Source organism: Dipteris shenzhenensis, chromosome 30, assembly GCF_047967505.1.
Source record: "Dipteris shenzhenensis isolate YYH24624 ecotype China chromosome 30, Dip_SZ_1.0, whole genome shotgun sequence".
In the NCBI taxonomy this organism is placed as follows: Eukaryota; Viridiplantae; Streptophyta; class Polypodiopsida; order Gleicheniales; family Dipteridaceae; genus Dipteris; species Dipteris shenzhenensis.
In genome coordinates this window covers 26,183,697-26,255,785 of record NC_141625.1, presented here as the reverse complement: position 1 = coordinate 26,255,785, position 72,089 = coordinate 26,183,697, and the positions used below count along the sequence as shown (strand labels likewise).

The 72,089-nt window shown below is 40.8% G+C and overlaps 1 protein-coding gene across 1 annotated transcript; it reads left to right on the top strand.

Moving 5' to 3' along the window:
* Positions 1-33,699: 33,699 nt before the first annotated feature.
* Positions 33,700-35,268, top strand: LOC147881896 (indole-3-pyruvate monooxygenase YUCCA6-like). Its single transcript, XM_087401473.1, has 4 exons — positions 33,700-34,359; positions 34,450-34,698; positions 34,810-34,932; positions 35,065-35,268. The coding sequence occupies exons 1-4, from the start codon at positions 33,700-33,702 to the stop codon at positions 35,266-35,268; spliced, it is 1,236 nt and encodes a 411-aa protein (XP_087257599.1).
* Positions 35,269-72,089: the final 36,821 nt, after the last annotated feature.

Here is a 72,089-nt window from a genome sequence, read left to right as displayed (position 1 = left end):
GCCGAACGCGATGGAGACAATAAATGAGCACGAGTGAGAGTTATCATCTGGATGTATGATGCATGTAAGTTTCTTACCTCTTGACGTAATTAAGTAATTATTTGTAGTAATATACGCTATAAAATAGATGCATCTTCATTGTTTTAATGATGCTCTTTTACAGTACAAAAAGTACAGTGCATTATGGTCATATGGATGATATGTTCATGTGAAACGCATCGATTCAAAGAGAGTCACGTATGATTGTGGAGTCATGGCTAACTTCACACAAGATAGCCGAGCAAGTGCTTCGGATATAAATCTTCTCTCCTCACAGTTGGATTATTGTGGAACCATACGTGAAAGCTATGAAGTTGATTTAGTATTTTCATTCTTGATGTAAAATGGTTTAGAACTATTTACAACGGTCCCCATGCAACAGTGAGAAAAGACAGTAGCGGTTTCTTTGCAATAGACTCCACCAAACATTGGATTGATGAAAGTGATACTTTTGTTCTTCTCGAGCACTGTGAGCAGGTGCATACTAATGATTTAATTAATTGAAGCTTTTGTTTTTAAAGATCCATTGATACATGTACTTAAGTATAATTTCATATATATAATTGACGACATTTGACACCCTTCTTCAATATAGGTGGTTTTTCATCTGGATCATTCTGATCCAAGATGGTGGTACATGATCCAAGTTGCACCATGAAGTAAGCAAAATATTGAAGATAGAGATGTGGATATGGAGATGCCACTACCAATGCCGGATCCAATTGATCCCGATGAATCTAGCGAAGAAGATGAAGATCACAATATGAGCCAAGAGGAAGATGCGCTTAATGAGATCGCACGGGAGAAAGATGGAGATCACGATATTGAGGAAGAAGACAACGATCATCAAGAATCACCACACTTTATTGAAGAAGATGATCAAGTACTTTTAGGTGAACGTACGATGCTAGAGTACGATGATGATATAGGAGATCAACTCGGTATAGAGTTAGAGATAGACTTGTTTGGCGTGTTAGACTTGGCTCAAGATGAAACAGTTGATGTAAATGCTCTTCATTGAATTTTTTTCATCTCAAACTTAGACATGAATATATGAGCTTTAAAGGCTTGATGTACATGCTCTCATACTTTTATTCTCTCAAAAGATCAAAATGTATGAAAATTTTAAAAAATTTATCATTGGAAAAAACTAACTTTTAAGGCATATATGAGTAAAAAACCTCTTTGGAAAACATCGCTATAAAATAGTATCTCAGTGTTGCTATATAGCGACACTTACATTTTTGATAAATGCGCTATCTCTACTACACAGGATCCTATTGCAACGTTTACATACCGATGTTTAGCACCTGCTTAGTGTTAATCGTCGGTATGAAAAGTGGGTTCCGTAAAGCGTCGCTATATAGAGACCTTTATAAAGTCACTATATAGCGACTTTTAAGTGTCGCCATATAGCAACACTGCTATACTATTTTATAGCGACGTTTTCCAAAGAGGTTTTTTTTTCCATATAGGCCTTAAAAGTTAGTTTTTTCCAATAACAAATTTTTTAAAATTTTCATACATGTTTGATCTCATAGAGAATTAAAAAATGAGAGCATGTACATCAAGCCTTTGAAGCTCATATATTCATGTCCAAGTTTGAGATGAGAAAAATCAATTAAGAGCATTTACATCAACTGTTTCATCTTGAGCCAAGTCTAAGGTGCCAAACAAGTCTATCTCCAACTCTATACCAAGTTGATCTCCTATATCATCATCGTACTCTAGCATCGTATGTTCACCTAAAAGTATTTGATCATCTTCTTTAATAAAGTGTGGTGATTCTTGATGATCGTTGTCTTCTTCCTCAATATCATGATCTCCATCTTTCTCCCGTGCGATGTCATTATGCGCATCTTTCTCTTGGCTCATATGGTGATCTACATCTTCTTCGCTAGATTCATCAATTGGATCCGGCATTGGTAGTGGCATCTCCATATCCACATCTCTATCTTCAAAAATTTTCTTACTTCATGGTGCAACTTGGATCATGTACCACCATCTTGGATCAAAACAATCCGGATGAAAAACCACCTATATTGAAGATGGGTGCCAAATGTCATCAATTATATATATGAAATTATGCTCAAGTACATGTATCAATGGATCTTAAAAAAAAAAAGCTTTGATTAATTAAATCATTAGTATGCACCTGCTCACAGTGCTTGGGAAGAACAAAAGTATCCCTTTCATCGGTCCAATGTTTGGTGGAGTCTATTGCAAAGAAACCGCTACTATCTTTTCTCAGTGTCGCATGGGGACCGTTGTAAATAGTTCTAAACCATTTTACATCAAGAATGAAAATACTAAATCGTCTGAAATCAACTTCATAGATGTCACGTATGGTTCCACAATAATCCAACTATGAGGAGAGAAGATTGGTATCCGAAGCACTTGCTCAGCTATCTTGTGTGAAGTTAGCCATGACTCCACAATCATACGTGACTCTCTTTGAATCGATGCCTTCCACGTGAAAATGTCGTCCATATGACCATAATGCACTGTACTTTTTGTACTGTAAAAGAGCATCATTAAAACAATGTAGATGCATCTATTTTATAGCATATATTGCCACAAATAATTACTTAATTACGTTAAGAGGTAAGAAACTTACATGCACCATACATTCAGATGATAACTCTTGCTCGCACTCATTTATTGTCTCTCCATCACGTTCGGCTTTACGTAGAGCCAGTTGTATCCAATCAAGTGACATGTGAGTAGGGAGAAGAGCCAGATCTCGTGGATATGGTTGTGATCACCTGTACATTACTCTGAATCTCGTCCTTGCATTTATTCTTTCTACTTTGGCCACTTCATATCTCTCAATCCACTTCTGCATCTCAGGGCTATTGAGGATACAAAGCTTATTGAATTTCTCCATTTGCTCTTTGCTCATCTTTCTTTCAGTCCCTTTTCCTTGGGGAACCTCGCCAACGATGCGATCATCATCCTTGTTATGCCAAGCTTGTGGCATATCGGGATCCGTGGATGCAAGAAACTCTGTGATATATACTAATGACTCTTGCACAAGCCATCCCTCTACCATGCTTGCTTCTGGTCTTGCTCTTTGTCTTACAAATCCCTTTAAAGTTTTCATAAACCGCTCGAGAAAAAACATCCATCGACTATGAACAGTACCTGCTATAGCCACCTCATCAACTATGTGCGCAAGCAAGTGGACTTGAGTTGTCATAATGCTTGAGGGAAAGTGCTTCTCAAGAAAGCATACGGCTTCGATGGATTCCACCCTAGCCTTATCGATGCTCGATATGGAGATCTCTTTTTGAGATATCCACCTGTTTCACATGTCCATGTAAGATATTTTCATAATCAGTCTACAGATTAATCAGCTTAAATTGAAGAAAATACATTCAATGCGATTTGATAGTAAGCATACCTCACAATACCATAGATCTTGAATATAGCATTTCTAACATCTTCTTGTAAGCACCCTTTTATTGTAATTGGGAGGATGAACTATCAAAGCAACAATGAAGTCATCTCAACAATATAACATAATAATAATTACGCTAATGCATCACGATTATCGGTACACTAATTCTACTTAGAATACCTGTAAGACCTTGTGCCAATCATGGGACTTGAGCTCACTAAGCTTATTGTCCTTTGAAAATGCTCCTTTCAAGCAACGCATGTACCCTGTCGGTGTTTGAAAAAAGGCAATGTCTGCCTTGACTGCTGCCTCCTCCCTCATAGAGAGGATCCACGTTGCTTTTGGGAGGACAACTTTTCCCAAAGCATGCACTTGGGGCCACAAACGAGACATCCTATTCATAGCACACAAGTCTTATCACACTCCTCTCGAGTCTTTGGAACCAACCAAGTGTGCCCAAATAGTAGCCCCCACATTCTTGAAGATACGCATGGGATCCAAGAGATGATTGATTTGTAACTGACCCCAATAAGGAAGCTCGTGAAAGATCGATAGCCTCTTCATACCAGGAAGAGGTTCCTCTCCATTCGCCCTCCAAGCTTGAATCCAGTCACTTGCCTTCAAATATGATGGTGGTGGATCAATCTGACCTCCACGTGCAAGATGGTCGAGCAGAAGGTATCGAGCATGACCTTCATAAACATTTTTCCTCATATGTTTGGAGTAGCATGCAAGCAATTTTAGAGCCGGTCCACAAATAGGACAAGCATGGTACCCACTTGTAACAAGTCTTGCATGCATGCATGAATGTGTTAGTACAAGACATGCATGCAAAAGAGAGTCATAAAGGCATAATCCCTCATTGTACATGTAAAGACACAACCACGTACCTACGCACTCTCCATATCCTAGGTAGTCATGCATGGTCCACATCAAGATACCCCTGACCAAGATATCATTGGTATGTCTAGGAGCTCTAGAAATATCAAAGACGTTCACTCCTCTCCATAATATCTGTAACTCCTCTATCAAAGGTGCCATGTACACGTCCATATTTTTTGCCTTGTACTTTCCTGGCACAAGTAGTGCAAGCATGAGGTGTCCCTTTTTTATTGTTAGCCATGGTGGGATATTGTAATTCACCACAACTATGGGCCATGTCGACCAAGATGTCGAGCGTAACCCGAAAGGATTCACGGCATCCATGGCTAGTCCAAGATGTAAGTTGCGTGGCTCCCTCACAAAGTCCGGCCACTGATTATCTATGTGCTTCCAAGCTACACAATCTGTGGGAATCCTCAATGTGTCATCAGTGGACCGATGAGATGCATGCCATGTCATCAACTCCGCTATGGATTTGCATCGGAACATGTGTTGTATTCTTGCAATGATGGGAAAGTGTCTCAAGACCTTTACCGGTATCCGCTTACCCCTGCAAGTCATCTCTATATCGTTGTTCCCCACACTTTGGACAACTAGCCAAATCTCCATGCTCACGATGAAAGAGAATACAATCATTACGGCAAGCATGGATGGTATCATAATCCATACCCACCATTGTTAGCATCTTTTTCGCTTCATCTCTTGATGCAGGCATGGTATTTGGTGCGGGCAACATCTTTTGGAGCAACCTATGACAATTCAAAACATACATAGACTTTGAACAATGATGATTCGGTATACACTATCCAAATGATGATTCTCAAAACAAACTATATCCAAATAATGAGTCAAATTAATGCAAGAGCTAACCTCATTAAGGCCGAGATACTTGTATTCGACCACCCATATTTTACTTGTAGATTCAAGATTGAGAGACAAGCACATAGTTTAGACATCCTAGCACCCTCATACAATTGTGTTGATTGCAACTCTTGCATTTTGACCTCAGACTCTGACATCACATGTGCATGGGATGTAGTGCCCCTAAAAATGGAATCCATCATGTCGACCATACCCTCGTCATCATCCGGGAGACTATAGTCTTGCTAAAAGTGAGAAGGTATATGCGTACCCTCGTCACCCTCCTCATCTTGTTTTAAGATTTCATGTAAATATAAGATCTTGTATTTCCTGGTATACAATAAGACTACGAACTTAAATAGCTTTGACTTACCGATGGTCCATCAACACATGCAACACCAATGGTGGGTACTGGTTCGGGCTCCTTCCCATACATCCGCAAGTGGCGCATGATAATACGATGTTGATGTCATACTTCTCGCTTGCAATGAGTGCAATGATAGTATAACCTCTCTATAAGCGACTTCGTGCTCCCGGGCATTGGGGCATCATTGGACGAGCTTCCACTCTCGTCCCCTCCATCTACACTTATAAAATCACAACATAAGCATGAAGAAGAGATATTAACAGTTATAAAATAGCATCAATGAGCTTCCCTTCATATGCTACAACAAAAAGTGATTCAAAGCGTCACTATATAGCGACTTTTTCCTATGTTTCATCGCTATATAGCGATGTTTTAAATTAAAAACGTTGCTATATAGCGACGAAAAAGCGTTGCTATATAGCGACGTTGTGGGTTAAAACCCGAGACTCCCATCGTGTGGCACTTTCTTTATCCCCTTCTCTAATCTCTCAAGTAAGCAAGGCAATCTCTCCTCCCACCTATTTCGATGACCTCCCACCTATTTCCGACAACCTCCCACTCTATTCTCCACTCCTCACCCTTCTTCTAGCTCTTGTACTCCCTCTCTACCCTTTTCCCTCTTTGGTTTCTTGAAAGGAAGTTCTTCAAGAGGTGAGTTTGTTTCAACAATGTAGGTTATTTGTTTGTTAGCTTTAAATTTGTGAGTGCTTCTCTTTGTATTGCTAAACCTGTAAACTAGTTTTCATGCTTGTTTTCAAAGGATTGAAAAAAAAACGAGATTTCAAGAAAGAAAGAAGACTCACCTCTTTTCTGTATTTCTCTTCCTTCTCTTTCTCCTTGTCTCCTCAATGTCCTCCTTTCCTTGTCTCCTCAATCTCCTCCCTTCAAGAAGTTACTTTTGTAATCTCCTCCTTCCTCTAACATCTTTTTTGAAAAATGGTATGTTTTCTCTCTTTTGTAGGGCCAGTCCACAACACTGAGCGAGACATACTATTTCAGGTAAGTGCTTCCTCTTTTTTCCATTTATTATTTTTGTTATTTGCATTGGCTTGCAGCTACTACCTTAAGTGCTAGCTGCAGTGATGGGCGTAGAAACCCTCTCTTCCCCTCAATCTCTTTCCTTCTTCCCTCCTTCAATCTATTTCCTCCTCTTTTTCCCTCTTTCCTTTTCCTCCTCTTCTCTCTTTCTTTCCCTCTTTTTTCCTCTTTCCTTTCACTCTTCTTCTCTCTTTCCCCCTTCTCTTAAGCATAAACATAAGCATGAGTATAAGAATGCTTATGCTTATGCATGAGCATAAGAGAAGTGGACATATGCTCATGCATAAGCATGAGCATATGTCTCTTTTTTCCTCTTTTCTCTTTCCCTCTTCTTCTCTCTTTCCTTTCCCTCTTTCCTTTCCCTCTTATTCTCTCTTTCCCCCTTCTCTTATGCTTATGCTTAAGCATAAGCATGAGCATAAGAAAAGGAGACATATGCTCATGCTTATGCTTATGCATGAGCATAAGAGAAGTAGACATATGCTCATGCATTCGCATGAGCATATGTGTCTTTTTTCCCCCTTCTCTTATTCTCTCTTTCCCCCTTCTCTCTTTCTCTCCCTCTTTCCTCTTTTCCAATCTCTCCTTCCTTTCCCTCTTCTTCTCTCTTTCTTTCCCTCTTTTTCCCTCTTTCCTTTCCCTCTTCTTCTCTCTTTCCCCCTTCTCTTATGCTCATGCATAAATATAAGCATGAGCATAAGAATGCTTCTGCTTATGCATGAGCATAAGAGTAGTAGACATATGCTCATGCATAAGCATGAGAATATGTCTCTTTTTTCCTCTTTTCTCTTTCCCTCTGCTTCTCTCTTTCCTTTCCCTCTTTCCTTTCCCTCTTATTCTCTCTTTCCCCCTTCTCTTATGCTCATGCATAAGCATAAGCATGAGCATAAGAAAAGGAGACATATGCTCATGCTTATGCTTATGCATGAGCATAAGAGAAGTAGACATATGCTCATGCATTCGCATGAGCATATATCTCTTTTTTCCCCCTTCTCTTATTCTCTCTTTCCCCCTTCTCTCTTTCTCTCCCTCTTTCCTCTTTTCCAATATCTCCTTCCTTTCCCTCTTCTTCTCTCTTTCTTTCCCTCTTTTTCCCTCTTTCCTTTCCCTATTTTTCTCTCTTTCCCCCTTCTCTTATGCTCATGCATAAACATAAGCATGAGCATAAGAATGCTTATGTTTATGCATGAGCATAAGAATGCTTATGCTTATGCATGAGCATAAGAGAAGGTCATATGCTCATGCATAAGCATGAGCATATGTCTCTTTTTTTTCTTTTCTCTTTCCCTCTTCTCTCTTTCCTTTCCCTCTTATTCTCTCTTTCCCCCTTCTCTTATGCTCATGCATAAGCATAAGCATGAGCTTATGCTTATGCTTATGCTTAAGCATAAGCATGAGCATAAGAAAAGGAGACATATGCTCATGCTTATGCTTATGCATGAGCATAAGAGAAGTAGACATATGCTCATGCATAAGCATGAGCATATGTCTCTTTTTTCCTCTTTTCTCTTTCCCTCTTCTTCTCTCTTTCTCTCCCTCTTTCCTCTTTCCTCTTCTTCTCTCTTTCCCCCTTCTCTCTTTCTCTCTTTCCCCCTTCTCTCTTTCTCTCCCTCTTTTCTCTTTTCCTCTTCTTCTCTCTTTCCCCCTTCTCTTATGCTCATGCATAAACTTAAGTATGAGCATAAGAATGCTTATGCTTATGCATGAGCATAAGAGAAGTAGACATATGCTCATGCATAAGCATGAGCATATGTCTCTTTTTTCCTCTTTTCTCTTTCCCTCTTCTTCTCTCTTTCTCTCCCTCTTTTCTCTTTTCCAATCTCTCCTTCCTTTCCCTCTTCTTCTCTCTTTCTTTCCCTCTTTTTCCCTCTTTCCTTTCCCTCTTCTTCTCTCTTTCCCACTTCTCTTATGCTCATGTATAAACATAAGCATGAGCATAAGAATGCTTATGCTTATGCATGAGCATAAGAGATTCCTCTTCTCTTATGCTCTTCTCTCATTTCCCTCTTCTCTTCCTCTTCTTCAGATTCCTCTTCCTCTTCTTCCTCCTCTTTCCCCCTTCTCTTATTCTCTCTTTCCCCCTTCTCTTATTCTCTCTTCTTTCTCTCTTCTTCCTCTTCTCTCCCTCTTCTTCCTCTTCTTCTCTCTTCTCCTCTTTTCCCCTCTCCTTTCCCTCTTCTTTCTCTCTTCTTTCTCTCTTCTTCCTCTTCTCTCCCTCTTCTTCCTCTTTCCTTTCCCTCTTTCCTTTCCCTCTTCTTCCTCTTCTCGTCCACTTCCTCTTTTCCCTCTTCTTCCTCTTCTTTCCCTCTTTCCTTTCCCTTCTCTTTCCCCCTTCTCTTATTCTCTCTTCTTTCTCTCTTCTTCCTCTTCTTCTCTCTTCTCCTCTCTTCCCCTCTCCTTTCCCTCTTCTTTCTCTCTTCTTCCTCTTCTTCCTCTTCTTCCTCTTCCTTTCCCTCTTCTCTCCTCTTCTTTTCTTCTTTCCTTTCCCTCTTCTTCCTCTTCTCCTCCCTCTTCTCTTTTCCCTCTTCTCTCCCTCTTCTTCAGATTCGTCTTCCTCTTCTTCATCTTCCTCTTCCTCTTCTTCCTCTTCTCTTCCTCTTTGCCTATGCCTATGCCTATGCCTATGCTTATGTTTGTTTTTTGGTTTTTTGTTTTTGTGTTTGTGTCTATGTTAGACATGGGATCACGTCGCTCATCCGATGAGTACGGACAGCCTCACAGGAGGAGAGCTCACGATCTATATGCTCCAGAGGACTTTGATTCCTCTCAGGTGACTCCTTTCGGACCTAGCACTATGACTACCCCTGGTCCGACTCCTCTTCCACGTAGCACTACAACTACCCCTCGGGGAACTCCTTTGCTAACCGCGCATCATGGCTTTGTCGGGAGTCTCGACAAGTTTGTAGCACAGATGAGTGATGAGGAGGTAGCGAGATTCTTCTCTCTGCTATATCTCAAAGGACCTCAGTAATTCCCTCCCCTACACCGACGGCTGGACGTACTGCCCAGCCATCCCCTCATGCCCCTTCGACCGAGGGGTCATCACCTACGCATGCCTCTTGTAAGGGAAGGAAGAGTAGGAAGGGCAGCTTATGTTGTGCTGACTCGAGAGATGTAGACGAGTCAGCACACTCACGTTCCTACAGGTCTCCACTTGGTCCGGAGACATAGTATCAGTCAGGTCCCTTTCCCTCTCCTACTCCAGAAGCGCTCGCACAGCTTCCACTCCTTTTGACTCTGCTACCATCAGTCCTCCTTACTCATTAGAGGATCTCTCCTATCAAATCACAGCTATTGGAGAGATAATAGAAGATAGAAAGGGCAAAGCAGTGATGGCCACCATGAGGCAATTGATGAGCCATCACTTTAAGAGCGGCATTGCTATCGATTGGCGGTATCAAGATGGCCAAAAGAAGCAGGTGGTCATCGATGAATTAAAACAAAAATACCCTAACCCGCCAAATTGGGAGTTGAATGAGGATTATATGTGAGAGCACATGGGTTTGGTCTTGAAGCATCGTAGATCAACCTTGCATACTTCCATCACAAAGGGGTTGACTAAACCCAGTTGGGCAGACAAAGCTGATTGGAAGTTCTTCAAGAAGCAGAATAGGGACCATCCCGAATTGTTCGAGGGTCAGAGGAGGGCTACGAAGAGACGGCTGGACGTTGTAGGTACTTCGCACTTTGGTGTAGGCAGACGGTTGGCATTCGAGGTGATCGTGGTAAGTCTACTTCTTCTCATTTAATGTATAGTTCTATTTGTTTTACTACATATTACATGCACTTTAGCTAACTCTAACTCTCGTAAATTGGATCCACAGCAAGATGCAATGGGTCATCTTCCTACAGATGCAGAGACGCGACGTGCATTTCGGATAGGAATAAAGCCATGGTTTATTGAGCAAGAGGCAATGGGAGCGACGGTCGATTGGGCTGAGGTGGCTGCTCACACGGTATAAGTTTACTCCTACTTGTAATCTCACTTTTTAAATTGTTTTATTCTTTAAGTTCCAATCTAATTTTTGATTTATATGATTCACTCTTAGGGTCAAAGCTCAAGCGTCCCATCATCGGAGGGGAGCGATCACTAGGGCTAGGGATCAGACGCACGTGACGAGGATTAGGGAGAAGGCATAGCTCACGAGGACCAAGGAACAGGCCAACAAGACGAGGACGATTCAGATTCGGATGAGTAGTAGTAGTAGTAGTGGTAGTAGCATTTTCTTTGCCTTGTATGTCATTTTGTATATCCGCTCGTTTGAGTAATTTTGTATCGCCCTTTCGAAAGGGTAATTTTGTAACAAACAATGTTGTATATGTTCGACATGTATATGCTTTTGTTGCTCGATCATTTCATTTGAGCGATTTTGTATCACCCTTTTCGCAAGGGAAATTTTATTGTTAAAAAACTATATTTTGTAATTACAAAAAAAAAAAAGGATTAGTGGGGCTAAATAGGGCCATAGCAAGCCCTGTTTAGCCCCACTAATCCTTTTTTTTAAGTTCTGTTAATCGTCGCTATATAGCGACGTTTACCAGTCGCTATATAGCGACGATTAACAGTGTCGCAATATAGTGATGTTTATCATCGTCGCTATATAGCGATGGTTCTTTTCCGATGCTTTTAGCGACTTTTATAGCGACGTTTGTGCCAGTATTTTTGTCAGAAAATGGCCTATGCCTTGTAGTGTATATAGCCACTTTTGTAATCATTGCTATATAGCGACATTTGCCTAAAGTCGCTATATAGCGATGCTTTATGGGGCACACTTTCCATACCGATGATTAGCGCCTCGCGAGCGCTAAACGTCGATACTTGAATGTCGCAATAGAATCCGTGTGTAGTAGTGTGTGACTCTCTTTTCTCTCCTCTTTTCCTCTATTTTTCTCTTTTTTCTCCTTTCTTTCCTGAATCTCTTTTTTTCTCTCTTTTATCCCCACTTTTTCTCTTTTCACTTTCTCTCTTTTTCTCTCTTCTCTCTTTTCTCCTTTTTCTCCTCTCTTTTCCTCTCTTTTCTCCTCTCTTTCCTCCTCTGTTTTCTCCCACGTGAAGCTTCAATAGCCTACTATTGAGCAAACAGATACAAACTTTTGTCACTCTAATTCAAAGAATGCAAGTGTCTGTAAATGTTTGCTCAATGTCAGGTTGTAGAATTTTAAGCTTGCTCAATGTCTTACAGGTATTATAAGCTGTAGGATTACTGTACCGAATCATCATTATTTGAAGCCTATGTATGTTTGAATTATGATAGGTTGCTTCAAAAGATGTTGCTTGCACCAAATACCATGCCCGCATTCAGAGATGAAGCGAAGCAGATGCTAACAACGGTGGGTATGGATTATGATACCACCCATGCTTGCCGTAATGACTATATTCTCTTTCGTCAACATGGTCCATAGTCTTGGTGAATTACAATATCCCACCATGGCTAACAATAAAGAAGGGACACCTCATGCTTGCACTACTTATGCCAGGGAAGTACAAGGCAAAAAATACGAACGTCTACATGGCACCTTTGATAGAGGAGTTACAGATCTTATGGAGAGGACTGCGGGTCTTTGATATTTCCAAAGCTCCTAGACATACCAATGATATTTTGGTTAGGGGTATCTTCATGTGGACCATGCATGATTAACTAGGATATGGAGAGTGCGCAGGTATGTGGTTGTGTCTTTACATGTATAATATAGGATTATGCTTTTATGACTCTCTTTCGCACGCATGTCTTATACTAACACATTCATGCACGTGTGTAGGACTTGTTACAAGTGGGTACCATGCTTGTCCTATTTGTGGATCGGGTTTGAAATCGCTTGCATGATACTCCAAACATATGAGGAAAAATGTTTATTAAGGTCATGCTCGATACCTTCTGCTAGACTATCTCACACGTGAAGGTCAGCATGATCCACCACCACCATATTTGAAGGTGTGACTAGATTCAGGCTTGGAGGGTGAATGGACAGGAACCTCCTCGTGTTATGAAGAGGCTATCGATCTTTCACGAGCTTCCTTATTGGGGTTAGTTACAAATCAATCATCTCTTGGATCCCATGCATATCTTCAAGAATGTGGGAGCTACTATTTGGGCACACTTGGTTGGTTCTAAAGACTCAAGAGGAGTGTGAGAAGACTTGCATGCTATGAATAGGATGTCTCATTTGTGGCCCCAAGTGCATGCTTCAAGAAAAGTTATCCTCCCGAAAGCAACATGGATCCTCTGTACGAGAGAGGAGGCAACAGTCAAGGCATACATTGCCTCTTTTCAAACACCTGCAGGGTACATGCGTTGCTTGAAAGGAGCATTTTCAAAGGACAATAAGGTTAGTGGGTTGAAGTCCCATGACTGGCACAAGGTCTTATAGGTATTCTAAGCTGTAGGATTAGTGTACCGATAATCGTGATGCATTAGTGTAATTATGATTATGTCATATTGTTGACATGAATTCTTTGTTGCTTTGATAGTTCATCCTCCCAATTACAATAAAAGGGTGCTTACAAGAGGATGTTAGAAATGCTATATTCAAGATTAGTGGTATTGTGAGGTATGCTTACTATCAAATCGCATTGATTGCATTTTCTTCAATTTAAGCTGAATAATCTATAGACTGATTATGAATATATCTTACATGGGCATGTGAAATAGGTGGATATCTAAAAAAGAGATCTCCATATCGAGCGTCGAGAAGGCTAGGGTGGAATTTATCGAAGCTATAAGGCTTGCTTGAGAAGCACTTTCCCTCGAGCATTATGACAACTCAAGTGCACTTGCTTGTGCAGATAGTTGATGAGGTGGCCATTGCAGGTACCGTTCTTAGTCGGTGGATGTTTTTTCTTGAGCAGTTTATGAAAACTTTGAAGGGATTTGTAAGACAAAGTGCAAGACCAGAAGCAAGCATGGTAGAGGGATGGCTTGTGCAAGAGTCATTAGTATATATCACGGAGTTTCTTACATCCACAATCCCGATATGCCACAAGCTTAGCATAACAAGGATGATGATCGCATCGTTGGCGTGGTTTCCCAAGGAAAAGGGATTAAAAGAAAGATGAGTGAAGAGCAAATGGAGAAATTGAATAAGTTTTGTATCCTCAATAGCTAGGAGATGCAGAAGTGGATTGAGAGATATGAAGCGGCCAAAGCAGAAAGAATAAATGCAAAGATGAGATTCATAGTAATGTATAGGCAATTGCAACCATATCCATGGAATCTCGCCCTTCTCCCCACTCACATGTCACTTGATTGGCTATAAGTGGCTCTATGTAAAGCCGAATGTGATGGAGAGACAATAAATGAGCGCGAGTGAGAGTTATCATCTGGATGTATGATGCATGTAAGTTTCTTACCTCTTGACATAATTAAGTAATTATTTATGATAATATACACTATAAAATAGATGCATCTTCATTGTTTTAATGATGCTCTTTTATAGTACAAAAAGTACAGTGCATTATGGTCATATGGATGACATTTCACATGGAACACATCGATTCAAAGAGAGTCACGTATGATTGTGGAGTCATGACTAACTTCACACAAGATAGCCGAGCAAGTGCTTTGGATACCAATCTTCTCTCCTCACAGTTGGATTATTGTGGAACCATACGTGAAATCTATGAAGTTGATTTCAGACGATTCAGTATTTTCATTCTTGATGTAAAATGGTTTAGAACTATTTACAACAGTCCCCATGCGACAGTGAGAAAAGACAGTAGTGGTTTCTTTGCAATAGACTCCACCAAACATTGGACCGATGAAAGTGATACTTTTGTTCTTTCCGAGCACTGTGAGCAGGTGCATACTAATGATTTAATTAATCGAAGCTTTCGTTTTTAAAGATCCATTGATACATGTACTTAAGCATAATTTCATATATATAATTGATGACATTTGGCACCCTTCTTCAATATATGTGGTTTTTCATCCGGATCGTTCTGATCCAAGATGGTGGTACGTGATCCAAGTTACACCATGAAGTAAGAAAGATAGAGATGTGGATATGGAGATGCCACTACCAATGCCAGATCCAATTCATCCAGAAGGATCTAGTGAAGAAGATGAAGCTCACAATATGAGCCAAGAGGAAGATGCACATAATGACATCGTATGGGAGGAAGATGGAGATCACGATATTGAGGAAGAAGATGACGATCATCAAGAATCACCACACTTTATTAAAGAAGATAATCAAGTACTCTTAGGTGAATGTATGATGCTAGAGTACGATGATGATGATATAGGAGATCAACTCGGTATAGAGTTAGAGATAGACTTGTTTGGTGTGTTAGACTTGGCTCAGGATGAAGCCGTTGATGTAAATGCTCTTCATTGATTTTTTTCATCTCAAACTTGGACATGAGTATATGAGCTTCAAAGGCTTGATGTACATGCTCTTGTACTTTCATTCTCTCAAAGGATCAAACATGTATGAAAATGAAAAAAAATTCGTCATTGGGAAAAACTATCTTTTAAGGTTGGTGTGGGAAAAAAACTCTTTGTAAAACGTGGCTATAGAAAACTATCTCAGTGTCACTATATAATGACCATTACCAATCTCATAAGGGTCGCTATATAGCAACTTTAGGCAAGCATTGCTATGTAGTGATGCTTGCCTAAAGTCGCTATATAGCGACCCTTAATGAAGCCCGCTTCCAATACCGATGATTAGCACCCCACACACACTAAACATCGGTACTTAAGCATCGCAATAGGGTCCGTGTGTAGTAATGATGTGCGATTAGATGGTTGCCATGGGAGAATTTCTCAGTCATCAAAAAATGCTAATCTGGGTAGCCTATGAGCTAGATGGCTCCTCATGCAAAGTCATTGTTATTACAGTCAACTGAAGAAAGGAAAGTTCAAAATAGGACATCAGAGTAGCATTGAGTCGCGCTATAATAACAACAATAGTTCTGATCCTAAACTATTGTTATTACAACATGATACACTGACTGAATGCTAATCTAAGCTTGTGAACTAAATGGTCCCCCATGCAAAGTCATTGCTATTACAGTCTGATTCTGGCTCAATGCTAAACTGAGCCTGTGAATTAGATGGTCCCTCATGCACAATCATTGTTATTACAATATGATTTCGACTGAATGCTAATCTGAACCTATGAATTAGTCAATCCCTCATGAATGTTTATTTTCACTGAAACAAGCTCAGTGGCTGTTTGGGATTAGTATATTGTTTGGGACTTATTGATTGGGATTTTATAAAACAAAAGTGGTGGTTGTTTGGGATTTACTAAAGGTTATATTTTGTGGGGGTTCAGTTAATCCTAAACCAACAAAAATGCATTTTGTTTGCTAGTGCCTACCTGCTCTAGCCAGTGCCTACCTCCTCTAGCCTTAACTATCATACAACTAACCTGTCATATTCATCAATGTAATGTGTGGGGAATCTATCGGTACATGGGTCTTCAAAGATGGCAAAGATCTCACAAGACGGCTTGATTTGATAGATTAGAATATTGAACAATTACATCTTGGATAGCAAGAGAGCAAACTAGTTAAAAAACCCGATAGGTCTTAAGTGAAGGAACAACAGACGAATAGAGACGGAAAGCCACAGAGGCAATGACATCTTTCCTGTTGCTTGTCCTGAGCTTGATGAAGCCATTTCGCAAGGGGTCCCTCGACAACCCACGATTGTCGTAGATGAGATCGATTGCTTGGAGGAGGAACATAGATTTACCAAGAGTGCCATTCACAAGATGGTCATATTGCATGAGGAACTATGGGAAGGCCTTCAATACTATAAGAACCCACAATTTGCAAAGTATGTTGCTGAAGGCTCCCACTATGTGAAGTGTTGAGCCTACGTCTTGGAATCCTTGTGTAAATATGAAGTCCTTCAAAGATCTCGGACTTAATCTCTTGGAATCTTGGATATATATTACCTGGGACTTTTTTAGGGACTGACCACCCCTCTAATACAATCGGCTTTTCAATAGAACTTGAGCTAAGTAGTTAATTGTCTTCTTTCAAAAAAAAAAAAGTAAATTGTCTTTGTATTTATCCATACTTAGATATGATGGTGGTCTCTTTTCAAAATGTAGAAGAGTAAAACTTGGTTGTATACTACCGGGGTATATAACTTTAGGGACTGACTATACATTTGACTTTTGTATATAACTTTAGTTTTAAAGCAATAATTCACCATTTATCTGTCCTTGGATATTATTGCTTCACTTAGCTAGACCTTATAATTTGAAAATGTTGCATTTAGTTGGATCTGAAGGTTCTATTTTCTTATGACTACTTCACTCATGATGTGCGATTAGATGGTAATTCTAACTGTGTAATATGTTCTTATAGTTTATCTCAACTTAATGCTAGTTCTCATTCTAAACTACAGCCTGATAAACTGACTGAATGCTAACTTAAGCTTGTGAAATAGATGCAAAGTCATTATTATTACAGTCTGATTCTAGCTCATGCTAATCTGAGCCTATGAATTAGATGGTCCCTCATGCACAATCATTGTTATTATAGTTCGATTCCGACTGTGAATGCTAATCTAGACCTATGAATTAGATGGTCCCTCATGCACAGTCATTGTCACTAAAATAAGCTCAGTGGTTATTTGGGGTTAGTATACTGCTTGAGATTTACATTTTTCCTTGTTTGGTATTTATAGATTGGGATTTACTAAAACAAGCATGGTGGTTGTTTGGGATTTACTAAAGGTTATATTTTGTAGGGGTTGCATGTAATCCTAAACCAACACAAATGCATTTCATTGCTAGTGCCTACCTCCTCTAGCCTTAACTGGTGTTTGAGCTGACCCAATCACGATTGCATGATGTTCCAACCACTGAGTTGGTTTAGGACAATCACATTAAAGCTAGCTTGGCTCTGATGTTTGAGCTAAACTAGCCACACAGTTGCATGATATTCCAACCATCGAGCTAGTTTAGGACAATCACATAACTGGTGTTTGAGCTAACCCAACCACGATTGCATGAGGTTCCAACCACCGAGCTGGTTTAGGACAATCACATTAAGTCCAAGCTAGCCTGGTTCTGGTGCTTGACTTGAACCAGCCACATGGTTGCATGATATTCCAACCACCGTGCTAATTTAGGGCAATCACATTAAGTTTAGGCTGGCGCCTATTAAACTATCCCAAAGCTCAATTACAAACAACCATCGGGCTGGTTTAGGCAACCACGGACCTATGTTGTATCAAGAAATGAAACAAGTAAACTATCCCAAAGCTCAATCACAATCATCCATTGGGATGGTTTAGGTAACCACTTACTTGCATTGTATCAAGCATGTGTATGATGTGCTCGTCAAACATCTTGTATGATCCCATCTACTTTCTATGGATGTCCTTGTTATTTGGAGAAACTCTCGAGAGATGCACGAAGAGTGGAAGTAATGCCTAATCATCTCGATTCAAGTAGTCTATGGGCTTCAACAAAATGCAACCAAAGGAGAGACAGACTAAGTGCAGAAGTCATTGCAATAGTGGAGACGTTTTGGCATGAAAATATAAGATGTTGGTAAGGTTATCACTCTATGAACTTTAGAGTGCAGGCTAAAGCTTATGAAGAATCGAGAATGGTATTTACTTGAATGTCCTGATGTTGCTTCCTTGAATGCTACCACCAATCATGACATCACAACTCGCTTCCTTCACTTTGATGGCAATGATCGAATGTGTGCACTTGCAACAAGGAGTCTTATGTTCCTTGTGCCCTGAAGAAGCTTTTCAGCTTTTCTCTCTCATAACCTCTATTTGCTTCTCTTGTAAGCCATGGCAAGCTACATGTTGCCATGGTAATGATCAATGAAAGATGACAATGCCAAACCAAAACAGAGAGAAGCTAGCTGGTGAGGCAAGCAAAGAATAGAAGACAACTTACCCGAAAGAAGACAATGGCAAATCAAAGTCTGCGCAAGGTCACATCGAGGTACCTGTGGGTTGTAAGGCATTTGCAAGGCGGGGGCAGGTTGCAGGTACTCAATATTCCAAGATTTGATGGGCAATAGGTGTGAAAATTCAAAATTCATGGGAGTAGGGAAATTTCAACCACCGGTTTTTTCCCCTACGGCGATACACATCAGCAGAATTGGATATCCCAAACAAGTGCAACGTGGCCTAAAATGCTTAAAAACACAAATAGACCAAATGTTACACCATAGGGTTTGGTGCTGTGTATTATTAAATGCAATGAACTTTGGCATGATTATGAGCCATATAGAAAGCAAGTGCATGGAAAAGAAACAATGCGAAATTGTAAATAGTGTTGGATTTATTGAAATATCTTTTCACATGCACAAATTGCACTTTTCCAACTCCTTTCATTTTAGGGTGAATATAGATACCAATACTGACAACTATCAATGTTTTAAGACCACCATGCATGAGTCCCAATAGTTTGGATTCCAAATTTTCAATCCATTTTAGTTTTCAATAAATAAAAAAAGAGTTATGGAGTGTGCCCTCAAATGGGTATGAATCACTTTAGCACAACATTGAAGGCCCATTAACCCATGCATAATGATCTCATGTAGGGGTGTCCTTGGGTTGAAGAGAAGCTCATGTAGTGTACTTTAGGATGATTACTTGGTTGCATGTATGTATAGAACATAATTTTAATAACATATCCATCCTTTTAGCAACAATTCCACAACCAAGGATCCAACTAAAACCTATGAAGCACTGCAACACACGTGTGCACACAAGGAATGATCTTCATAAAAAATGCTCCAACAACCATGACCTTATCACAATCTAGGGGACTGGATCAAGAATAGTAAGGGGGTCCATGTTAACAACATTAGTTGGCAATGTCATTTGGTGCATAGTGGCAAGTTCGTAGAGCTAGAATTGTGCCTTGGAGCCAAGTAGGACCAAGTTGATTGTAAGGGTGAGGAAAGAGAGTGGTATGTATAAAAGGTCAAATGGTTGAATTTGATATTCACTTATTGGTTGTGCACATTGGAAGACAAGCTCTCCTTCTCCTTTTTGGAGTTGTCTCTGGTTCCCTCATAGTGCCTTTTATGAATGCCATGTTCTCTTCTCCTCTTCCCTTGTTCTCCTCCTCCTCTCCCCTCTTCATTTCCCTCTCCCCTCCCTCTTCTTCTCCTTATGGATTCATGATTGCAACAAGTCAGGAGGTGCTAAAGTGACACTAGTGGATGGAATTTGCATGCATTTCCCTTAACCCAGAGTAGCTTGGAGGGGTACTCCATCGATGCTCCTACAAGATCCAAAGACACGTGAGTCACCACCAAACTACACATTTGGCTTTTGCAACACAGTGCATTAGAGGGCTGTGCATCATGTATTTGCATGTCTCTCAATGTAAACAACATTGTTAACAGAAAGTCTTTCATTGTTTGGTCTTTTGAACTCAAAAGTCCAAGATCTTTGACATTTTTTTCAACATCGAGACCAAATAGGACTCTGAGTGCCTCGTCCTCTTATAGTCTAAAGGTTTTTTTAGATGGTGGTAGGTAAGTGGACCTTGACCTTAGAGCCTAGACTACCTGACGAATTCAACACTTATTTGCTTAGTTTTTGTAACCCTACCAGGGTTTCATTGTAATAATGCATTTGAAATTATACTTAATTTGAGTTTTTCAAGTATTTATTCCTCATATCTAAATTATTTCTAGTTAATGTTGTTAAGCTATTCTATGACTGAATCAAATGTATGGTTCATTTATTGATGGGATTATTAAATATTAACCCACACATTGATCTCCCAACTAGCGGGCTAGTTCCATACAATCAGTTTTTAGTTTAGTAATGCCTACTCTTTCCTTTGATTCTAATTATTAGTACATTGCCTAGATGCTATCCTTACCAGCAGGTCACCACCATTAGAGGATCAATTCTTAGTTGTCAATGATATAGGAAAGTTGGGAATAGAGCTTGAATGATGGGCTTGGATGTAGATGAGACCATTGATGTAAATATTACTTATTGATTAATTTATCATGGAGAGGATTTTATATCCAATGCCTTTTCACTCATATGACACCGATCAACCCCGATGAGGAGTGGGTAGATCAACCGGTGGCTGCCAATTGACCTGCAAAGTCCCCACACATCATAAAATCGGCTTTAGAATGTTTCACTAAAAACCCAGGTTTAGTGACAGGTCAACACAAGAATTGTGATTTTAAGTGAAGAAAAGGAGTACGTAACCAAGGCGTTGAACAAATGGAAATTCCTATTGATTGGGTGACTGAAACCTCTCCTTATTTTTAATGCTTAAAGTCACAAAAGCCTAGAACTTCTATCTCGGGAGGTTTTTTGAAATTTTCCAAAAACTATATGAACATGTGCGTAGCCCTTTCCACTCTTGATGTATGATATATCTATTCCCCCGTTGATACGATACCTTGCACGTACCCGCACTGTAATCTTCCTCACAGAGTGCATCTAGCTCGAGCATTTAATTTGTGATGGCCCCTGTTATCCACAGGCTTCTCCTGCGTCCTTACTACCAATGCTGCTCGGTCGCTAAAGTGAGACTTTCATCCTCTTCCCCGGCTTATCTACAGCTTCTTCTTGAGACTAGATACAGGAGGCAGACATTTAGTCGGACGCTGCCCATTTACGGAATGCCCTGATCGTTGAAGCCTGTTACTACCCTTCAATGCGCACGTTACCGAAATGTGGTACCTTATTCCGCCTTAATGTCCTGTATCGAACTTCAGACTTCAAGCCTTACATAAGGACGAAAACAATGGGCGCGCACACTCCACCCACAAGCCTGGCCATTCTTGATAAGCAGAAACCCTGTTCCTTCATGGACATTTAATCAATTTGATTGACGTGTCATACCGTGTGGGGCGTCCATTTTGATGTCAAGAAACATGCGGAGTACGAAGGAACATCAATCTAAAAAGAGAGATTAATCATGCAGCAATGATGCTCGCGAGGGAGGTTTCGTTTTGGCAAGGGTTTACCGTTTCCCATTCGAGAAACGAAGCACGGAATTTTCTTGATAAACCGCTGTTACCGCTCGATTCAGGAATGATCAGGAATGATTCTCGTAGACGAGCGCAACGGGAGGGAAGGTCGTTTAGTCTGCTTTTTCATGGGCCTGCCAAAAGTTGTTGCAACTTTGCAAACGAGGTTCCAGTCAACGACCATTTTTAATTACACAGCCACCTACTGTTAAGGTCCATTCGAATCAGTGATTATCCTTTACACGAGAGAAGCTCCACAAATTATTAGACCGATACGTCGACATGATCCAAATCATGGCATGAATCATTTTCCAGAACATGAATGAGTAATAGAGTATACGACGCTCAGAGACCATTTGGGCCTTTGCAGACGAGTCACGGCCCACGGGGAAGCTGCAAATATTACGGAGGGCTAAATGTTGTACCCAGGGAAGAAAGACCGGAAGTACGTTTCACGCCCCGAGCAGCCGAGCTACGTCTGCAAACGGAAGAAGCAAATGATGGACTGGTCACTTGGAAGGAATAGAGATTTCCAATCTGATTTCTGAGGGTAACTGGGGGAGCTGCTGTACGAGCGGCTCTGCACAGTGCAGCAGCAGCGTGCTGAGTTGCAAATATGCAAATGAAGGTGGCTACGACAATTGAGGTGGCGACCGTGGAATTCATGCCCCGGAATTGATTATCCAGGCCGTTAGCAAGCTTAAGGCCTGCAAATAAGCTTTATGAGTGTGGCAGTTAACACGCTTGAAATACGTCAACCGCCAGGTCCTATGTAATCAGAGGAGCAAAAATGCTAAAATCACGCGCACTCACTCAATGAGAAGAGCCTGGCCATTTTCCTCCGGACGATTGTACGAGTCTCCCAGATCTCAACTGGTTGCAAGCGATTATGAATGGTTTAACTTCGCAGTCGTGACTCACTACTCTTCAACCTAAATCTGATGATCCCGCAAGGGATTTCCGTCACTACACCTTCAATTAATTGATGTGGCTTGAATTCCGGAGCGTGAATTGCCTGGCGCGGTCAATTCCCGAATTCCCGTGGGATCTACACTCACAACTATGCTATGGTTAATAATCAGTAGAATCCGTCGTCAACTTTTATCCTCCGGTTTATCTCATGCAAGCAGCGTACGCCAGTCGCATCAGCGCGTTGCAACTTTTAAAAGAGGCTCCTACTACCTAGTCGAGATAGTGATATATTAGCTATCCGTCGAAGTTGGAACGTTTTCAATCCGTTTCGTGTTGACGTGCGTCAATTAAAACGTCAGGAATTCCGGCGAATGATCAGGTGACGACGGTCTAATCACTCCGCGCAGTTGAGCAAGCAAATCTTCTCTTAATCATGACACATGGCTATGCCCCTTGTGGCGAAGGGCCTGTTTCCACGCACCGTAAATGGCACACTTGAACGCTGGATTGAGCAGCCAGGAGGTTCCCAAGCACCAAAACAAATTCGAAGGTTGTAGGGTTGTAGGAGAGGTTGCAGGCACAGAGGAGGGATGGAAGCTCCCTATTGGCTGGACACTTTGCCCAAGGCGTCCCGCACCCAGGTGGCGAAAGGAGTCCATGCTTTTTAGTGACACCCAAACCACCACCGAATGCTCAGATGCCTCGCGACCATCACCCGAATGCTAGCATTTCCACCTGCATGGAGGTCGCTAGAGGGCCTCCCCACGCAGCCAGATTGCACAGCCCCATGACTCGGGCTGCCAGAGCTGGCTTTCTTTCAGCTCTGCAATGCTAGCCCAGCAACCCCATTTCAAGCTTTGTTGGCCTAGCATTGCAATGCCCAGGTGATTTGATTGGTCTAAAGACTTTGATGGTCTTCATGTTGGTTGAAAGAACCTGCAAAATCCCTGTCACGCCATCATGAATGGTAGTCTGCAACCTCACAAACCTTCACTGGGACGTGCCATTTGCAAAGCTAACATAGCACAAATGCTACAGTTCCAACATTCTCAAGAACGCGAGGAGGTGCTCTTAGGGCCTTTACACACTGCCCAAGTCCCCGCCCGCCAAGCCTTTGTTACACGGCGTGGTCAGAGATTATTGGATCCACCAAAAAAGGAGGGTGGACAAAGTTGGGCAACCTAAGACCCCCGCCCAAGAGCATGGGTGGGGGTTTTACATAGTTGAAGGCATTTATTACATCAAGGTTGGTGGGGCTTGAACCTACAATACCTTGCCAAATACTTTGTAAGGGCTTGGCAGTGTGTAATGATCCCCGCCTGCGAAAAGGGAAAAAATAGAGGCTTGGGCTTGGTCTGTAAAGACCCTTAGATCATGTTTCCACGAAGCCTACATGTGCACACCCAGGTGCACACACATGGGTGGATCTGGTTTACATGTGAGCTTGCCATCTGCACTTCGAATGCAAAACATGGATCCACCAAAATTTTGTGGACTCCTTTGGCTACCCGTCTACCCGCACCCCCATTGCACCTACATGTGTGGGAACAGGGCCTTAGTAATCTTTTCCCTTTCCAAAAGAGAAAATTCATTTTGTGGATATTTGTAATATCGATATATTTGCTTTCATGTGTGGAGTTAGTGGCATCTTCAGAGCTTTGATTGATTCATGGGCAAGCCTATATATTTGTTGTCAGTACTATTGTTCTAAATCTATGCAAGTATCTACTCTCTTTGAGTCAAATGGATAAGCATAAGATGTCAAGACTATTTGAGAATGGAGAAGTCACCATCAGTTCCAAGAAAGACGAACAGGTGGTGACCCAAGGTGTCAAGGAGGACGGCTTATACTGGTTACATGGTGCAGTTGTTCATGGGGACCATGTGCACTTTAAAATGTGGCATGAAAGTTCTAGTCATGTCAATTAGGGTACTGTTATAGAAATGCAAAAGTCCAAGATGGTGGAGGTACTTTCCCCATCAGAAGCACACAAAAAGTCTGCCAGGCTTGGAGGGAAACCAACACTCGTAGCGAGTGCCATAGGAGGCTACATCGAGGGCTAAGGGACTATTGGAGCTGGTCCACTAAAATTTGCAGGGTCCAAGTATACTCTTCTATTCAATGATGATTTAGTCGAATGACTTAAGATATTCTTGCTTGGCCAAGAAGTTTCAGGAATTTGAGAAATTCAAAGGCTGGAAGGACAAAGTAGAGAAAGGAATAAGGAAGGATGTCAAGGCATTTTGCATTGATTGAGGGGGGAGTTCACCTCCACTAAATTCAATACTTTTTGTAGGAATGATGGGATCAAGCATTAGCTTACCTGTGCTTGCACATCTCGGCAAAATTGAGTTGCTGGGCATAAAAGCATCAAACGGTTATAGAGATAGGGTTGACCATGATCAAAGGGAGAGATCTCTCAAAAACTTACTGGGGTGAAGTAGTGAATACTACACTTCACATACTCAACAGGACTAAGACCAAGGCCACATACTCAACAGGACTAAGACCAAGGCTATTGCAGATATGATGCCCTATGAAGCATATTATGATAAGAAGCTCACCATCTCTCATCTGAGTATTTTTTGACTTGATGCATCTGTACATGTGCATAAAGATGACATGAAAAAGATGGATTCCAAGAGCAGAAAGTGTGTCTTTGTCAGTAACTGTGAAGAATCAAAGGGGTACCGCCTCTTTGACCTAGTGAAGAGACATATATTGATCTCAGTAGGGATGTGTTCATTGAAGAAACAGTGTGACCCCAAATAGAGGAAGAGGTCATCAAAGTTCCCAAAATCCGACATCTTGGTTGACCATTAAGGAGGAACCAACAATTGAAGTCGAGAAACCAAAGGAACTATAGGAAGAACAAGATGCACTAGAGCCAACCCCAAAGTCATGTTTTGGTGATAGGAAGTTACCTGCTTGGTACCTAAAGAGCTTGTAGGACTCTCGGGTCACAAAAACTCTCGAGTCAAGTTCAGGAGCTTGACGATCACAATGCAACATGTCTACACCCTTAGCCATCTTTTCCTTGATGGCTCAGCTCCACGAGTTGATGGAGACCTTTGAGGAGGCAAAAGATATACCAAAGTGTAGCAGGTTGCAATGCAGGAGGAGATGGACGCTATTTTGAAGAGTGACACTTAGGACGTCATGCCCAAACCCTACAAACAAAAGGTCATAGGTACCAAGTGTGTGTACAAGTTAAAATTCAAGTCTGATGGGAGCTTTGGCAAAATGGAAAGCATGATTGGTGGTAAAAATTTATGCTCAACTAGAGGGCCTTGATTTCGATGAGACTTTTGCCCCCACAACCCAGATGGTCGGTATTCAAAGAATGATCCCATTAGCTTCCCATCACGAGTGTTCCTTATTATAGATGGACATGAAGCCAGTATTCTTGAATGGAGCCTCAAAGGAGGAGATATATGTTGATCAGCCACTTGGTTTTTAGCTTCCAGGGTCCACGTCAAAGGTATGCAGACTAAAGAAGGTATTGTATGGGCTGAAATAGGCCTCGAGAGCATGGTGCTAGTGCATCAACATTTTCTTCTCAAAGATTAGGTTGAATCAAAGCCCATCAGATGCAAACCTCTATCTCTTCAGAGGGGGATAAAAGGCTGCTTCTGATCCTATATGTTGACGATCTGATCCTTTTTGGTGACCATACTAGGAAGATCTCTCAAGTCAAGAAGCTACTCATGGAGGAGTTTGAGATGATGGAGTTGGGATCTCTCCATTACTTCCTTGTGACTGAGGTCAAGCAAAACAAAGACAACATCGTCATCTCCCCATAAGAATATTCTCAGGAGATACTGAAGCGGTTTGAGATGATGGGCTGTAAGGATGATACGACACCGAGGGAGGTCGGGTAGAAGTTGAGCATACATGACTCTTTAGATCTGGTAGATGCTAATAGGTATTGACAGTTGGTGGGTAGTCTAGTTTATCTAACCAACACCAAGCCATACATCTCCGTTGTCGTTGGGTTGCTGTCTACGAAAGCTAGGCAGAATCTTTGGAGGCATGTTTACTGGTGTTAAGCTCTCTTAACAGCACATAAAAGTGTCCTTTTCATGTTTTGGCAAACAAATCACAACTTGTTGTAAATATGTTTTTTAGTAATTTCCTCTCTTGAGCTTAAGGTAGGCTCATAAGACTACTATATAAAAATATAAGGAGCACAAAAAACTATTACATGTGATTACAAAATGCTCACAAATGTATGGTAACATAGTCTTTTACTCATACAACACTCAGATTTGAAACTTTATCTAGCATGCCGGAGCTAGCATTTTTTACAAAGTGTTTATAAGTATATCAAACACCTAAGAGTGACAAAAATTTGTTTAAAAATCATTTTGGCAACATTAATTTATTAATTAACAAGAGTCGTTAGCCTAGTAGGTTGCATTGTAAGTCGCATTTCATAAATAAGCATCTTTATATACTACACATAATAGCCACAACTTATCATATCTTAAGAATAACAATATTATATCATAAAGTAAAGTCACCACGTCGCAATAGAGGCTAAAAATAAAAGAGATTAAGTGCTCCTAATATCAACTACCAAAACAGGTTTCACATTAAATCTCACTTTTATGGTTTTGAGTTATCACATATATAATTGTTCTGCATATAACATTTTTTAATTATCTGTATCCCTCATTCATGATTAGAGGCACTCTAGAGGTATAATTTAAACATATAAAGGTTGTTATGATATCTGTTAACCCTTGTATCTTGAAATTAGCATGAATTCTAACATAAGTAGCAATCAATATACAATTTGAATTTGGTGTTCTACATGACATTAGGTCCCCTAAAAACTCACGCTATTCCATAATATCCGATTGAAGACATATACAAAGTATGGTTGAGTTTGGAACTTGTTAGACATGTCAAAGAATTTGTAAATGATCAATTTTTGCCTCGCCATTAACATTCACTAAAAATACATCTATGTGCCGAAATATGGTTGAGTTTGGAACTTGTTAGACATGTCAAAGAATTTGTAAAAGATCAATTTTTGCCTCACCATCAACATTCACTAAAAATACATTTAAGGCCATAGATCATAATGAATATGATTATCTAGCTCCAAGGAAATATCAACATATGTGTTATAGTTATCCTTAGACTCTAGGACCTACGAACTCTAAGAAAACTCATTCTAAGTAAGAAGTATGGCCATTTTATCTAGAACTCAGAAAAGAGCTTGAAATATCGGTGTTAGGTTGACCTTAAAACTTTATGTAGAACTCAAAGTAATAGGTCCAAGTTCCAATCCATAATAATTCCAAGTTTTTTTAAACATAACCCCATGCATTCTGTTTATTAGATCCAAAGATTTGATCATATTGAAATTTAAGAAAAAATTTGGATACATTCAAACCTTCAAAATATTTCCACTTCTTTTAATAAAGACAATTTATAAAAAAATTCCCACTATTGTCCTATCTTCCTATTAAATTTTTGCATGTTGTATTGCCATATGATTTGTATTTAAAAATGGTGCATTCTATTTATTCGATCCAAAGATTTGATCATATTAAATTTTAAGAAAAAATTTGGGTACATTTCAAGAAGATCTTTAAAACAATCTATTTAATTAACACAATTATATGGCAAAGTTTGTTATGCAAATTAATTTTTAATACCCCTCCTTATATTTTGCTTCATTCAAACTTAATTAAAAAAATAAGAACTCAATCTAGCCATCTAATCAATACAAGTAATATCCAAGAGTAGAACACTTACAAAGCATTGACACTAGATTGTTACTTGGCTATATGGAGGCTTCCATTCTCCAAGTTGCCATATTCCATTCATATTCGAAAGAAATACAAATAATCACATGTGATCCAGTCTGATTGTTTTGAAATGTGATTTAATGTCTAAGTCATTATAACTTCCAAATACCTACACACACATTCTAGCTATAAGATTTCATCTGCAACTTACCACACACAACATAATATCCATTCATTTCTCTCATCCATGCATGAAGCATGAATTGGTATATTTTGGCACTGTCTAGATAATATTCAAAATTAGTACATTTTCAAAAAATAAATATCCATTGTTTTAAAAATCATAATCATTATACATAGTTAAGGATGAATAGCCACTATACATGAAAGCTTCTATCTAAATAACCTTACCTTTGTTTCAATTGTCATCCAAAGTACATTCTTTAATGGTCTCCTGACCACAATAAATTTCAAATTTCAACTCTTAATTAATACTTTAATACACTGAATACTACTGTGGGCATACATGCCTCTATGTCCATTCTATGAACATCATAGTCAAAACTAGGAATCCATGCCCATCATTCTTTTCCAAGACCTACATCTATATTATCTCATCTATATGGTCCCATAGATGACCTAGTACCTAATAACTACTCTCACCCACGCACAACCTAGTAAAGTTCATGAATGATTCACATCATGAGAAAAAGTTATTCTAGCTAACTAAATACATAAAATTATCCTAGAGCGGTACATTTTCAAAGTATTAATATGAAATTTATTGAAGAAAATATAGATATCTTTTTTGTAGAAAATATCTCTTGATATATTGAATCAAATCATGTCTAGCCAATGTACATGGATGCTCAATCCCTCCATTCAATAAAAACTACGATTATATCCATGTGTCTGTCCAATAACTTTTTGATCTATACAAGAAATAATAATCATCGCAAAACAGATGCCCAATAATGGTCATGGATTCACTTCTTGGCATACATGGCTCCACTTGTGGGTGAGAACTCCCTACTCCAATTTTTGTGCTAGAAAGTAATTGGTCTAAAAAAATGTTAACACAATGACATGTCCATTCCAAGAGCATTTGAATCCAAATCTCACAACACTAAGTGACCAATTTCAATGCATCGTGATAATTGGAATAGACAAATTGTTAGTATTTATTTAAAATAATTAATTTAACACTAGTCTGGTAGCATAACAGGACATAAAAGTGTCCTTTTGAGGCTTTGGCAAAAAAATCACAACTTGTTGTAGATGTGTTTTTTGGTGATTTCCTCTCTTGAGCTAAAGGTAGACTCAGGAGACTATTATCTAAAAATATAAGGAGCACAAAAAACTATAACATGTGATTACAAAATGCTCACAAATGTATGGTAACACGGTTGTTCACCCAAACAGTACTTAGATTTGAAACTTTATCTAGTATACCTAAAAATAAAATTGATTTCAAGGAGCTAGCATTTTTTACAAAGTTTTTATGAGTATATCAAACACCTAAGAGTGACAAAAATTTGTTTAAAAATCATTTTGGCAAGATTAGTTTATCAATTAACAAGAGTGGTTAGCCTAGCAAGTTGCATTATAAGTCGCATTTCATAAATAAACATCTTTTTATACTACACATAATAGCGACAAAGCATCATATCTTAACTATAACAATATTATATGATAAGGTAAAGTTACCACATCATAATAAAGGCTAAAACTAAAAGAGATTAAGTGCTCCTAATATCAACTACCAAAACAGGTTTCACATTAAATCTCATTTTTGTGAGTTTGAATTATCATGTATATAAGTGTTCTGCATATAAAAATTTTAAATTGGTATCACTCATTCATGATTAGAGGCACTCTATAAGTATAATTTTAAGCATATTAGGGTTCTTATGATATCATTTAACCCTTCTATCTTGAATTTAGCGTCAATTACAGCACAAGGAACAATTAATATACGATTTGAATTTGTTGTTCTACATGACAACAGGTCCCCTAAGAGCTCACGCTACTCCATAATATCCTCTTGAAGACATGTACTAAGTATGGTTGAGTTTGGAACTTGTTAGACATGTCAAAGAATTTATAAAAGATCAATTTTTCTCTTGCCATCAGCATTCACTAAAATTACATTTAAGGCCATAGATCATAATGAATATGATTATCCAGCTCCGATGAAATATAAACATATGTGTTATAGTTATCCTTAGACTCTAGGACTTAAAAACTCTAAGAAACTCATTCTAAGAAAGAAGTATGGCCGTTTTTTCTAAAACTTGAGAAAATAACTTGAAATGTCGGTGTTAAGTTGACCTTAAAACTTTAGGTAGAACTCAAAGTAATAGGTGCAAGTTTTAATTTATAATAGTTCCAAGTTTTTTTCAACATATAAGCTATTATGGTAAATAATCAAAACCCCAACGTACCTTATCGATGCTTTTGAATAATTCTAGGAAGTTGCTAGATTGACAGGACATGAAAAGTGTCCTAGGACATTTTTATGTCCTTCCACCAAACAAGTGTTAAAAATATTAAATCAAAAGAACTACAAATCAAATCCAATTGACATATGAGTCAAAATAACATTACAATTCATAGGAATCCATGTGCCTCTCTCTCTTTCTCTCTCTCTCTCTCTCTCTGTCTCTCTCTCTCTCTCTGTCTCTCTCTCTCTCTCTCTCTCTCTTCTGCAACACACTTTCTCTCTTTCTCCGCAACACACTCCTCCTTCCCTTTGTCCAATACACCGCTTCTGGGAAATCCAAATATCAATGTTGTCCTTTCGAATGTGACCTATGTAAGATTGAAGTGATAGATTTGGTCTAGGGGAAGGGGAGTGCTTCATTGGCATAGAAGGAATGGGAGAAAACAAAGAGCCTGATGAGAGTAGGATGTTGTGAGGAAGTTGAGAGGAGGAAGAGGTTAAGAGGAGGAGGCTAAGAGGAGTTTCAGAGGAGGAAGAGGTTGAGAGGAGGAGGCTGAAAAAAGGAGGCTAAGAGGAGGTTGAGAGGAGGAGGCTGACAAGAGGAGGTTGAGAGCTCGTTGAGAGGAGGGACAGGTTAGAGGAGGGAGTTGAGAGGGTTGAGAGGAGGAAGAGGTTGAGAAGAGGAATAGGTTGAGATGAGGAAGAGATTGAGAGGAAAGTTGTGAGTGAATGGGGATAGTTTTGGAGGAATCGTGGGTGGTGTTTGGGAGGTGGGGGCACTTTTCAAAAACTTTGAATTTTTTAAAGGGAAAGATTTCACAATTCTAGGGGCCCACCAATAGAGGGGCACCTTCGAAAATTATGAGGTGTCATAGTATTGGCGCCTCTTTACTATATGAAAAGTCCCTTAAAACTCATGGCTTTAAGCGGTTGGAGTGAATATCGATCCCACTAGGTAGCGGTGTTGTGAGTTCATAGTGTATGCACTCTAGAGGGTTGGGGATGCCATAGGATAGAGGGGGAAAAAACTGGATGGGTGCCAAAACAAAATCAATCCTCCCCGCACAATTATGCATGCAATGTGCTAGTACAATGTCACACAAGCCATAGAATTATTGAGGTGGTAGTGTTGGATTGGCTAAAAAGCCATAATAACTTGGTGAAACATCAGGTTTAATGACTTCCAAGGTGTCCTTTCTTTTCCAACTTTACGATTTTACATTGGTAGAGTATTGCATGAGAGGGCATGATGTTGAATTTGGAAAATTCTACAAAGGTAGCTATATTGGACACATCATTTGAAAAAAAGAAGGGTGTGATAGCATTAGCCAATGATTACAAAAAGTGGACATTAGTACATGTCTTACTAGCTAGAATGGCCAAAACCCAATGCAGATTTTGCTTGGTCTATATATTAAAGACTACATTTTAGGAATTATTATAATTACATAGGAAACTTCCTTTTTGATATGATACTTCTGTTAGAATTACTCTTCCTAATCTCTTGACTTGACTGTCTCTATTGACCCATGTGTGAGTCACCAGCTAATTGAGGTTAGCAAGAGCCAAGGGCATGTCAATAGCTCGTCAAGGTTATTAGGTTCTAACTTCTTCCTCCAAAAAATTTACATCCTTGGAAATAATTATCTTAAAGGCCATCCCTAGAGTCACCCCAGATTCCCTTCTCAAGCTGGTAGGGCAATCATGGGGATAGTCCCCATAGGAAGGCTAGCTATCCAACTCACTCTCTACAAGTGATGGTCTGGGGGATGCCTAGGGTACTCTTCACACCTTCTACCAAAGATGCTAGTAGATATGAGCCAACCACACCCACAGCCTCTACACCACAGTCAACGATGTGTACATCCACAACCGCTCCACAGGGTAATGTTGCGCTATGGGGACGGCATCCAAGGTTTGCAAGTGCTCTCTGACAAGTTGTTGCGAGCTCACAATGCATCACCACTCCCCATAGTTTGGGGACCGCCTCCTAGGAGCCCGTTTCCACACCTGCAAGGTACAATGCGAAGGGTGGCAGCTGCTAGACATTGGTGGCGCTGGGCAAAGGTGTAGTTCCCACATGATTGTGTGAGGTGCGCCTCTAGTGGCCACCCCCACACCGATGGCTCAAGGAGTAGATCAGGGCCTCAGTAGAGTGGGGGAATCGGCAGTGCACCACAAGTGCCCCAAGGGTGTGCAGTGTGTGCATTGCTAGTGCGTAGAAAGAGCCTCTATGAGGGTGGTATAGGCTCCTCTAGGGTCTATGCAATAGAAGAGTGCTATATATTCATTCACACGCATCTCCCCAAATCCGAGGGGGGGGCAGATCTTTGGCAGGGAATCGGGAAGGCAAAATGATTAGCGCCCGCACCCCCACAATCTTTACCCTTTTCAAAGCTTCCCATCATACGTTTTCTGTCATGTAATGTATTACGTTCACTCTTCGTCGTCGTCATCTTCGTCTTCTCAATATTGCCTATCATTTTCCTCTGTTCTCACTCGTGTGTAGACGAGGAATCTATTTGTCCACCTTGCTTCACCCCTCACGTCCTCCCAATTCCACGCACTGCTCCCTCTCTATATCTCCCTCAGCTTCTCGTGGACAATTTGAGGTCCATCCCACCACCCTCCACCTTCTATAAACCCTTTCCTTGATCCTTGCCCTACCCTGCTCCCTCCCCCTTGCACCCATCTTGCCCAACCTTGCTCCATTTTCTTAGCCCTTTCCTTCCTCTTGCTCCCCTCAATGCTCCTCCTGGCTTTTCTCTGCCTTTCTTGCCTTCTTCCCCTGCCTTCCTCCTTCCTCTCCCAGTTGCCTTTCCCTCCTCCATCTCGTAGCTCTTATATTTGCTTTTTAACCATCATATGCTCTTATATTTGCTTTTTAAGCATCATATGCATGCTCTCATCATGATCCTCGCCTTCCAGCATTCAGCCATATTGCTCTCGCCACCTCCCGGTTATTTGTCCCTCTCTTTCAACGTCTCCCGTCAAGTTCTCCCATTCCAGAGACAGCTCACGTTCTTCATCACAAACGAAACCCTTTAGTGATGGCTTTGTTAGAGATGATGTGCAAAGAATCGAACGACCGTTCCCCCGTCCTCCTTTTTGACGGTGCAATGATTGTGGGTGCTGGGCCTGCGGGCTTGGCCACAGCGGTTTGCTTAAAGCACAATGGTCTGCGCAGCATTGTCCTGGAAAAGGCCGACTGTATAGCTTCCCTTTGGAGAAAAAGGACCTACGACCGCTTGTGCCTGCATTTGCCTAAGCAATTTTGTGAGTTACCCTTCATGCCTTTTCCACCTTCGTTCCCGAAATTTCCCAGCAGATCCCTGTTTCTATCCTATCTCGATGAGTATGCCACCAAGATGGACGTCCGCCCACGATTTAATGAGAACGTCTTGTCCGCAAGGTTAGACGAGAAAACGCAATTATGGCATGTTCTGTCTGAGACCCGTCATGGGCCGAAAACATATGTAGCTCGATGGTTAGTGGTTGCTACCGGTGAAAACGAGGTGCCTGTTTTGCCGAGTGACCTTCCAGGTCTGGAGAACTACAGCCGAAAAACACTACATAGTAGCCAGTATAAAAACGGAGAGGAATTTCGTGGTACAAATGTCCTGGTTATTGGTTGTGGCAACTCTGGAATGGAGGTTTCTCTTGACCTGGCGAACTTCGGCGCAAAACCGTCTGTCTCAGTCAGAAGTCCGGTGAGTTCTAATCGTTCTCTGTATGGCTACTCCATCTTACTTGTTGGATTTGTATAAGACGTCAAGTTTTACAGCCTCATCCTGGTGCAGGTACATGTGCTTCCACGCGAAATGTTTGGTGTATCAACTTTTGCTGTTGCAATGATATTAACAAAATATTTATCAGTTCGGTGGACGGATCGTTTGCTGTTGCTGCTTTCTCGAATTGTGTTGGGCGATACAAGCAGATATGGATTCAGGAAGCCTACTTCCGGTCCATTGGAGCTGAAAGAAACTGTAGGGAAAACGCCTTTACTCGACGTTGGAACATTGACAAAAATCAAAGATGGTTCTATAGAGGTAAATCTGCCTTGTGCTCTCACTCCCTTAGAGGCTGACAGCGAGCTTGTTCATGAGCCCCCACTTGGATTAGATCTGCCTTCTAACGATCCTTGATATCCTCATATGCAGGTGTTGCCTGGGGTGCAGAAGTTCACATCATCGGGCTGTTTCTTCAAGGACGGAAGCTATGGGGATTTCGATGCAGTGATACTCGCAACCGGCTATCAGAGCAACGTCCTTGCGTGGCTGAAGGTAAGCTGCAGTCATCGCTATGGCAGATCAGAAGATGATTGTAAACGTAATGAACGGATCGGACTCACGATGCGGCTGGGAAAACCAGGCAAAGTTCACAATGCTGATTGCAATAATGACGGTACTGCGCAGGAAGATGAAAGGATGATAGGCGAGGCGTGTATGGGGAGATGGAAGGGGAAGAACGGATTATATTTTGCGGGGTTCAGCCGGAAAGGACTGTTGGGGATATCGATGGACGCGCGGAGGATTGCATCAGACGTAGCTAAAGATTGCAATTGCTGGAACGTCCGAAGTAGACAGGAAAACATCGATAACTGGAGATTTGCTGCCTAAGCAGTAGTGAGAGAGAGACGCACACACTCTGTTTTTTCTCTCTTTTTGGACAGAGAGCGCGCACAACAGTGGAGTACGTGTATGTAACTTCGAAATTACACTACCAACAAAAAAAAAAACAGTAGAATATGTATCGGTCTTGGAACTCTCGGAATATTATAGTTGTACTAACTGCAAATTTTGCGAACATCCAATTTTGTCGTTATATGAATATTTTAAAATGAAGTTAATTCATCTCTTCAAGCATAAGAGTGCTGGATTGATTGGAGGAGTAGCTGGATGGTAACGAAATAAGCATTCACTGTTCTTGGAGCTGGATTGATTGGAGGAGTAGATGCATGGTAACGAAATAAGCATTCATTGTTGTTGGGAATTGGGAAGGAGTAGTCTTCCTCGATCTTCTCTCTTAATGAGAATTTGAGAGTAGTAGTGAATAAGTTATGATATGTAATGACTTGAATTGACTTCCCTCGCTCGAGTATCCTTCAAAGTGCATGTAGTGTGCGTGTGTCTGTGAGAGAAAGAGAGAGGGGTGTCTGTGAGAGAAAGAGAGAGGGGTTATCCTTCAAAGTGCATGTAGTGTGCGTGTGTCTGTGAGAGAGAGAGAGAGAGGGGTTTGACATGTGTGAGGGGACTCATTCTTGTGCAAATTACTCTTTTAAGTCGTTTTTAGTTTGCTTGCCAGTTTTTAGTTGACCTTGGTAAGGCTTAATGTTAGTTTTTGCTTGAGTTTAGGCTTACTCGTGTGCCCTTAGCATCCATTCTTTTGGAAAGGTCTATGGTAATGCCATACATGGTTTTCTGATCACGTTTTATTTCCCACCTCCTTTTGTTGAACTAACTCCCCACTCTACTCCTTTCTTTAGAGTCTCCTCATAGATTCATGTTGGAGAAAACTCATTCTATGCATGAAATTGAAATCAATGCAATAAATGGAACGTAGTGTTAGAGAACTAACAAGATAGTCAACATTGAAGAAACTATTTGCATTATATTCCATTAGAAAGTTAATGTTCCCACCCCCACATCTCCGGTTTACGGGTCTTTTTGGAGATTTACATCATCGTAACAAAGATGAAGAGACTCACAATAGTGCACCAAATATAAGAGTCAACAGAGTCAACGGGTAGAGCTTGAGAGCTAATTGGTGATTTGTCTAGAGATTATGCCTCCTCAAATGCAAGATCTCAAACAACATAGAGAGTGCCAAGACCAACACCACGATGTCCAACTAAAGCCACTTTCCATGTAGCTGAGTCGCATGTGCACTCATGATCCATTAACCCACTAGTGTTGATTACTCAACCCTAACAAAGGTGTGTTTCTAAGAAGTTACACACTAACACAGAATGACTTTGTCATGTGCACTCATGATCCATTAACCCACTAGTGTTGATTACTCAACCCTAACAAAGATGTGTTTCTAACAAGAAGTTACACACTAGTTAACACAAAACGACTTAGTGTCAAAATGGCAAATCATTCCTAAAAAACAATCAATTCCCAAAAGAAATCTCCCTCACAAACAAAGAGGGGATTCTCAAAACTTTTAACCCAATAATGGCAATTCCTCTTATGACAGTATAAAGGGGGAACCTCTTAAAAACTTAAAGCCAAAAATAAAACCTAAAGTAGTTGTGGTGACAAGCTGCAAAGAAAGCATAATTGCCGTTAAAGTTGTTGGATTATTTTTGTCTAAATAGTTTCACAATTTCTCACATCACATTGTTTACATGGTTCTTTTGTTGAGCACCACTCTTCTTCCTAAAGAAAAAATATTCCTTATGTCCAAGCTTGCCACACTTGAAAACTTCACAATTCTTAGGTCCTTTACTCTAGAGGACTTTTTACTTAGATATGCACATTCTTGACCTTCGAAGGGGTGTTGGAGAATGTCTTTCCTTATCCAATAAAGTAGATATGCACGTTCTTGAGCTTCTAATGGTATTTCCTCATCCAATAAAGTATATATCATCTCTTCAAAATTATAACTTGACTTATACCAAGGATTTTGAAGATATCAACAAATATTGATGGCAAACTTGATCATAGTAATACTACCTTCAAGTAATATTGGTTCACTCGTACACCTAGATCAAACAATGTCTTTGTGATGAAGCACAACTGACTTAAATGCACACCAACCTTGTCTTCTTCTCACATAAGCTCACATACACAATCCAAAGAACTCTTGCCTCAACATAACAAGTGAGTTCTTTTGCCTTGAACCAATAAGAATTTCAATAGTCACATGGTTTTCAAAATGTAGGCCTTGTTAGATCAAGGTGGTCATAGTACGCACTCCCCAAATCTCTTCGAAATATGACCAGTACTTCTACATTCTTTGATTCCCACAGCTAGATCTTCATCGTACCTTCCTTGTTGATGAGTTTCTTCTCAATATTAGCAACCACTACCTAGAGATTCTTCTCTCTCAAAGTAGAGACACACAACAAGTAAATGTAAGAAAATTTCTTCCAGTAAGCTTTTCAAGCTTCATTGACCCTTCATGCAGGGAGTTCATCACTGCCACTCTGATAGCATATGTTGGAGAGAACTCAAATCCTATGCATGGAATGAAGTCAACCCTAAAAAGGCTCTAAACTGAACAAATATTGATGGCAAACTTGATCATAGTAATACTACCTTCAAGTAATCTTGGTTCACTCGTACACCTAGATCAGACAATGTCTTTGTGATGAAGCACAACTTACTTAAATGCACACCAGCCTTGTCTTCTTCTCACATAAGCTCACATACACAATCCAAAGAACTCTTGCCTCAACATAACAAGTGAGTTCTTTTGCCTTGAACCAATAAGAATTTCAAGTCACATGGTTTTCAGATGTAGACCTTGTTAGATCAAGGTGGTCATAGTATGCACTCCCCAAATCTCTTTGAAATATGACCAGTGCTTCTACATTCTTTGATTCCCATAGCTAGATCTTCATCATACCTTCTTTGTTGATGAGTTTCTTCTCAATACTAGCAACCACTACCTAGAGACTCTTCTCTCTCAAAATAGAGACACACAACAAGTAATCATGTAAGAAAATTTCTTCCAGTAAGCTTTTCAAGCTTCGTTGACCCTTCATGCAGGGAGTTCATCACTGCCACTCTGATAGCATATGTTGTAGAGAACTCAAATCCTATGCATGGAATGAAGTCAACCCTAAAAAGGCCCTAAACATGAAGCTTGCAGTAAGAAGACTGACAAGAGAGTCAACATGAAGAAATTGTAACCGCATTATATTCCATTAGAAAGCTAGAAATAGCAAAAATCTACAGCTCCTCAAACATATTGGTCTTGTTGGAGACTTAACTCATAAAAGGACGATTAAACTCATAGAAACAAGCCATAGCTCAACATGTGAATATTATAAGAGTTGACAACCAACTAGAGATTCATATAGAGCCTGAGAGCCAAGCAATGAGTCAATAGCTAGCTAGGGATTGATAGAGCCTCAAAGCATGAGCAACAATCAGTGATTTATCAAGATCTTTAGCCTCAAATGTAGGACAACAAAAAACGAATAGAGTTGGACAAACCATAACCATTATCTCCAACTAACATGGCCTTACATGCAACTAAGCTACGAGCTTTCCCAATGATGCATGACTACTGATTTATCAACCCTAACAAAGTTTTCCCTTTTTGAAAATTCAAACCTCTTCCAAGTTGGTTGTGGAAATATATCTCAACCATATCATGCTTTGAATATATTAAGAAAACATATTTCATGAAGCTAATGGTCCTTCACCTTTATTTACTTTGTGCAATTGGATGCCCCAATGTAATGAAAGTTTACTCACATCTGTTGATGAATTGTTATGTAAAAGCAAATGCTCCGCCATATTTGACCATCAAATTGATATACCATAGGGGCTATTCATCCAAGCCAAAAATTTCATATGCGTTACTAGTTGTTTATGTGTGACAAATTCCTTAAGTCTGACATGCATCATGAAATCCCATTTGGGGGCTTGGTGGGTGCTTGGCTCCTGGTGCTTATATTTGTGCTCATCTCTCCAAGATTCCCCTTTTCGTAATCACAAATGCCCACATACACTTCTCATGACTCGGAGAAATGTAGCATAATGTTTTGTGCATGTAAATCATTATGGAGTGTTGGTGCATGTAATGAATAGTGCGAACAAGTGCACTTAAAATATCAAATACATGCTGACAGATTCGTGGAGCTCTAGCAGGCATTTTTGTATCATCTCTATGTCCCACCGGAGATGGTCGATTTCCATCATGTCCGAGGTAGGTCAACCATCTTTCCAAATGATTTTCATTCTAGAATGGAAATATTATCATTAGATCATCATCATAGACTAGACCTATAGCTCAGATGATGCCCGGATGTACAACACCGCCCAGGCATGTGGCTTCCTCCAAGGCTTTGGCATTCAATGCATCTTATGGCACATAATGCTTTAGCACCTTACAGACATAAATTGTGTGCGGATCAAATGGTGTGAGACGATTGCACATGCTGAAAGCTCCGCATGTGCCTGTGCCCACAATTGCACTAAGTGTGAATCAAACGTCACATTGTTGAAGTAGTATGGGTCGCATTGGTCTTGCCACTGGTGCACATTCATGCAGGTCATGTGATGCAGGTGGTGCTTGTGCAGGCGAGAATGAAGGAGATGGAAATTGGTTAGCTTGTGCAGATAGATTGTGCATTATTGGTGTAGGCGAGTATGAAGGAGATGGTAATTGGTCAGTGTGTGTGGCGGGGGCACAAAAGAAGATGCAAAAGAAGTTGCAAAATGTGGGCGTCCATGTGATGGGATATGTGGAATAGGTGGAGGAAGTGCTTGTGGGTATGGAACAACTTGGAAAAAAGGGATACGAGGGAAGACAATCTGTGGTGGATGCATTGGTGCATATCCGTGCCATGGCTGTAGTGATGCTTGTGGCTACCGTGGTGCTTGTGGCTGCAGTGGATGCAGTGCGGCTTATGACTTTGGTGGATGCATTGATGCTTGTGGTTGCAGTTGTGCTTGGGGGCATGGGTGCATTGATGGAAGGGAGGATGAGGTAGCTCCTTTGCCTTTGAAACCTCGCCACACATTCTTAATGTGTGTAACCCTGGCTTCAACAATGGGACCCTCCCAGTTCGTGTCACAGGAAGTGATATCTCAATCTATTTGACAAGGCATCATCGACTCTCCAAGGTGAATGGGTGCATGAATCAATCTATAGACACTATTAGAAATAAATCTAGATATCGTTCATGCAAGGTCCTCACTCCACGCTCTACCATTGTCCTAGCCAAAATTTGTACACCACTTTAACCATTGTTGAAAGCTGTCTCAATGATGTCCCGATCTACATTCATTAAGAAGTGTACATTCTAATTTTTTAGCACCTTCCTATGAGTCTTATTGAGATCAGGAGGCTGAAACTTCCTCTTCTCACTGATGTGAGCCATCTGATATGCAATAAGCTGCAACACAGAATTCAAAAAAGAATGTAGTGCCAGGTGCGATAAAAAATTGATTAAGCCACAACAATTAACAATGCAAGAAGTTTAAAAAATGGCCTAGGTATAACCTCACAACTTAAGCTCAACTCATGTAATAGACTACGGAAAATCAAATACAAAAAAAAGTGTGTAACCTTGACTGACCATGGTCTTCACCTCTAACACTAGGCTTCAACTGCAACTGCAACACACAAGTATCAAGGGACAGTTGAGTGCCAAATTAAGTGTCTATAAGCACATCGCATGATATCAAACTTAGACTGCATCACACAACTCTCAAGAGAGAGATGAGTGCCAGAATAAGTGTGCTTGAAAACATCTCTAAACCTAGACTGCAACACACAACTCTCAAGGAAGAGATGAGTGCCAAAATAAGCATCTATGAAAACATCACTAAGCTTAGACTGCAACACACAACTCTCTTAAGCAAGATGAGTGCCATCCTAAGAGTTCCTACAAACAAACATGTCTATACAAACTGAGACTAAAATTAAGTGCAAGCAACAATTATTTACATAAAAATTGAAATTGCAACACACAACTCTCGTAGGAGAGATGAGTTCCAGTCTCAAACATAAATCAAAACAAACATTAAAAAGACTACAATACAAAAAAAAATTTAATTAACAAAAATAGACTGCAACACACAACTCTCGCAAGAGAGATGAGTTCCAGTCTAGACACTAAAATACAAAACAAAAAAAACATTAATTAATATAAAAGGGCTACAACACACAACTCTCACAAGAGAGATGAGTGCCAGTCCAAAACACAAAACAAAACAAAACAAAACAAACATTAATTAATAATAAACGACTACAACACACATCTCTTACAAGAGAGATGAGTGTTGGTTGCAAACAAGGGTGAAGAAGGTACCTATGAAAGGTGGGTGAGCTGGTAGGTATCATAGGCAAGAGGAGGTAGCAGGGCTAGCAAGCAAGTAGATGAGGTGGCAAGGAAGGCAGGAGGCTATATTCATACGAATACAAAAAATGAGAGTGCCGAGTTGTTCTTTTATACTACTTTTATTCAAACGAATAAACTGTGTTATTCATACGAATAAAATGGAAAAAAACATTTGAAATGTTTTAAATCATAAAAAACATGAATTTAAGCGTTTTTTCGAATTAAAAAAAAGACTTGTGAATTAACGCAACTTAGCTTTAAAACGATATCCAGCACTAATGTTTGAATGCGATATTTAACATTGATGTATGATACTGACACTAATATCTACATTAAAAATTGATATCAGACACTGATATTTGAAATCGATATTCATCATTGCATCTGGAACCAATTATCAATGTTTCACCATTGATGACCCTTTTTAGTCTAAACTTGCTATCAATCGAGTATTCTCGATCAAAATTTGGTCGAAAATGTAGCTCTCGATCTACCAATTGGCCATTGTACACACACACACACACCTATGTGTGTACTTTTTTGGAAGAAGTATTTCCTGGACTTACCGTAAAAGCTAGACCATGACTTTTTTTCAAACATATGCTAGTCTGTGGGGAATTGCTGTTGGAGAATATTAATTTTTAATTGCCCATGGGACTTTGCATGGAAATGCACATATAAGGTTAAACGTTGCTTGAATATGGACCGATTGGGTTGGCCTAAATACGTTGATGGCTATATAAAGCCTCCCACTCAAACCATTACGATTCACCTTGCAGCTTCGATTCCCACGGATAATGCATGGTGCTTGGTCGTTTCTCCTTCTTCTTCTTTTTCTTTCGCTCTACGATAGCTTCTGAGCTATTTTACCGCCAAAAGTTCTTGTCCATCCCGTGGTAAGATTAATAATAGGAGAGGCTAGTTGTGTGGACTCGTTGTAAAGAAAAGAAACTGCTGATATAGACTTCCACTAGACCTCTTAGCTTGTATGACCGTAAGGAGATTCTGATCGACGCTCAGTCCAGGGATGAGACACGCCTCTTATACAATCGTTGATCTCTGTCAGTAATTATATTGCCCGTAGACTTATTCGGTATTGAGCGTAACTCTGCACGTAGAGATCGTGCTATTCTCCTTTGCATGGAGAGATGATAACGAGGTGACTGAACGATTGAATTATGCATCAGTTCATTCCAAAGGCAAGGAGGGATATCGCAGCACAACTAAAGGCCTGAAGACCACGCAATATTGATGGATAGTTTTCTACAACGGAAGCAAGCCAGGTATACACTGATCGACACCCAAATAAAGCCATGCCAAGAACAAGTATTCAGAATGGTAGTCTAACTTGTAAAGCTATGCATGACCGCTTAATCTTGAGAGCTACACAGGTACCTCATATATTGGCCAACGGAGTCTTCGACGTAAAAGGTGAGTGTGCAAAGATACTCCAAGCATCTACATAGTTGCGCTGCAGAGTCACGGGGAGTACGCAATCACTTTGTGCCCAATCAAACTTTAGTGTGATAGGGTGGAGCACCATTTATAACATGATAATAGTGAGTATGATGCAAATATAGCTCTTAAACATCTACCATTTTTATGTGGGTATATACATAAATGAAATTTTCCTGTTCTGATAATGGAAATCAACCAGGGATTCACTTGGATCTTAGACGTGAGTTGGTGGAGACTCAGGAAAGTAATACGCTACTACTGGCCTAAGAGCTTAGCCTTGTTGTCTCTTATTCTAAAGGTATGATGATTTTTTCACTAAGCATATTATTGTCATATTCCTATAGACATGAATCGGGACCACTAGATGTCTATTACTAAATTTTAGTAAGTAGTAATCTATATGATTAAATCCCTGGTCTCTATAAGATTCTTGTTTATAGCTTCAATAGAGATAAAACTTTCTCCATGTCAGACTAGACTAAAGTTTCTTCTATCCTCCGTCCTGGGATAACTTGTACAAATATGTTTCAGAAGGTGTGAAGAGCTCACACCGTACACATGGAGCATTTGGATGCCTGTGACTCAAATATTGAGGTGCCACACGGTGCACCACCATCCAAGGTCGATTCGGTTTTGCTATAATTAAATAACCTATGATATTGTGACATCGATAACAAGTGGAGCTACGCATTGAAGCCTGTAGTCCCACAAATAAGGGGTCTTGTTCTAACTTGTCCTTGTTGTGGATGGATGCAGGTGAGTGGAGCTCCTTCAATATCATCCTGTATTTTTTTGAGCAAAATTATATGATCTTTTTCATAAGCTTTCCTAGTAGAGAATATCCTATCACAAATTGTCTTGATTGATAAGTCTAAGAAGGATAATGTTTGTCTTGTAATTGCACACACACACCTGGGGGATGGAGAAGGGAGGATAACCCTCGTCTATTGCCATCCATAACATTATCCTATCTTTTTCTGTTTCTTTCTTTGTCCATATGTACTTTCACAGGACTATACTTGGCATAGTGATCTACACAAATTGGGCTATATTGATCCCCTTCCGGCTCCTTCCATTGGGGTCCAAGGATTTTTATCTATTATTTCTAACAAAGAAATCCATAAATTCATCCAACAACACGACAATGGTTTGCTTTCTGTCGATCCAGAGAACCAACAACTATTATTGATCCAGTTAAGTATTTCAGATTCGTGCCGCATCTGGGAACTTTCTGCAAAATCTTCTGACAATGCCCTTTCCACTATACAAAAACTGTCAAAGGTTATTGGTAAGATCATTTCCAATGATGAATCACAATACGAGGAATATAAGAGAAAATCTGATGGGGTAATTAAATCTTTTTACCGCTACCACAATGCGGAGTATCTTTTCGATAATATTGGTGGAAGGAAACGTAACACCACGGTTACACCTTTTTCCACAAAATTACATTGTCTGATTCCTTTTGACACTTTATCTCAAGAAGAGAGAAATGTCCTTATGCAGGACTTCCTTGCACCAGACACTTTGACTCTTAATATCAAGGATATTTCGGTTAATCCCCTTATCTCAAGAAGGATATTAGAAGGGACGTTTGCACATCAAGTGGACCATAAATTGTGGTCACTCAATGACTTAAGCATTGCAGCACCCATCACATTTGAAATGTGGTCAGTTTTGGCTAGTATTACTGAGAATATTGATGCTGTTAAAAAAGAATACAAGAACATGGCTATTGAAGGGAAGTCGGCACATATGGACAACATGATCCTACCAGAGCTCTTTGCACTAAATGATTTAGAAGAGTCTTTTTGCACTTCAAAACAAGGAATTTTTTGCAGCCACAAGACTTTATTACCTGTTAAAAAAGTGCTAGATGTGTGGAATTATATGCGACCCTACTTAAAGTGCAACTGTAACAATATGGGATTACAGTGTCCCAACAAGGTAATGTGGTTTGACCATGCTATATGGTACGTACTCAATCATGTACACCAATTTATGCATGGCAATAGCCTTACAGTCAAAATGTATGCCTTCATACAATGGTGCTCTTCTTTTCTACAATTTTCAGTTAAGCAAGCTGCCATGATTTTTTCTTGCTACCGGGATTTAGTCAATGAAGGTGTCAAAGCCATAGTAAGTAATCCAGACATTGACCCATTTCAGGGGCTTAATGGAAAAGGGATTAACTTTTTGGTCAGATCTCTGAACCCAAAACGGGCTAGAGTTATGGATGAGAAGCAACCCAGAAGTTCTAGAGGTGGAAACAACTCGACACGTGGTGGGAGACGTGGTGGTGTGCCAAGAAGAGGTGGCTTCCACCCTCCAACAGGCAGAGGCAGAGGGCAACGTGTAGTGGACTCCTATGGGTTCAATAGGGTCAGTGATACTGCGAGAAGACAGGATACTATCGATTTCTCCCCTAGTAGATCATCCATGATGGACAGCTCAAGACGTGATAACACAGGATATGATACAGAGGAGGGTAGTAAAAACTCTTCCAAAATATCTCTAATAGAGGATGGGGATCCTATTAAAAGGATTCTATTTTGACACAGGTTCACAGATGTATCTCTTTTTCGGTTCACGGGAGGAGGATGTTGGAAAGTATAAGAGAAAATAACTTTTCACACTTCATCCAGGTTCTTTTTGATAACCCATTGCTTGAAGGCATAATTTTGAGGGACTTTTTTCTAAATGCATGTAACTTTTGCAAAGTGATAGTGGAAAATACTATCTTTGATGAAATCTTGTTAACTTGGAAACTCCACAAAAATCTACTAGGGTACATTTATTCTCCAAAAGATACATTTTGCAATAATACTGAGCTACAATGCTCATGCCACAAATTTACTAAATTTATCGATGAAAAATGGAATCATGTGGTTACTTGTGATTTGAGTATAGTTGATTACGAACCGTTAAGACATGAACTCAAAAAAGGACTTAACCACATACTGGTTAAAAGATACTGGTTAAAAGGCCTTGTATACGTGATGCTCATAAAGCACTTGAACAGGCCTGGAAAAATTTGTGCCACATACTTGGCATCTCCCTACGGGCTACTTTAAAATTGTTCAGAAAATTCTCTTATAATTATCTTTGGAACCAATACAGAAAGTTACCCAACCATAAGAAATTTATGAAAGATGTATGGGGTGATAAATATTTTTGGGAAAATCTTAGAACTCTCAAAGACCGTTTTTTCATGCATGGTATTGACAAGGCTTCTAACAACATTGCATTGGTATGTCGGAAATTTGCTCATGACTCGGCCTTCGAAAGACTTAATGATGGAGATTTCGAATTAGAAAATAGATTAAATATTGAAGTGAAAATTGAAACCGAACTCCAAGCATTTTCTGTAACACCTCTATCCACTAAATTGCCATTTATTATGGGTATATACAAAGCCCATAAGAACACCTTTAGATGGATTACCAATGCTGCTGGGTGCATTTATGATGAAATTGGACTTATCAATACATGCATATTAAAAACATGCGTTTCACAACTTAAAAGTAAATGCGCTAAAACACAACATGAGCTTTTTCTCAGAGGTGGAGTCAATTGTTCTTGTTGGTGGGGGATTGAATCCCTCTATGATTACACTCTAAATCTTCCCGACAAAATATTTAGTATTTTTTCAGCTGACATAGCACAATGCTATGAAAACATTCCTCTAGAAGGCGAACTTGGTCTAGTTAACATCATAAGGAAGGTAATCATTATGACATTCAAGGATAGTAGCTTCAACTTTATCTCTTTTCGAAAAAAGCCTCACTCTCCAATTGAAGGTATATGGACTTTGACAGGTGGTTTTGAGCTAAACTATGATATGGAGACGGTCATTAAAATTAATTCATGGCTCATTTCCAACATGTACTTTCAACTTAATAACATGACCTGGAGGCAAAAGAAGGGAATTCCTATGGGCTTATCTTGCTCACCCATTTGGTGCAATCTTTACCTATTTTACTTTGAATACAAATTCTGCATCAATTTGGCCAGACAAGGCAGATGGAATATTTTAAAATGGTTTCAATATCCCTTTAGGTACATTGATGACATTTGCCTGGTCAATATACCTAACCCTATGATATTTTGTTCCATTGGGGATTATTGTATTTATCCTCTTGAGTTCGTGGAGATTATTGCTGAAACCACAAGTTTTTGTCGATTGGAGAATGGTTGTATAATTGGAACTAGTGCTAAGTTTCTTGGCACAGAAGTCATTATCACATCAATACATGATGGAGCCTTCGTCATCTTAAAATATGACAAAACCTCCCTTTTAAGGTTTCAAGATTCATCAAGGTGGATAGCAATAGACCATCTAAACTTTGCTATATGGCTATATGCTCTCAGATTATGCCTATCATTTACATTTGCAACAATGACAAACAGGCGGCTTATTTTATTCGTAAACTTTTCAGATACTTTTCTGAAAATGGTTGTAATAGCTTAAGACTTAGGAGGGTTGTTTCTAACTTCCTTAACAGTAATTTCCCTGGGACGTTAATCAATTCTCGTGATCTAATAAAGATTATTTGATATCACTCAAAACGATGCTCTTAAACTATTATTTGTCTAAGTACTTTTCAAAAGGTGGTCACCTTGACCCCTCTGTACGAGGAGCATGGCGACCCTTGTTTGTAACTTTCTCATGGGAGATTTCCATAGCATTTTTTATCAAGACTGAGGATCTAATAAAATTAGTATAAATTCTACTTTTTCAATTCAAAATTTGATTAGGGATTATAATTGACTTTCTCATAATTTGGTGTTCCTGAAACATTGATCAAACACTCCTGATCTAATCTGGGCTTGTTTGGATGTCTTTCAGTCCTAAAGGTGGGCACCATGATCCCCTCCCTACGAGGGGACATGGTGACCCTCGTAGGGTGTGGGTTTGTGATTGTGCGGGCGGACGGTTGGGCACACACACACACACACACACACACACACACACACCTATGTGTGTACTTTTTTGGAAGAAGTATTTCCTGGACTTACCGTAAAAGCTAGACCATGACTTTTTTTCAAAAATATGCTAGTCTATGGGGAATTGCTGTTGGAGCCCATGGGACTTTGCATGGAAATGCACATATAAGGTGAAACGTTCCTTGAATATGGACCGACTGGGTCGGCCTGAATACGTTGATGGCTATATAAAGCCTCCCACTCAAACCATTACGATTCACCTTGCAGCTTCGATTCCCACGAATAATGCATGGTGCTTGGTCGTTTCTCCTTCTTCTTCTTTTTCTTTCGCTCTACGATAGCTTCTGAGCTATTTTACCGCCAAAAGTTCTTGTGCATCCCGTGGTAAGATTGATAATAGGAGAGGCTAGCTGTCTGGACTCGTTGTAAAGAAAAGAAACTGCTGATATAGACTTCCACTAGACCTCTTAGCTCGTATGACCGTAAGGAGATTCTGATCGATGCTCAGTCCATGGATGAGACACGGCTCTTATACAATCGTTGATCTCTGTCAGTAATTATATTGCCCGTAGACTTATTCGGTATTGAGCGTAACTCTGCATGTAGAGATCATGCTATTCTCCTTTGCATGGAGAGATGATAAAAAGGTGACTGAACGATCCAATTATGCATCAGTTCATTCCAAAGGCAAGGAGGGATATCGCAGCACAACTAAAGGCCTGAAGACCACGCAATATTGATGGATAGTTTTCTACAACGGAAGCAAGCCAGGTATACACTGATCGACACCCAAATAAAGCCATGCCAAGAACAAGTATTCGGAATGGCAGTCTAACTTGTAAAGCTATGCATGACCGCTTAATCTTGAGAGCTACACAGGTACCTCATATATTGGCCAACGGAGTCTTCGACGTAAAAGGTGAGTGTGCAAAGATACTCCAAGCATCTACATAGTTGCGCTGCAGAGTCACGGGGAGTACGCAATCACTTTGTGCCCAATCAAACTTTAGTTGGAGCACTCGAGCCAGTAAGAGGTGACTACTATCTCAAATTACATGATATTTAACACTAGTGATAGGGTGGAGCACCATTTATAACATGATAATAGTGAGTATGATGCAAATATAGCTCTTAAACATCTACCATTTTTACGTGGGTATATACATAAATGAAATTTTCCTGTTCCGATAATGGAAATCAACCAGGGATTCACTTGGATCTTAGACGTGAGTTGGTGGAGACTCAGGAAAGTCATACGCTACTACTGGCCTAAGAGCTTTAGCCTTGTTGTCTCTTATTCTAAAGGTATGATGATTTTTTCACTAAGCATATTATTGTCATATTCCTATAGACATGAATCGGGACCACTAGATGTCTATTACTAAATTTTAGTAAATAGTAATCTATATGATTAAATCCCTGGTCTCTATAATATTCTTGTTTATAGCTTCAATAGAGATAAAACTTTCTCCATGTCAGACTAGACTAAAGTTTCTTCTATCCTCCGTCCTTGGATAACTTGTACAAATATGTTTCAGAAGGTGTGAAGAGCTCACACCGTACACATGGAGCGTTTGGATGCCTGTGACTCAAATATTGAGGTGCCACATGGTGCACCACCATCCAAGGTCGATTCGATTTTGCTATATTAAAATAACCTATGATATTGTGACATCGATAACAAGTGGAGCTACGCATTGAAGCCTGTAGTCCCACAAATAAGGGGTCTTGTTCTAACTTTTCCTTGTTGTGGATGGATGCAGGTGAGTGGAGCTCCTTCAATATCATCCTGTATTTTTTTGAGCAAAATTATATGATATTTTTCATAAGCTTTCCTGGTAGAGAATATCCTATCACAAATTGTCTTGATTGATAAGTCTAAGATGGATAATGTTTGTCTTGTAATTGCACACACATCTCTTACAAGAGAGATGAGTGTTGGTTGCAAACAAGGGTGAAGAAGGTACCTATGAAAGGTGGGTGAGCTGATAGGTATCATAGGCAAGAGGAGGTAGCGGGGCTAGCAAGCAAGTAGATGAGGTGGCAAGGAAGGCAGGAGGCTATATTCATACGAATACAAAAAATGAGAGTGCCGGGTTGTTCTTTTATACTACTTTTATTCAAACGAATAAACTATGTTATTCATACGAATAAAATGGAAAAAAACATTTGAAATGTTTTAAATCATAAAAAACATGAATTTAAGCGTTTTTTCGAATTAAAAAAAAGACGTGTGAATTAACGCAACTTAGCTTTAAAACGATATCCAGCACTAATGTTTGAATGCGATATTTAACATTGATGTATGATACTGACACTAATATCTACATTAAAAATTGATATCAGACACTGATATTTGAAATCAATATTCATCATTGCATCTGGAACCAATTATCAATGTTTCACCATTGATGACCCTTTTTAGTCTAAACTTGCTATCAATCGAGTATTCTCGATCAAAATTTGGTCGAAAATGTAGCTCTCGATCTACCAATTGGCCATTGAATGGAATACCCTCCCCATAGCAATCATAGGGATTGGGGCTAAGGATTTAGACACTATAATTACATAAAAGAGATCAGAACTAAGAAATGGGACTTGAAAAGGATATGGACCTCAAGGTGTCTATTTGGAGGACGAATTCCCTTTTGGCGTACGATTAATGAAGAGATGTAAGTGATATGTTTTTATCCCTGAAAGTGAGAAGTAGTTGTCAATGACATTAAAGATAAAGATATGGCACTAATGGCAAGGGCGAATTCCCTTATGGAATCTTATCTTATCTTACTCTATATTAAGGAGGGAAATACCAAACTGCTAGGAGGGAGGTTGGCAAGAGGTTTGGCAAGAGGAGGAGGAAATTCGGAGCTTTGGGAGATCCCTGGAGGTTTAGGAGGAGCTTAGCATAGGACTACGGCAGGTGGAGGCCACTACAAGGACTAGGCACAGGGCAGAGCATAGACATTGAGGTGGCATGTAGAGAGAGTAGTTTTATTAATGCGAGGGGAAGTAATAAATGGGGGGGTTTGCGGCCAGACTGGGATTGCAAGGAAGGGGGAGTAGTAACTGGGGGAGAGTAGCCACATGGTGTGTGACATGAGATGTGTGACCCGAAATTCACCATGTGGCACAGAGTGGAGTGGACACTATGAGAGGGCAGAGGACAAAGGGTGCGGGAGATAGACACTGAGACATCAAAGGGCAGAGGGCACGGGGGCTTGCTTTGTAGTCTGCACATCCACGTGTTGCAATGCAAAGCCTGTTCTACACAAGTATGCTCTGTGCGACTCTGTGCCACATCTCACAATGCAGTTTCATACAAGCTTGCTAGTCTGCTCAGTGCCATGTGTCGCATCACCAAAGCCTGATGCCAAAACTACCCATGCTCCTGACATACTAATGCGTAGAGGGGGCATAAATGTTTCTCTTAAGAGGGGGGAGAGAGAGAGAGAGAGAGAGAGAGAGAGAGAGAGAGAGAGAGAGAGAGAGAGAGAGAGAGATACATACATACATACATACATACATACATACATACATATATATATATATATATATATAAAAGCCTCACAAGGCTTAGAAAACTACCAATATGGCATGGCAACCAAAATTGGTAGACTGTGCAAGGCTCACATGGCTCAGAGATATGATGTGGCAATGAATTAATTGCAAAGATACCACATGGCGGCCAGGCATGACACATGGTAGCACGGCATGACACATGGTAGAGAGAGTGAGTGAGAGATTGCCTCTAATAAAGTTTACTTCATGAAGAGGTTGTTTGAGCTATAGATGAAGGAAGGGGTCTCCATTGCTTCTCACTTGAATGAATTCAATATTATTTTCAGCCACCTTTAGGCTCAAAAGATGAATTTTGATGCGAAGGCTAAGGTAATATTCCTCTTGTTTCAATGCCATCCTCATGGGATCCTTCCATATAGCTATCAGTAGCTCTGCATGTGGTGGAGTATTGAAGTTTGATGACGTTGTGGGTAGCTTGTTGGCCGAGGAGATTGGATGGAAGTCTATGGATGGCAACAAGCAGGATGGATGCTTAAATGTGCAAAGGGGTAGGTCACAGTTAAGGGGGAAGTCCCAAGAAAGAGGGAAGTGTCATAGCAAATCTAGGTCATGGAACATTGAGTGTTACTATTATGGCAAGAAGGGCCACATGAAAAAGGATTGCTACAAGATGAAAAGCAAGCAAAAGGATAAGAAAAAGAATGCAAATTGGGGTGCAAATAAGAAGGAGGAGAGTCTTGCACAAGAAGGAAGAGAGTCCAAGGGTGGACAAACGAAAAATGAAGATCGAGGAGATCAATGCAGTTGATAATATGACAATGACAGTTTCTTCATGTCTAGTCTACCTGGCAGACTTGCTTACCACTTCAGATGATGCATATTCCTAGGATTGGATTTTGGATTCTAGTGCTTCATTCCATGTTACTCCCCATAGGGAATGGTTCTCCACTTATGACAATGGAAAGACAAGTTTTGTGCATCTTGGAAATAACTATGCATGTGACATAGTGGGAGAAGGGTGGGTGCATGGTAAGGTGGTACATTTGCATATGCTAAATAGTAGTGCCCCAATAGTAATATTTTAGCAACAAGTAGAGGGGTGAACTTTAAAAAAAAAAGTGTGTAACTGAATCATGGATGAGTGAAAGCCTTTACCAACAACTCTATGTAATGGATTGTTATGATTTTGGCAACACACACTACACTAACTGTAGATTCTGTCTCTCACACACATCCGTAGACGAAACAAAAGTTCTGCGTGAACCAAGCCCTGTGCAACACATGCAAAGCTTCTTGCCTGGTCTTCTGCTTCCTTCTGCTGAAGTCTACTTCTTCTATTGCTGATCGTGAGCTGAAGCGAGCTGCAAGCGAAATTGAGCAACATCCTTCTTGCACGAGCAGGTGGACCAGGTGAGATGGCATAGCTCCAGGACTGTTCTTTTTTTGAAACAAACTCCTTGCTTATCCATAAGTAGCCATCGATTGTGAAGCTTCCAAACATAGGGCTGTTCTTTTTGCAAAAACGAGCTCCTTACTTGTTTGTAGCATCTAGCTTTGAAATGTAGGACTGTTGTTTCTTTTAAATGAGCTCGGAGCCCTCCATTGTGAAACTAATGGACAGGGCCTCTATAACAACGACAGGAAGAGAATCCATCAATACAAATGCATGTTCAGCTTGCGCATGCATGAAAATGAGTTGCAAAGATGGGACGCTATTAGATAAAGACTTCATAGAAGAGCTTGGTTGGTGATGAAGCTTCTGTGTCTTGCCTTTTTGAATCCTCTTTAGCATAGCTGTTGGCTTGTCGAATGTCATGTAGCAACAAATTAGTTGTACTATTTTAACTATTTTAATTATTTTAACACAATCTATATATGTTTTAACTGTGTCTTTAATAGTATATCTCTTTCCTTTTTGCCATCCATATCAGATGTTTGTCTAACTGTGTCTGTATTTTAAATTTGTAGTATCAGTATTCAGTTCACTTTTTGTGGCAATGTCAAGGTTTAAAGCACCCCACATTGACACTCCATGCCAGAAGATGTTTTGCAAGACCAAGGAGGAATTCCATGTAGAGTATGGCTTAAGCTTGGTGGGCTTGAACCCAAGCCAACTCATAGAACTTGATGTTTTGGACAAGTTCTGGTTGACTGTTTTTCCCCACCTTCGATAGGGGAAAGAAAAAATAAAGTGCCAATTAGTCAGGCCCGAGTTGTACTCTCAACTTTTGGAATTTCATCTGAAGGTCTACCAAGAACCTTCGATCAACCTGGAGTTGTCCCTCTTGTTTGAGAGAGGATATTCTTATGAGTATGGATAGGGTGGTTGTACAAACACAGGGTTGATTGCTTGGGCAGATTTTGTTGAGAGCATAATCTCCCTGGTCCAACATCAAGACAAGCTCTAGCAAAAGTTCGACAAGTGGCTGAACAGGAACATGGACGACAGCAGGGAGAGGAAATCTGAAACTCCTTTGGCTTCCCAAGCTTTTACTAGCAGAAGCGTTTGTTTCGATGGGAGCAACCAAGGGTGGCCAACCCCAAGTGCAGAAGATGCCAGCTTGGAGAATTTCAAATCTGTAGTGGTACTGTTGCAAGACAGAGAAAAAATGCTAGCTGTGGCAAGGGAGGAATACAAAAGCTAGCGGAGTCTCTTGAGAAGGCAAAATGCCAGCTGCATGAAACTTGAGGCGTTATCTCAGTAGCCCTAAAGGTGAAGAATGATATGGCCAATGCCATGGAGGCATATGAGACTGCAGCGGAAACAGAAAAATAGAATCTGCATGTCCGAATAGAAACTATGAAATCCATGTTTTTCTACATGGAGGTTGATAGCTCTGGCAATGTTCAGGCTGTCGTGGATTCTATAGAGGTATGTTGGTCTCGCCTACGCAAACTTTGGTGCTTGCAAGACTTTGATTTTTCAAACACCTGGGGGATGGTTTTTCAGTAGTTATTCATGTGTTTGCAAGAAGAAGTGCTCCGACGGGAAGTGGATCTAAGGGAATGTGAGGTGCATGTAGAGTTTGCTTGGAAGATGGTCCAACATGTGCATAGCAAAGCCTCTATGACTCTAACGAGATGCTGTATATTGAAAATGTTGCAACAACAAGTGGAGGCTCAAAGGGGAGCTAATATGACAAAACCCTAGGGCTACATGCCCTAACTGAACTAAGTGTCCTAACTGACCTAGGTGGTACATGTACTAACTGTACCAATATACCTAACTGACTATAACTAGCCCTATAAGGCATCACTAACAAGTATTAACTAGTAGTAGTTAGCACCAATAAGTATTAACAGGTACTAATTAGTAGGTTACTGAAGTAATAGGCACTAACAAGCACTAATTAGCACCAATAAGTATTAACAGGTACTAATTAGTAGGTTACTGAACTAGCAGGTACTAACGAGCACTATGTGAAATTAAGTGGAAGTAACATGAAATATGTAGCATAAACAAGCACTACCAAGCACCAACAACTTATATGTGGCATTAGCAAGTACTAACAAGCACTAATAACCACTATTATGTAATAATATGAACTATAGTGTTGCAATAAACAAGCAGTACTTGAAGCACTAATCAGCACTCTCAAGCACCATGTCATAGTAACTACACTAACCACAACAAGCAATTAGTAGCACTAACAAGCAATGTCTATTACTAACTAGCAGTAACAAGTATGAATATGCCATAACTAGCATACTTAGCAAGTACTATATCACAATAAGTACCACTAATAAGCAAATGTGGCACTAACAAATAGTATGTCATATGAAGAGAATGAATAAGCAATATGTAAGCTTAACAAGCAATATATGCCACCACCAAGCACTATCAGCCTGGTGGTGGATCTGGATGATAAGGGTCTTGATACAACACTCATCTGGGAATATCAAGAAGATGAATAGGGTGTTTTATATAAGACTTTCTCCCTATCCGTTTGTGGCATACATCCTTCTTATTGGGTGACATGCAAGTTTGCATTGACCAAAAGAAGAACACCAAGTCCTCACTTCCTGGGTGATGATGCTTCTACATGCTTGCTGTCAGCAAGTGGACAAGCAGAGATTTTCATCCTCCTTTAAAAGGAGTCTAGATTTCGCTGTATAAAAATTCCTCCTATGAATGTTTAAAAATCTTAAAGTTGTTGAAATTTTTAGATTGGAGCCCCTTCTATCCCATCGTTCACTAACATCATCAAACTAGACCTTTTGAAAAATAGTTCATCTAATGACTTTGGTTGCTTCACTGTTTTGAGGGTATTGCGAACACCACATAGGAGAGTGTTAGATATGCTCAATGCCCCACCCTCCTGGTAACTACCAGTGGTCCAAGGTACTCAAGTTGTAAGGCCCCCATATGAGGAGAAGCCATGTGTGAGCCCGAGACACTGGAGGGATCCTAACTTGCATGTCGGATGAGGTCTATCAAACAATGAGACCGTTGATGGTAGAAAGGTGATTGTTTGGGAGTCCCTTATTCTTGCTGGGGCCTGGGGGCCAGCTGGCCCCTTGCTGGGGATCCCAGGGAATATTTCGTGAATATTCCATGGACGACTCGTCAGTTCCACCGATAAGGTTGACTGGTCGGTTCCACCGACTACGTTGATCCGACTACTGCCCTCATAGCTATAAACAGGCAACCTCCCTAGTCCATTGCATCAGATCAGTTCAAATTAGATCAGATCTTCTAGCTAGCAGCTCTTCACCTAGTATCTGTCTAAATCACCATCTAAGCTCCACTATGGGAGTGCACGGGTGGATAGAGCCATCATCTGTACTACATGAGTATTGAAGAAAAATTTTGTTCATCTCCAATTTGTTGTGTACTCTCTATTCTTTGTTCAGTTTGTGTTCTGTTGCACCGTGTAATTTAACAGAGAGCTACATGAACACTAGATTCATCTCTTGTTTCTTGTAGTTGAGCTACTCTCAGGGCAGGATGTGCTTGTAATCTATCCAATATGTCTCTCTTTTCTCCACTGTACATTCCAGCTGTTTGTTGAGCAAAAAACATTGCCATGTTGTGACAAACTTTTTTCCTCTTTCTTTCATCAGTAGTGAGATTGGACTCTTGAGGCCTTGCTTTGTTGCATTGTTTCCTTTTTCTTCTCACTTCATATTCCCTTATAAGTGTGCGTTGGTCTCGAGCACAATGGGTGCACATTGAGGATGCAGGGATGGAGCATCTGCACAACTCATTGTGGCTTCTTGAAATCATCTGTGTGCCCTCCATGTTAAAGAAAGAATGTCTGAATAGTGCAACAAAATAACAACTAAGCAAGAGGATAACTGAATAGATCATATAACAATGTGTTTACAAAGAAATAAAACAACCGAAGAGCATGAGAGAGAGACAGTGTGCAGGCTACGGTTGCTGAAGAGCATCAATTAAGAGACACTTGATAGGAACTAAACCACAACCATGTTTCTTGTCTTCAGACAGCTGGCCGAGCAAAGAGCATTACTAGAATTGTAGAATCAGCACAAACAGAGCACAAACAATAGTGCATTTTCCATGAATGTGAATAGACCAACATTGTGGAAGGAATTTCTTGGAACTATTTGAATCGATATCAGAGATTTCATGGGTAGGTTGGACATAAGACCAGCAACAAACTCACCAAAATTGACACACACACACACACACACACACACATAGAGAGAGAGAGAGAGAGAGAGAGAGAGAGAGAGAGAGAGCTCAAAGCACCTTCCTCTTGTGCAGGTGAAAGACAAACAAACAAAGCTCAAATGCAAGGAGGGAGAATGAGAGAGACAGAGAGAGAGTGACAGAGACACGATGTGGTCGTGGGGGGCAGAGACACGATGTGGAGGTTGTTACAGGTCCTTACAAGAAGACACGTAGTTGAATTCAGTTATGGGCTACGTTTTTAAATTTTCATATAGTGTACACTGCAGAGCACTATTAAAAGCACCAACATAGCAATGTCTCAGACATCACTTTTTGTACCACCTTGTCAGGGAATATTATGTGATGCTTACTGATTGCGGGGAGCCTTCTTGCTATAGAGAGGCTATGATAAGCAAGGATTAGTGACAGTGGGAGAATGATATGCAATCAAAGATGAGTTCACTCATAAAGAATAAGACTTGGTACTTGATTTCTTTGCCACATGGAAAGAATGCATTGCCATGTAAATAGGTCTACAAGATGAAGGTCACAGGTGGTGATATGCATAAGTATAAGGTCTGTTTGGTTGCTAAAGGGTTCAAGCAAGAGAAGGGTGTGGAGTTTGATGAGTTCTTCTCTCTAGTAGTAAAGATGACCACACTTAGATGTATACTTGGACTCGTGGTAGTAGAGGATATGAAGCTTATGCAGATGGATGTCAAGACATCTTTCTTGCATGGGGACCTACATGAGGAGATTTACATAGTACAGCCAGAAGGATTTGAAGAAAAGGGCAAAGAAAATTTGTTTTGCAAGCTAAAAAAGAGTCTCTATGGCATTTAGAAAGTGCCTAGAGAATGGTATCAGAAGATGGATGATTTCATTCAGTCCCAAGGTTTTAGAAGAAGTGAGATTGATCACTATCTCTACACTAAAAGGGCTAAGGATAATAGCCTAATACTCTTGGCACTTTATGTAGATGACATGCTATTGGATAGCAACAACACTTATGAGATGGATGAATTGAAGGCCAAGTTGCATGAGGCCTTTGACAAGAAGGATTTGGAACGTGCAAGTCAAATTCTTGGTATGCGCATCACGCGACTGAGTAGGAAACTACTTTGACTTTCATAGAAGGAGTATGTTACAAAAGTGTTGCAACATTTTAATATGGAGGGGGGGGAAAAATTAAGTACTCCATTGCCTCCATATGTGAAACTGAGTTAGGCAAATAGTCCCAAATTAGATGAGGAGAGGGCCATGATGGCCAAGGTTCCTTATGCATCAGCACGGCTATGATAGTTACTAGACCAAACACTGCATTTGGAGTGGGGGTCATTAGCCTGGTATATGGCTAATCCAGGAAAGAGGCATTAGGAGGAAGTTAAGTGCATCATGAAGTACATGAAGGGTACCAAGGAGATGTGCATCTAATTTGGCAGAGGAGAGATGCGTGTACTTGGGTTCATAGATTCAGACTATGCAGGGCATGTGGATAGAAGAAGGACCACTTCTGGTTATGTGTTCACCTTTGTGGGTGGTGCAGTGTTATGGATGTCTCGCACATAGAAGTGTGTTGATTTTTCTACCATAGAGGCTGAGTATGTTGCAGCCAAAGAGGGTTGCAAGGAGGCTATATGGCTTGATTGGCTAGTGCGAGATTTGGGGATTCATATAGGTGTATCGACATTCCATAGTGATTCCATGAGTGCTATTCAACTAGCATGGAATTCAGTCTTTCATGCAAAGACCAAACACATTGAGGTCTGGTACCATTTTATTAAAGAGGTACTTTAGGACAAGCACATAGAGCTTGTCAAGGCTCATACAGATGATAACCCTACAGATATGCTGACGAAGAGTCTACATAGTCAGCAGTTTGAGTATTGTTGTGTATAGATGGACATTGGATAGTATGCCCACTGGTTGTTCTCCCTTAAAGACACAAATTTGGCCTTTAAGTGAGAGGTTGTGGGGGTTAAAGGCCACTGTGCCTTACCTCAGCTACGTACAATACTCAAACACATATTTATATGGATGACATAAGATTAGGGTATTCTGCACCCACCAAAACTTGGGCAAGGCTGCACAACTGAACAGACATCCAAGCACTTAGGAAACGGAAGACATGGGACCTAGTGCATAACTATGTAAACTTCATACATAACTTTATAATATTCTTCTTCAAATATTATGATCTGGATTAAGTGCATAATGTGGATTGATGTGGATTAAGTGGACTAAGTGGGTTAAGTGATTTAATGTGAATTAAGTGGACTAAGTGGAGCTAGTGTAAAGTTTAATGTGGATTAAGTGCATAATGTGGATTACTGTAATTTAAGTGGTTAGAATGGATTAAGTGGTTTAAGTGGACTAAGTGGTTTAAGTGATATAAGTGAATTAAGTGGTTGAAGTGGACTAAGTGGTTTAAGTGGTATAAGTGAATGAAGTGGTTTAAGTGGACTACTTTGGTTTAAGTGAGTTAAGTGGACTAAGTGGTTTAAGTGGTATAAGTGAATGTAGTGGTTTAAGTGGACTAAGTGGTTTAAGTGGGTTAAGTGGACTAAGTGGTTTAAGTGGTATAAGTGATTGAAGTGACTACTTTGGTTTAAGTGAGTTAAGTGGACTAAGTGGTTTAAGTGGTGTAAGTGAATGTAGTGGTTTAAGTGGACTAAGTGGTTTAAGTGGGTTAAGTGGACTAAGTGGTTTAAGTGGTATAAGTGATTGAAGTGGTTTAAGTGGACTAAGTAGTTTAAGTGGTTTAAGTGAGCTACGTGATTTAAGTGGTTAAAATGGACTACATGGTTTAAGTTGTTTAGGTGGTTAGAATCAATTAAGTGGTTTAAGTGGATTAGGTGGACTTGTAAAGTTAATGCTAATATATCGACGTGAATTAGTGCACATGATAGCTAGATCAACCCTTGCAACTTGAAAATATAACTTCGATTGCACATATTTGATTGTTCTCCCCTTTTTCTCGATGTTGCCTTGAAAGCATTTGCAAGTCACAAGGTTTGGCTCTAGCTATTATGTATACCAAATCATCCACAATTGGGATAATTACAACACAACATAACTCATAGCCCAGAAGTTATTAGCTTTTAAGTACAAAATGAGACGAGATGGATATGAGCATATGCACTCTTCCATCACTTACATATTCTCCCATCCATCCCCTCACATACAACATACCATCCTACATATTTAGAGCTTCATCCACCGCTTCCAAGTACAAAATGAGATGAGATGGATATGGGCATATTATGGCTCTTCCATCACCTAGCATATTCTCCTATCCATCCCCTCATGTGTAAAATACAACACTTTATATTGCATTTAACATAGGTGCGATATCGTCTATCTCTTCGACTTCACTGGGCTGTTGTCACTGAGTAGCTCAAGCTCATCTTTTTCTTCGCTAAATCCACCCCCGGTAACTATTTTTGTAGTCAATCGTTGCCCAAAAATTCTTATTATAGCATCTTTACTTACTGCTGCCCTTGCCACAACATTAAACCCTTTCAACAATCATAGATTCCCAAAGCAAAAAACTAAATCTATAGCTCTTGATGGATTTAAATGATTGTGTCTCTTAGAATGAATAAAATTGTATGCACTCCAATTTCGCTCACATGCACCCGATGATGCATCCTCCATAGATGATTGTTCACCTCTTTTTCTCTTCTTTACCTGAGATACATTAGTTACATCAAAACTCACTTGTGACCCGCTTGCTAGCAAATCTACATCACCTTCATGTATTGATACACCCCTCACATTTATAGGTGCTTCTCCTTCAACAGTCTCATCAACCTCAGTGCTCACATTAGGACTTTGATGATTCCTTATTAGGATCGGGTTAAACACTTTTTTCACTTTCTCTAAATACGATTTGCATAATGGAAGAATATCATACGGAGTGCATGAGCAAGCTTCAACATCATTGCCAATTTTGAAAAAATGTTGCTTGATGCGAGTAGAACTGCCCATGAACTTGTGTCCACAATATTTACACTGCACGAAGGAGTCCAAGGCATACAATTTTTGTATCTCCATCACATATGACCAAATCTTACTGCACACCATGCTTTTGAAGTTGCAATAAAATCAAAAATAAAAAATATTAATTTGCATATGTAATAGAAACATATTGCAATACACATTTGTCGAAAGTGCCACATATACTTTAAAAAACACTTGCAAGAATGAAATATATTAATTGTCATTCATTGAAATATCATTATCAAAAAACAAGATTATTTTCATTCATCAATCATTATATTTCATTCACATTAGATTATATCCTCACTAAAATATGATAATTCATTTTTTAACATTTTTTTAAAAGAATATAAAATATTCTTTCAAAAAAAATGTAAATGCAAATTTTATTTCCTTCATGAAATTCATATTCTATTGAAATAATATACTCAAATTGTAATTTCATTCACATTCTATTGAAAGAATATTAAATATTCATTCAAAAGAAAGTGTAAAAACGAGTAATGAAAATTAAGAGACTAGGATTCATATTCGTTTGAAAGAATATACTCAAGCTATAAATCATTCATTCACATTCTATTGAAATAATATTAAATATTCATTCAAAAGAAAGTGTAAAAATGAGTAATGAAAATTGAGAGATATGGATTCATTTTTATTCAAAGAATAAATATACTCAAATTGGCAATCATTCATTCACATTCACATTCCATTGAAAGAATATTAAATATTCATTCAAAAGAAAGTGTAAGAATGAGAAAAGTGTTCTAATAACCTTTAAAACTCTAAATTCATAGACACTTTTAAAACTTTTTGTATTCTTTCACATTCTACTAAAAGAATATTAAATATTCATTCAAAGAAAGTGTGAGAATCAGACTCTAGGTCTTGCTATGCAACAGGGTCCAAAATGCATGGGCTACCATACCCCCATCATAGATGGCTGCATGATCTGATGGCCTATGTGCTACCACCCTATGCACATTTTTTGCTTTGGGGTGTTTGTGCATGAAAAATCGCTATGTAGAGAATGCCATTTGCCATTGCCCAGGTCATGGACAAATCAAATGTGCCTTTTTGCTACTACAACTATCTATGATGAGAAAGTAGATGCTGCAGCTCAATTTGCCATTTAGGCAAAAGATGCCATTTGCCAATTTGCCATTTGGGCAAAAGATGTTGTAGCTCAATTTGCCATTTGGACAAAAGATGCAAAAGACAAGGAGCTCAATTTGAAGAAGTCCAAGACCGCCGAGCCTGACTATGAGGAAAAGGAGCGTGAAGGGAGGAACCATCACTTTTTAGGAAAGGAGCAAGAAGGGCCGAGCCTGCAACTAGGAAGATTAAATCAAGCATAGAGGAAGTGGCGTGAAGGGAGGGGTCGGGCCCCTGAAGTAAGGAACCAGCCCCATTCTAGAAAGGAGCAAGGAGGGCCAAGCCTGCAATCAGGAAGCTCAACAAGGAGACTTGCTTAAAGCAATGTGAAACCAACCCCCCTAAAGGAAAGGAGTCCTTGAGATGTAATCTATGTAATTTGTGCATAATCTATTAAATTGTTAATCTTCTCCAAAGTTTACTTTGGCAATGTTATATTAGCTATGTGACTAGATAGTGTCCTTTGACATGCCAAGGACCATAATGTGAGACAAAATATTTTGATTTGACAACTAATGTGAGACTAAATATTTTGATTAGATCACCAATGTGATACTGAAAGATTTCAATTAGTCAACTAATGTGAGATGGAAGATTTTTGATCAGTCAACTAATGTGAGATGAAAGATTTCAATTAGACAACTAATGTGAGATGAAAGATTTTGATTAGACAACTAACATGAGACTAAATAATGAGAAGGTCAGGCTCAATGAACTCTCTCCCTATTTAAGTGCAATGCAGACACAACTAAGAGCCCATTATGCAATCTAGCCCCAAAACTCTGTACACCGATCCACCTACTATAAATCTATGGCATACCCAAAAGACTTTGGAATGCTTTTGTTCTATCTAAAAATGATGTTGGACGGCCTCTCGCAGAAACATACCCAGAGAAGAAGTAGGAAATAGCTACTACAAGGAGGACACGCTTCAGTGGTGGGTGTATTACTTGGAGTCGGCACAGATGGTGAATATTAATTTCCCTGGCTATTGTTTTTCCTGCTCCTTTAAGGTACTTGTCAAGCTCATGATGTAGGTTCTTTTAGTAGGACATGATGGCAATGCAAAGATGTATAGAGTGCACATACTAGGATGAAGAGGACCCCTAGTGAAAGGAGGAGTTATTACTATGGGCATACAAACCAACAGAGTCAAGCATGCAGTGTGTAATTTGACTATGTGAAGAGGTTTTCTATTGTGCATCAGACTAGCCTAAAGATCTTGGAGATGCTTTGCTATAAAGAGGCTAATAAGATAGTTGGGAGTTTGCAATTTCCTTAAGCCATAAAATGTCATCGTAATTTGAAAAAGTCAAAATCTTGCAGACATTTCTTGGACTTATGGACTTTCTCATGGTGCTCATAATACCTGATTTTGTGTCAACCTATTGTGTAGGTCTCGACAGTGACTCACGTGTCATGGGGATGTTGAAGAGATGATGATGGAGCCTCCACTTCAAGCTACTCATTGTGAGAGCAATGCAAGGCACGAGCCGTCTGCATGTGTCACTCAAGTGGCCTCCGAATTGTTGCAATGTGTTTCCGCGATAGAAGAGGGAAGGGGGAGAGGGGAGAAGGGAGGGAGAGAAGGAGAAAGGAAGAGGAAAGTGAAGAGGGGTGGAGTGCAAAACACAAGGGCACTACAATGGAAACAAGAGAACACCCAAAACACTCTTGGAAGAGAAGAGGCAGCTTGTATTTAAACTTGTGCAAACAACAATGAAGACCAAAGTCAACACTTTCGCCTTTTATACTTGTCACCTAAGTTGAAGGGATGGCCAACCCTTTTCCTTTTAGCACTCTCCTTCTCTTTACAATAAAAGGCTGTTGGGTCCATAGGGTGCCAAGGAATATTGTTGTCCTTTCCATCTCTCCCTACTAGTAAAAATAGCACTTCTGTTATCCATATTAGAGTGATTGGGACAAACCTGGAATTAGGAGGTGTTCCTAATCGATTCCCAAATAGTGCTTGTGTTAGCCTCGCGTCTCTAAGGCCCTTGAGCTCCCTCAAGCCTTGGGCCATTTGTGGTTCGAACCCCATGTATGAGGCTCAAAACCTGGAGTGGCAAGGCTTAACTTCCGTGAGACACTTAACCCGTAGCTTGCAGCTGGAACATACAACTTGTGCATGTTGCCTGCACTCTTTTGCCTTGGGGTGTTAGTTGGAACCTACAATTTGTGTATGTTGCCTAGAACCTTTGGCCTTGGTGTATTTGGGCTCCTCCTTGAGCTTGTGCTGTACTCCTTCCATGGGTGTATCTGTTGAAGTCAATCATAAATGTGCACGTTGCCTGCAAAATTTGGTCTTGGGGTATTTGGGGGCTTAAACTCCCTGAGCTTGTAATGTACTCCTTCCATGGCTGTTTTTGTTGAAGTAAATCATGAAGCCTAATCACCTTTAATCACTAATTTGCATTCGATGACTTTACTATGTGGATGTTAACATGCCCCCCTTCCTGTTGCTGATCCACCCTCGGATCAGCCTTACTAGAGGACTCAGGAGGTATGTGGTGAAGACTGTCTGTAGGACTACATAGCGGTCCAGCTGTCCTAGAGTGAGCTGAGTGAGGTACGAGTGACACTTACAAAAATGGGTGGCATGCATAGCCTTGTATGTGTGGATGTGGTGTTTATGGAGATTGCAAATGCAGAGGTAGAGGTAGAGGTCCTAGAATTGCATAGGATTGATGTCAAGTTTGAAGACAATCTATTGTGTCAGGTTGTGTAAGTGATCACTAATGGGCGACTGCTATGGGCAGGGAGATTGCAGAGGAGTAAGAGGAGGAGGCGGTTGAAGTGGAACGCTACTACGATGGTGGGATCAAGAACCAAGTCGTATGTGTCATTGAATCGATGGAGGCAGAAGAAAAATCCCTCTTGAGTCATCTCTTTCGGGGATTTTTACTTTGGAAAGTTGTACAACATATTGGGGTCCTTTTGGTGGAGCTCTTTGAATTTTGCCCAAGTCCATCATTGTTCCATTGGCATATACAGGGGGTGGATTCAGCGATCGACATGGGAACTGCAGTAGTATCGCCAAAATTTCTCCAATTTTAAGAAGGGAAGGCACCATCGTGGCTATATATCAGCATTTGCATCAGCCATTGGGACTGGAGCATCACGGGTGAGGTTGTATCCTCCTCATCTGTGCGTGTCGCCAGTCATCAAAGGACTGGGTTATAAATTTTTTGAGGGGGCACACCTCTAGGATTTTATATAGATAGACGTGGGAGCCCTCGAGTTGTGGCACTTCCAATGATGCATAAGTGCATTGTTTGGCAGCTCTTGAAATGACAGCAAATTGGACATATTCAGGGGGGGGGTAGGAGGCACTGGCGAAGCCTTGTCATCTGCAATGTGCATGGGTTCCGGCTCTACTGTGCCTGTTGGCATTGTCTCTTTGGCTGCCTAAACAAAATTGGCTGTTTTGAGCAACGTGTTGAAGGCCTCATCAGGAAGGTCGACCAAAGCAGTAGAGGAGATGGGCGAGGAGGTCCCTTGCTATGTGGTGGTTGTGTTAGAGGCATTAGAAGAATACTCAGGGAGTGTTGTTCGAGGAAGGGGAGGTTGGGTGGCTTGTTGGGTTGCTTGGGAAGGATCAAGAGGAGGTGGTTTTGTAGTTTTGTTAGGTGGGGCGATAGAATTAAATAGGTCGATGGCTTCTTGGCCTTCTTCCTTGGTGAATTCCTTGGGATATGCTACATGAATTGTTTCAAAATTGCTCACCACGAACTCAATTGAGTCTTGGAGAGCTTGTAGCACCCTGTTGAAGAGCATTATTATGTTGAGGGGGTTTTATGTGGTGGAATAGAATGCCGCAAGGTGCCCTTGAGATTGGATTGTGGAGGCTTGGCCATAGGTCTTCTTCCAATTAATGTCTACTTGCAGACTTTTGGGGTGCAGACCCATGGTGTGAGTTCCTCGAGCTTTGCGATTTGCATTACTTCATCGTCCATTGGATAACTAAGGTCTGATGATGCAACACCAGGCCTGGAAATTGAGAAGGATAGAATGGGCGGCTAGAGTTTGGAGGTCAGAGGGGCAGAGGAGAGAAAGAGAAGTGGATTGGAGATCTAACAAAAATATGACATGGCTAGGATGGGGCAGCAGTGGTCGAGGTTACGACGGTAAAGGATTGTTTGGAGGGCATTAGGAGGGAGTGGAGCTGTGAGGTCTAGGTGGAAGCTGAGGTTTTGTGTGCTGAGTGCATCGAAGTGCATTTGTAGTGTTTGGGGGATGGTGCATGGTGCGAGTGTGTAGGTGGCGAGTTGTGCGAAGACCTCTTTATACATCTAAAACTCCTATTGCTCTCGGTCTTCCAAATTTGACTGTTCTAATTGATCGGGGGCACACTGTCGTTCATTCTCATCTTGGAAGGACACTGTTAGTGCCCATTCTTGTGCTAGGAGATCCTGTAGTAATTGGATCTGTCGCTCTTGGTTCTCCTGTGTCCTGATGTACTGCACCTCTGCCTACGCCTTGAGCTTCGTTAGGGCCAGCTTGAGCTCTTCAACTTTTGCACGTTACTCCTCTCCTCTATCTACGATTGCTTGGCCCATGGCTTGGGCGGCAACCATTATGGTGTGATTGTCATGCGTAGAGAGCTGCGCCTAAAGGAGACTTGCTGAGAGCTGTGAGTCCTATTTCTGCCTCCTTTGCAAAATTGTGCATGCCACCTGTGGAAGCTATGCCGTGGCTTCGAATAAGTGTTGTTCCATTACGTTTGAACACAAGAGTTGCTCAGCTGATATGTGGCTATGGCCACCTGGTGCCCTATATTGGGGTGCACTGCAAAACTGAAGAGCCTTTGCCAGGCTTGCCCATGGAGAGGAGGAGGTGCCAATGATGAAGGATGTGGTCTTTGGGGCTGTTGTGGAGACTGAGACATAGGGCATAGCGGGAGTAGCTGGCATGGATTTGGCTCCTAGATGGAGGCCAATGGCGATTGTTTTGTCACCTGGGAGGTCCTCGATTAGTATGGGCTCCTACTGAACCCGTTTACCCTTGTTATGAGGTTCCATCTACTACTAGAGTCGCTCTTGTTGGCTCATGAATTATTACATCTAGCGGTCCTCCTATTGCATGAGCAACTGGGGTCGGATTGCAGAAGGCGTCTAGCCTGAGTGGCACTTGGCTCTATCCTTGCTCACTTGGGCTTGACCTTTATCTCTTCCGGCTCTGTCTGAGCTGTGGCTCCGTGGTGGATTTTTTGGCCAATCATGCATCTTGAGGTCATCCCTCATGTGGCTGCAAAAATAGGCTATCCAATTTGTAACCTGGGGCTCCACTAAGCACAGCAAGATATTGGGCACGAGGGACTGATGGTGGTCTATGCGCTTTACTTGTGTTAGCCATTGCAAGGCTCTTCCCAGTCTTTCCACTTATGGCTTGTGAATGGCCAGTGAAGTGGACTCAGCCTTTGCTCTTTTGTCAGTCAAAGTGGCACACCATGATAACGGCCTCTAGCTTCTTCTTTGTGGAGTACTTTTTGCCGATGACCGGTAGACTGAAGGCGACATGTACCACGTCCTGATTGAGGTGGTAGTGGTGGGGATTGCCTGATGCATCTCGTAGGATGCTAGTGCTAGTGTTGCTGTTGTACGCATGGAGGAACTCTATCAAAAGTTTCATGTTGAGGTGGTATGGGAGGTGGTCTGCCACTCTGCTCAGGCCAGCAACTCTTAGTGCATCCTGCACCTCTCGCTCGCTCCTTAAGTGCTGCATAGGCTGTCGCTGTATGGTAATGGAGGGTGTAGTTGTGACCCTCATAGGCAAAGCGTGAGTGAACAATGCATCCGTCTAATTCTTGGAGCCAAGGTTCTCCAAGCGGTGAGTGCAATTGGGAGTGCATGACCTTGTATTCACCTTTTGTGGGAGCCGGGTGCACTTCCTTGATCTTGTGGGGGGCATACTAGTTGCTGTTGTACCCTCCTGGGTGGCCTGTCTATTGGATACTTCCTCCTCTGCTTGCAAATATTCAATGGGGAATTCGGAGGGCATACGAATTGTTGCAGAAGGCATGATTTGAGAATCTAAGGGGCCATTGGCTTGTGGAATAGGCCGGGGGCAGAGTCCCAACTCAGTTTCAAATTCAAAGAATTTGTTTTCAAGATCCATGGGGAAGAGTGATGGTAGTTGAGTGATGAGGGATTTGGTGGAAGAGAAAGAGTGGGAGGACATAAATAGGCTGTTTTGGATGGCAGTGGAAGAGGGCAGGAGGTTGTGAGAATTTTGAGAAAATCTGGCAAGAGTTTGGAGGAAACTGCGATGGCGACGACCCGGCTGGATAAGGCATGTTTAGATAGATTTTGCATCCCCACGACCGGCGGGGGTCTTTTGATGGCAACGGTCGATGGGGTGAGTCGATGGCGATAGTCAATGGGGTGAGTCGATGGCGACGGTTGGTAGGGTACCATTTTGGTGATGACCGATGTGATATGAAAAGGGCCGCGATCGGCATGATCCTTGATGGTGATGATGGGCAAGATATTTTGGTGAGACGACTGGCATGATACGGGATGGCGACGGTCGGTAGGATAATTCTATGGCAATGATACTGATTGTACAGAGAAGGAAAAGAGGGGAAGTGTGAAGGAGTGGTCCGAAGGTGAGTGGGAGAGGGGATGGGTGGAGTGCATTTGTGTGGTGTGGGACTGATTGTGAGGCCAGCATGCAGGACGATGGATAAATGCAAAGATGGACATATTGACCCTAATCATCTAGTGTTGATCGTGGATGTGTGTGTATGTGCATGTTTGGTAATGACTTGTGGGCTACGGGTGCAATGCCTACCGTACTGACTCACCTAGACTTGGCCTTGATGATTATGAGGAATGCGGTGTGGACGGATGCCGTGCTTCTGCATAGCATGTTAAAAGCCACCTAGAGTAAGTGTCTAGCTTGTGTTTTACCTGGGAGGCCAAAGGCACATTGGCATTGGGACTAGTTGTCACGGCATGGTCCATTGTCATGGGAGAAGTGGGTTCTTGTGTGACTGCCCTTGGCGTAGACCCTTGCTTTCGTGAGTAGGATGGTACCATCAGAGATGATATGATTGCAATTACCCTCGAGGGTTTGCCTTAGGATTTGGAGGGAGGTTCTTGTGTAACACCCCACCGCAGTGGAGGGCTAGGTTCTTGTGTTGCTCCCTGGTTGCCTTTGGTGATATTTGTGTTGAGTTGGACTATTCGTGGTAATAGAGCGGGTTCGAGACTTTGGGGTTGGTTTGCTGTGTTTGGTTCATCGGTAGGTTCTTGGAGTTTTGCATCTCAGTTCGACACAGATTCTTGTGTTGCTGCCTTTAGAACCTTCGCAACTTGTACCATCATCTTGGGCACCCAGACGACCTTCTTGCCTCGGTCTCCCTAGTGTTTGGTGGGGACATAACGGTTGGGGGGATGTTGCGGTGGAGGAGGTGGATTGGAGCTTGGATCTCAAAGTGCAATCTGGCGGTGTTTTCTTCTTCTTGGAACGGATGGTTTCAGAAGAGACATATCTAGGGCGATTGGGGTCTTTTGTGTTGCTTGGACTTCCTTTGGGCATTGGGTCCGATTGAAGTGGCATTAGGCACAGAGGATAGACGCTTGTACTTGTTGCTCACGAGTTTCCTGAGTGGAGGATGGTAATGGCGAAGAAATGGGCAATGGCACACTGTGGCTTGCTTTCTTCTCCCTTTAGGGTTGGACTCTTGTTGGGGGCTTGGAGGCAGATGGGGCATCCAGTCCGCCCTCTTGTGTAGCTTTGTTGTCATGGACTGGCGAGGGTGGAACTGAAGGAACAAGAGTTGGTGATCCACACAGTGGGACTACCACCATTCTACCACCATTTGTGAGTGAAGCAGTTCGGGCATGCCAATCGATTTAACAGTTCACAGCGTAGCACCAGGTTCTTCCCAATATAATTTGTTCATCAGTTGCTTCTTTGGGGAGAACATAAAAGCGTATTTCCACTACTTGGCGAACAACCATTAGACTTAAATTCATAAAACTCAAGGTTTGTATGAGTTGGCCATTGATAGCCCCTACTAAAGCGAGGGTGAGGGTTAGGGGTACCTGTAGCTTTTCCCTTACCTCATGGGATATGAAGCTGTCGCTCTCCTGGATCTATGAGTGCTTTGATGTGCATGCGTGGCACCTATAGTTGAACAAGCAACCTAGAGAGAGTAGGCTGCATGCAACCTTGTCTCTTCTAACCTTTCAAGAGAGAGTAGGGTGCATGTAACCTTGTCTCTTCTAACCTTTTCAGTTAAACTAGCTGTTCTGCTAACGCATTCTAGGTAAGTGTTTCCTTAATAGGAAGGTGAAGGCTAGGCACTACCTACTCCATTGGCATCACTGCCTCCATCCCGAAGGCTAGGTTGAAGGGGGTATAGTGTGTGGCCACTTTGTAGGAGGTTCTATAGGCCCATAACACTGCTATGAGCTTATGCTCCTAGTCGGTACGATTGGCTTCTACTATATAGGTGATGATCTTACAACGTGTTTTATTGGATCTTTCATCCAAGCCATTTGCCCTAGGGTAGTATGGCGTTGACTGTTGAGAGATCACGCTCAACCTCATGTGATCATATGTGCATAGCAGTAACCAGATAGAGTTTTATAACGGAAAGGGTTAGATGCCCTAACCCTAACCCTAAATGGGCTTGTATATATTCTACATTTTCAACTAATCTAGTGTATAGTTAGTCATTTGTGGTGGTGTGCTCTATAGTTGTGCCCTCTCTCCTCATCTCCACTCTTCTTCTCTCCTCTCTTCATATTTTGTCATGGTATCAGAGCTCCCTCGCCTTCCACTGAGGCATTGCGATCCGTATGCGGGAGTATGAGAGAGTGTGATAGTTTGAGAGATTGAGAGATGGAGTTTTCTTTTCCGTGAGAGAAAAAATCCATTGAGTAATAGATAAATTTCTGTCCATTTGAGAGGAATTTCCGTCCATTTGATTGAGAGACTTGTGTTCATTCTATTGAAGAAATGCTTAGTTCATCGAGAGAAAGAGAGATCTGAGATACATCTCTTCTGTTGTGAGGTTGTATGCAAGAGAGAAATTTCAAGAGTTTGTAAGGTCTATGTAAGTTTGTTTTCGGAGTTATTCAGGTTCTTCTATGGCATAGCTTCTCCAACAAGCAAAGCTTCTCTTGCAAACTACTACAACACACGACGGCTTCTTCCAAAATGACCTAGCCTCCAACGTCCTATTCAACGACCTCAAGAGCTCTCCACGGCCACCATCCGTAGCTCCAACTAAGGCTAAAGCCATAGCCTTCTACAAAGCCTGCAACGTCCGTGATGCCATCTTCTACTACAGCGCCCTCATCTCCAAACTTTTAGCTCAAGCGGTTGTAGCCCAACAGTGGCTCTCTTCAACCAACTCCTTCTCCAACACGAGTGCTTGGCTGCTGTTGCTGCCCGCCGTGACCTTTGACCCGCTTTAGCTTCAAGGCTCACTAGTCGACTCCAACAACCACCACGGGTTGTAGCTCCGCCACGGCTCACCAATACCTGTGCCACCAACAGCCTTGCTCATGACCCTCAAGTGACTAGTGTTGCATAGCGACCCGCATGCCAGCGCCTGCAGCCCCGCGACATCTTGCTTCTCTAACGTGCACCTCTAGCCTCTCACAACAGCACCATCGTCAAATGCCTTCTCCAGACTTGTAGCTCCATCCCGCAACTCCAAGGACCTCCAACTCCAAGGT

Coding starts and splice junctions, on each gene's coding strand:
- LOC147881896 (XM_087401473.1), top strand. CDS start 33,700: ATGGCTTTGTTAGAGATGATGTGCAAAGAATCGAACGACCGTTCCCCC. Junction 34,360..34,449: donor CTGTCTCAGTCAGAAGTCCG/GTGAGTTCTAAT, acceptor ATCCTGGTGCAG/GTACATGTGCTTCCACGCGA. Junction 34,933..35,064: donor ACGTCCTTGCGTGGCTGAAG/GTAAGCTGCAGT, acceptor GGTACTGCGCAG/GAAGATGAAAGGATGATAGG.